This window comes from Nicotiana tabacum, chromosome 5 (genome assembly GCF_000715075.1).
Source record: "Nicotiana tabacum cultivar K326 chromosome 5, ASM71507v2, whole genome shotgun sequence".
In the NCBI taxonomy this organism is placed as follows: Eukaryota; Viridiplantae; Streptophyta; class Magnoliopsida; order Solanales; family Solanaceae; genus Nicotiana; species Nicotiana tabacum.
Window position 1 is genome coordinate 36,240,012 of NC_134084.1, and position 72,089 is coordinate 36,312,100.

Consider the following 72,089-nt stretch of genomic DNA (forward strand, 5'->3'; position numbering starts at 1 on the left):
ACAACGTACCTAGAAAGTATCTAGTCTAACCTCGAAGAAGTGGTGAAAGCAGACGAAGGACAACAGAAGCGGCTCTGCAGGTGCGGATATATGGTTGTAGGTGCGAAAAGCCAGGGCAGAACATATAAATACGGGACTTCAAGATTTTTCACCATTTTCATATTTTGGAACTCAGATTTTGGAGAATTTTGAGGAGGATTTTGAAGTGATTGCTGAGATTCGGGACATTCGGAAGCCGACTCGCGAGGCAAGGGCATTTTGGAGTAGAGTTTTGCTTGGACTGAGGTAAGTAACAGTTATAAATCTGGTACTGAGTGCGTAAAACCCTAGATTTTGTGTCGTGTGATTATTTTGGAGGTGAAGCATATGCTAGGTGACGGGCGTGTGGGCGTGCACTGAAGATATTATGACTTAGTCCGTCCCGTGAGACTGTAAAGTCGAATAGCTTACTGTTAACTACATGTTCCCTCTGTTTTATGGTAATTTGTATGCAATTCATGTTAGAAATCATGCTTAGGCCATATGATATCACTGTTGGGACTCGTTGATGCCGTGTTTTTGTTGAATTAGCTACTATTTGATGTCTTGTACTCAAACATGATTTTATTTGCATATCACACCTCAATCTCTTCTTGTTCTTTGTTGATACATGTTATTATCTCTGTTTGGGCTGATTTATATGATTTTTGAGAGCCCGAGAGACTAGGGAGGTTGATGACTAAGTGAGGCTGAGGGCCTAAGGGTGAGGTGTTGATACTGTAGCACGTGAGTTGTCCGTGCGGATACTGATATGATACTATAGCACGTGAGTTGTCTGTGCTGATCTTGATATGATATTATAGCACGTGAGTTGTCCGTGTGGATCCTGATATGATACTATAGCACGTGAGTTGTTCGTCTTGATCTTGATATGATATTATAGCACATGAGTTGTCTGTGCAGCATGTGAGTTATCCGTGCGAATTATAGCGCTTTGGCCGTAGGAGCCCCTCCAAAGTCTACACAATCCCAGTGAGCACAGGTACCTATTAAGTGTGTGTATTGAGGGCTGAGAGCCGAGTATTGAGCTATTGAGAGCTTGAGTAATCGTTACCCTGAGAAGTTGTATCTGTCTTGCTTTGTTGCTACACTTAGTTTATTAATGTTACTGTTCTGAACTTCTGGGAAATATTATAACTGTTCTACCTGAACTTAGGATATTTGCAGCTGACTTGACTTATATTGCCGGAATTTACCCATGTCTACTTTCATTGTTGAAATTACTAAAATGATCTGTATTTGTATAGCTCGTCACTGCTTCTCAGTTCCACATTTGTTTCTATTACTTACTGAGTTGGTTGTACTAACACTACACCCTGCATTTGATGTGCAGATCCAGGTGTGTCCGGCCACTGAGGATGTTGGGCTCGTGTGTGGTCGAGTACCGGAGATTTACAAGGTAGCTGCCGACGTTCGCAGTCCTTGTTTTCCTTCTTTGCTATCTTTATTTTCTGTGTTGACATTTAGACACAGGCTTTTGTAGACACTGTTTCTTAGACTTGTTGACTAGATTCTCATGACTTAGTGACACCCCGATATTTGGGGCTATCTTCCGCATTGTATTTTGAGTTTAACTCCTGATTTTATGAAAACTCTGTTATGAAAAAGCTTTTGGTTTATCTTTTATGAAATATCGAAGTATTTTGAAAATCGGCTTGCTTAGTACCATTGATAGGCACCATCACGACAGGTTAGAGTTTTGGGTCGTGACAGTATTATGCTTAACCACTCTCTTTGATGTTATTTTTTGCTTCTTACCTTGCTTGGTACTGATTTACACATGCTTGGGGAGGATGAGTTATTATGCACGACGGATGTTTCCTTGATACGAGGATGAGTAGCTATACATGAGGGGTGTTTCAGTTCTACGAGGGTGAGAGATATGGCACGACGGGTGTTCCCGTGCGCTGAGGATGAGTGATATATGAACGTCAGATTTTTCCGTGCTATTTGACCTAATGTCTTTTACCCATTTCTTCATTTATGCAGATTTGTGGATTCGGCTATGTTGTGTCATGGCTATCATTTTATTCATTTGGATTTGAGTTGTTGACATGGGCGTGGTTGTGATAGTTGAGAAAACATGATGGTTAATTTCTTTAGGTGACTATTTTACTATTTCTGGTATTTACTCTTATTATTTCTCTTACTATTTAACTTGTTATTTTCCTATTCGTTCTCTTGCTTATTAACTGCACATGTTTATAAAGTAAGTGTCATGCTATAGCCTCGTCACTGACTCATCGAGGTTAAACTCGACACTTACTGAGTACATGGGTCGGTTGTTCTCATACTAAACTTTTACATTTTTTGTGTTGATTCTGATATTGGTCGTTGCAGTATTCTAAGAGGCGGCTAGCTTGGACATTTAGGGAGACTCGAGGTAATGTTGCATACCCGTTCGCAGGTTCTGAAGTCAACTTCCTTATCTTTGTTACTATTTAAATGTATCAGACAATATTGTACTTTATTTAAAACTTTGTATTTAGTACTCTTAGAAGCTTATGTACTCAATGATACTAATGTGATGTTGTTATATTAGCTATGTTGGTTTTAGACTTATGATGTTGCTATTAGATGCTATGCTTTTTATTTATGATACTTTTTATTTATGATATTATGTTGTTTAATATTTAATTTTGCTTCTTTATTTATTGTTGTGTGTTGATTTACCTAGCAAATAGGGTTAGGCACCATCACGATCCCTTGATTCTTGATTGAAATTTTTAAATCGTGACATCATCATATAATCTCATGCCTCGCTCAACATATCGCTTAAGGAGAATAATTGTAAATATATTTCAATATTAAGGAGAATAAAAGGATAAACACGTCTAATGAAAGATTTAAAAATATATATTAGGATGAACTTTGCAGTCAAAATTTGCACATTTGATATTTTTGAATTTGTGTATATCTTAGTAGTGTTAGTACTTGATTTTAGCAGATTTGTAAACATGTCTCCCTATTTAAAACTTATTTACTCTCCTGGATTTAGCAATAATTAAAAGAACACCAATTCTAGAAAACTAATTATTTTTCCATGGGAAAAAAATAATCTTCAAGAACCCACATATTATTATAATTGAGTAGACAGGAGAGTATTCATCTTCATAAAGACAAAAACTAAAAGTGAGAAGACTTATTTACCCAAAAAGAAAAAGAGAGAAGACTTATTAGTTATCTTTTGAGTAAAAGAGAATGTTTTGTGAATTTCTGCTTTTGATATGTATTTATGGAAAAAAAATCTACATGCTTTTTTTCCTTCTTTTATTCTTTCTCTTGTTGTTTTAGAAATAGAAGTCAAATAAAATTGGTGACCATAAAATAAAAGGGTTAATAAAAAATAAATTCTGCTAGTTTTAAGGGCAAATACGATCTTGACCCCTTCTGATAAGGGCATATCTGGGTTTGAATTTAAACAAAAGAACAAATTTATTCTATTTCCTATAGTTGAGGGATAAATTTGAACCAATCTACTGATAATAAAGATATGTCTGGGACCAAATTCATTATAAGAGTAAATTTGCTTTATTTCTCCTAGTTAGTTGAATGGTATTTTTGGCCCTCTTCCGAAAACATATATATATATATATACTCCTATGTGTCACATAGATACTGCATATTGTTATAGTTGTTAGTCTGCATAGATGCTATTCTTTCTTTTTTTCTATTGAGAGGTTATATTCTTTTAGCCATACGATCAATGTTTTAAACGATAAAGTTTTTTCTCCACTGATACAACATAGGCTCAAATAAAAAAATTATTAAAAAAAAAAAGATACACTCAATCATCTTAAGATAATCACGAGGCAAAAGTTCACCTACGGGTGTTTACCTCGTGCGCGAGCAATTCTCTTTTTTATATATTTTGGATAGATTTCGTTTCAGCTTATGTACCACTTCATATATTTGTTCTATGATTTAGGATTCGTGACTTAGCAGTTAGCACACCTTTCATACATATTTTTAATCTCGCTTTGAATTCTTATTCATTTTTTACGTGTTAATTTAACATACAACACTAAACTTTATCTGTTACACCAGTAAAGTCATAAAATTATTTGGTCTCACTAGAATTATTAAACTATACTTTATTTTTCAAAAAATACAACTCACTGGAAAGTCAAATTTCTGACACTAAAAAATAACATGTAAGCAATTTTTTAACAGCATATAGATACCATGTGAGAAAATTTTAAAAAAACAATAATTATAAAGGTATTAAATCATTATTTGTTTTCGTTAATGATAAATAAATTAAAAGAATCATTACAAAGAAATTAAAATAAGGAAGGTAAACATAATATTGTAAACTGCAAGAGACATTAGTGTTACAAATTATAAACTAAAGTTAAACTTGAGAGTGGTCTCTAATATTATCCTTATATCTATTTATTTACACAGGAGGTAATTTTCGATATAATCTAGAGTAACTAGAGTAATGACTGAAGAGCCAACTCCTTATGCAAAAACTCGGGACAAATGAATAAACGAAGTGTTTTGACTGCCTTTTTGTTATGGGTTAATTTGAACTGAGAGTTTTCAATATGAAATATAAGTATATATAAGAATCTATTAAAATCCAAATAAATATTAGATTTGAATGTATAATTTTAACCATAAATTTAGTATAAGATTGAACCTATTTAATTTAAATCCTAGAGTTTGCCGGATAGACATAAATTTGCTCTTTTGTTGTCTCATAACTTTAAGCAATAGCGTAATCTTCAAATAGAGGTGTATGACATGACACTGGTGTCAGTCCGTTCCATATTCTGTATTCTTAAGAGCCCGTTTGGATATAAGAAATTTTTTTCTTTTTTTAAAAAAAATTCATTTTTTTCCGAAATCGGCTTTTGTTCACAAAATTTCTAATTTTCACTCTAAGATGCATTTTGGAAATTTTCGAAAATTTGAAAAACTCCAAAAATCTGTTTTCCAAAAATTTCACTCAAATCACTCACAAAACTTCAAAAACAACCAAAAATTATATTCATGTCCAAACACAACTCTAAATTTTAAATAACTTTTTCACTTAAAAAAATTTCTCCCTATTTTGAAAATTTACAATTCTTATGTCCAAACGCCTACTAAGATTTCTCGAGTCTTCAAAGACATGACTAAGGCCGTATTGTGGGTCGGGCCCAGCCCGGGACCGCTTGCAAACGGGCCAAACGGGCCGGTTCAAATGGGTCGGTCCTTACCGATCCTAAAAGCCTACATTGGGTGGTCCTCACCAAATAGCCCGGGACCGGCAGGCGGGCCTGAGCCGGTTTAACCGGGCCCAACGACTATTTTTAAAAAAAAAATTAAAAAAAAAGGCCAACGGTCTGAAATTTAAAAAGTAGCCGTTGGCCTGCAATTTTAGCCGTTTGCCATTTTCAAAAATAGTCATTTGGCCCTCAAACTTTGTTTTAACCCCAAACTTTTTATAATTACATTTTTTCCCTATTCTCAACTATAAATACCCCCTCATTCTTTCATTTTTACTCACAAATTCATCAATCTCTCTCTAATTTTATTCTATAATTGCTTACTTTATTATTGCAATTTCGTGAAAAATTGTGAAGTTGGTGAATTGAAGTATTCAAGTCTTCAACGATATTCAATTTTCAAGAAGTTGTTCGTCAATTTGGTAAACTCGTTCTAACTCTTAAGTTTTAATATTATAGTTTTGTTTGTTTTAGTTAGTATAATTATAATTACTATGGACTTTTCTTTGAAAAAAATATTTGGTGGTAAGGATAAGGGAAAATCTAAAATTGGTGAATCTAGTCGCCAAGCTACTACTCTTCCCCCGGCTCCCCGACCTAGACCTGTTACCCGTCCTCCTCCACCTATTATTCTTGATAGTGATAACCCTTGTTTTCAATTTTCCGATAGTCAATTTTGCCATGATGTTGCACCAGGTCAACAATTAAATGATGAAGTTATGAATGCTCTTTATCCTAATCAAACTATCTTTGAAAATGATGAGAAAAATGATGATTTAGATGAAACACAACCGGATTTAGATGATATACCTACTAGTCCTGTTAATAATACAACTGATAATAATCCAAATAATGCCCTGCCTGACCCTCATGTATTAACCCCTACTTTTAATAAACAACCTTCTAAACGGACCGAAACATCTCTTATTTGGCACTTTTTTACTCAACTAAGAGAACAAAATAAGGCTAAGTGTAAAACTTGTGGGTCTTTGATGGCTCATAAATATACTGGAGACCGTAGCGGTACGAGTACTTTGGCTAGACATATAAAGAAACACCCTAGAGATAAAGCTAGATATTTACAAATGAAAGCTGCGCAAGAGGGGACAAGTGTAAATACTACAGTTAACCCTAGTACAGGGTCAAATCTAGTTCAACTGGGAATTAACATTGTTACCGGTGACATTTTATATTATGATCCAAATAAAGATCGTGAAGAATTGGCAAAAATGGTTAATGTTATGTGCTTAACCTATAGTTTTCCTTCTAACTCTCATTTTGTGCATTATATTAGAAGAGTTTTTAATCCTACTTATAAAGGATGGCCTCGCGCAACCGTGAAGAGCGATATTTATAAATATAAACATGAATATGAACAATATTTGCGCTATTTATTTACTCATATAGATTGTCGCATTGCTATTACTACTGATATTGGTAGAAATGGTAATGACTGTGATTATCTAACCGTTACAAGTCATTGGATAGATGAGGACTGAATAATGCAAAAGTGCATTATTGCTTATAGAATAATTAATTCACGCCACACAGGTTTATTGCTAACACAGTTGCAGATATTTATAGATGTTTTTGCATTAGAGATAAAATAATGTCGGTTTCAATGGATAATGCTTCTAGTAACACTAATGCTATAGGCTTGCTTACAATTACACTAAATCCGGCATTTAGTAATATTTTTCATGTTAGATGTATTTGTCATATTTACCATTTAATCGTCGGTGATGGTATGAAAATTTTAAATGTAGAAATTGAAAATGTTAAAATGGCTCTTAATTAGTTTTTTTATTTAACCCGTAGAAGTAGACTTAGAGAATATTTTAAAAAATGTGATGAATTTGGCCTTAGAGAAAGAAAGGTTCCTAAATCTTGTCCAGACTAGATAGAATCACATATATGAAAGTTTAGTTGTTGCATATGAATATAGAAACCCAATAAACACAACGTATAATGCTCGTGTTGATGGTGGTGATGATGATGATGATGATGAGCACCTTACAAATCAAGATTGGACTAATGTTAAAATGCTTGTAGACTTTTTAGAACAATTTCATGTTGCTACAAATGAATTATCTGGGCAATATTATCCTACTATTTCTAACTGTTTAGTTTATATTGCAGCACTTGCAGATTTATTTACTCAATTTTCAGAGGGTGGGGTAATTTATCAACATGCTATTGATTCTATGAAAGCTAAGTTTAAAAAATATTTTTTCCCTATCCCCCCTATTTTTGGTGTTGCTGCCATGTTAAATCCTACAATAAAATTAGGAGGTCCTCACTTTTGGTACACAAAAATTTATAACGTTTTATCACTTTTAGCTGAGGAATTTGCCACACTTGGAGATGCAAAAGCCTCAATTAAAATAAATGCTCAAACAATTTATAATGCTTATCAACTTGACTTAGATCATGCTAGACCAAATGTTCCAACTCCTACTTCGTCTAGTTCGCAATCATCTAAAAGAACTTCGGGCCTAAAAGCCCTTAGTTCTTGGACGGAGTTCAGGGGTTCTCAAGGTGATAATATTGGTGATAGTTCACAACTAAATGAGCTTCAAGTTTATTTGTCACAGGGACTTGAATCAGAGAATCCCCGCAGCTCCTTCGATGATTTGGAATGATGGAAGGACAAACAAAAACACTATCCGGTTCTTTCAAGGATGACTCGAGATATTTTAAAGTGTTCAAGCTTCAACAGTGGCATCAGAGAGCGCTTTCAGTCAAGCGAGACTTCAAATAGGTGACCATAGAGCGTCTATGAGGGAGATCTTAGAAAAATCAGTACTCTTCAGATATTGGATCCATTCGGAAAGAAGAAATTTTGGACTTGCAGAATCACAACAGGAGATAGACGAAGCTTATGAAGAAATGCTAGCGGAACTTGCGCAGGATGCTGCTTCACCCGAAAGCGATGATGAACAAGCTTCTTTTCCACCACCACCAACGAAAATTCCTCCGGACCTTGAAGGATTATGAGATTTGTTAGAGATAATACATAGACTAATATGTAACTTGTATTTTGGCACATCTTCCTTAGTTTTTTTCCTTTTAATGGTGGTATTAGTACCTTGTTGTGCTCATTCCATTGGGGGGAGAAGACTAAGAAAGATATTGCCATTTTTTGTTAATGTCGTAATAAGAAATGCTAGCGGAACTTGCGCAGGATGCTGCTTCACCCGAAAGCGATGATGAACAAGCTTCTTTTCCACCACCACCAACGAAAATTCCTCCGGACCTTGAAGGATTATGAGATTTGTTAGAGATAATACATAGACTAATATGTAACTTGTATTTTGGCACATCTTCCTTAGTTTTTTTCCTTTTAATGGTGGTATTAGTACCTTGTTGTGCTCATTCCATTGGGGGGAGAAGACTAAGAAAGATATTGCCATTTTTTGTTAATGTCGTAATAATAAAAATTATAAGACATTCCCTTGAATATTTCTTTGCAATTTATTTTGTGTTTAAATTTGATATAGTATATATATTATATATCTAATACATATAAACTATATATATATATCTAATACATATAAACTATATATATATATATATATATATATATAAGCTATATATTATATAAGGCAATATATATACATACTATACATACTATACATACTATATATACTATATATATAATTTACATATAATTTACAAGAAATTGCCTTAGATAAAAAAAAATTCAAAAAAAAATAGCCCGGAACACTTAGGCCCGTGGGCCGGCCCATTTAGCCCCGGGACCATGTGGGCTTAGGCCCACAGTGGGCCGATTCCACCCATCCAAACTGTTTGCCCGGGACCGCCAAAGCCCGGCCTGCCAAAGCCCGAGACCATTTGGCCCGGGACCGTTTGGCCCAACCCGTTTATCCCATTTAGGTCCGGGCCCAGCCTAGGCCCACCTTAGACATGACGTGTGTGGGGACCCTAAAGGCAGCAGACATTCTTAAATGCAAGCTAATTAAGGATATACAAAAAGTTTTAGTCCTCGCTCGTAATAGACATATCTAGGATTTGAAATATATGAATTTTATAATATTTTTAGGTTAATAGATGTAGTAATTATAATCGGTTCATAAATGAATATTTTATATATATGTATATATATATTTAATGAATTTCTTAATATGTATACAAAGTTTGGACAAAATCTATTAAGTCTGGTCAATCCATAAGTTACAAAGCTAAGATAAGCCTCTAAATACACCCTCAAACTTAGTTTTCTAATGTATGTAGTACTTTTTTAAGACTACGAATCATTTTGGATACATCCTCTTCTATTTTTCCATTTTATATTGAGGAGGAAATTGTTTAATCAGATTTGTTCGACAAAGTCGGGCCCAAGAATCAATTTAACTTTGGCATATTACACCTGCTCTTTATAATTTTGCTGTGTAATGCATATAAATAGCCATAGCCATAGCCATAACCATAAACACAGAAAATATTGTAAGTTTTGGTGGTAATTTAACTGAAAATGGCAGCTGAGAGAGTTGTAGAGATTAAGAACAAGCAGGTGTTATTTAAAGATTACGTGAGAGATTCCCTAGAATCAGATATGTGTATAACTACAGAGAAAACAATAAGTTTGAGAGTCCCAGAAGGAACAAAGGGAGTTGTTGTTAAGAATCTCTGCTTGTCTTGTGATCCTTACATGCGTAACCGCATGAATAAATCTGAGATTGATGGCTTCTTCAGTTCTTACTCCCCTGGTTCTGTATGTATATATTCACATTTCCCTCTATTTTTGTGTGCTTGTTTAATTTTAATTCTTTAGTAGGAGTACTATTTATGTGTTTGACAGGGCACGGAGTTTAAAAGAAATGAAAGACTTCTAAAATATGTGATCTTAAACATGTCATGAATTTCTATTACTATAAAAGTATGCATGTATGTCATCGAGGAAAAATAGAAAGTTTAAAATTAAATTATTTTCAAATATAAAAATATGTCACTTATTTTGAAATAGATTAATAAAAAGAGAATACGACATAAAATGGCTGAGAGAGTACATAAAAGACCTCCAAGGAGTTCACACGAACTCAAGTTTAATTTATTATTACTCTACAATTTATCCTTTGAACCGTGTGACCACCTCATGTAAGCTTTTAAATGGGGGTGTGGTTACATAGTTTAACATGATATATGAGTAGATAAAAGTTCTTGGGATCAAATAGAATCATTATCATTCAAGAACCAAAAAATATTTTCACGTGAATAATCAGAACCACACACGAGGGGATATGCGAAACATTATATTAATATAATCAAAAACGTGTTTTCTCTAACAACGGAAGTTTTTAAATAAGGTGGTCATGCAAAACTTAATCTATTTAAAAGGGTTATATCATGCATGCATATTTTTGTACGACTGTTGATTTTGCCATCAATATTTATTGGCGGATGGTGATTGATCACGCTCAATTATGTTTTATAAAAAGAATAAAGCGGTCGTTGCAAATATAATCTGATTTACAAGTCCGGAGTCGAATCCCACAGAAAACTAAGGCTTAGCTACAGTTGTTCACTATCACCAAGAATACAAGCTTGAACAATTCCTAACTTATAGATATTAAGATTCTTGTGTTTAACTAGCTAACTAACAAATTAAAATAATAAATTAACACTAAAGATACTACAGGTTGGAGAAAAGATTAAGGAGGTCTAGAGTTATGATTTTCCTAATTGTCGGAATCTTTCCCACTATGTCTTCTATAATGTCGCCTAAGTATTCTCTACCGATCATGAGCGTCTGTGTGTTGTAATTCTCTCCCGAGTAATTACGACAATTTATTAGACATACTCTCCCGAGTTACGCTAGCTGGCTTTAATTACAACTCACTTAGATCGCACCCAAGATTTCGTTATCCCTAATCCCATCTTTAAACCCTTGGTTATTGATTCCTCACATATCTCGGGAGTGATGTTGTTCAACAACTACCTAAATATGCACTCTCTCCCGAGTAATACATACTAAATAGGCACAGCTAATTGAGGGCCCTTCAATCAACCATAAGAATAATATAGTTGAACAAATAGAGAAAACACTACGGCTCAATTATATAAAAACATAACAAGAATTTATCCTACAAAAGGTTCCATCAAAACCTTAGATAACAAATTAGCTATTCATAATAGTATGTAAAACTACAATATTAAAAGTCATAACCAACAATGAAAAATAGGAAGAAGGAAGTGAGAAACTTGTAGAAGAATTCTCCGCCTTGCTCCTAATGTGTTCTTGCCTCCTTAGGTAGAATCCTCGGTCTCCTTAGCCTCCTTAGGTCTAAATTATGTCAAAAGTATGTCAAAGGTCTTCAAAATACCGTTTTTCCATGTATATATACCAAGTAGGGTTGGGCCCAAACAATTACACCTTCTCCTACGCGAAAAAGGACACATTTTCCGGACAGGACATGAGTGGCCGCGCTTAGACCGTGCATATCCACTTTGATTCTGCCTGACTAGCGTGGCCTAAGCGCGTCCGCGCTATTAACGCGCACTTTTCACCCTGATCCGTTTGGAATTTGGAAAAACGTAAAACATGAAAGTTGTATCCCTTTGAGTTATAGCTTTCCAACTATATATTGTGGAGCACAAATGGAGTTCTGAGCAAAAGGTTATGTGCATTTTACTAGACAGTGCGCAATATGCCTACTCGATTCTTCGTTCGCTTTAACTATCATCCGTTGACCTCCGAACACGATCCCGACTTAATTCCTTGAGCTTTTACTCATGCTTCAAAGCTCCAAATCACTTGAATTCATTCCATAATATTTACATAGCTCGGAATCACTCCTACAAGGCATAAAACACACAGTTACTGCAAAACACTAGCAATTAAAGCTCAAACTCAATTAAAGTGCAGTAAATTAGAGTGTAATAAGTGATTAAAGTACATAATTATAGCCTATCATCAGTGATGGTAGTGGCCCTTTGATATACACAAGTTAAAGGAAAACCAATAAATATTTAACGTGCATGTGCATGCATGGAAGGGCAGCCCGGCTCACAAAGCATCCAATGTTTATACAGGGTCGGGGGAAGGCCGCACTCCAAGGAGGTGTGATGTATGCAGTCTACCTTGATGCAAGCGTCAGTACTTGATTCCATGGCTTGAAGCCGTAGAATTTCTTTGTACTGAAAAATTTGCAATATGTTTGTTTATTCTGTTATATAAAAAATTTTGTGAACAAGTTTTTCTGGAAACAGCCAATTACAGGATTTGGAGTAGCTAAAGTGATTGACTCAAGGGATACAAACTTGAAGAAGGGTGACCTAGTATGGGGAACAACTGGCTGGGAAGAATACACTTTCATAGAACCTACTAATGCTCTTTTCAAAATTGAACATACTGATATACCTCTTTCCTACTATACAGGAATCCTTGGTAAAGTTTCAACTTTTGTTATTGAAGGAATATTTTTTATATTAATAGTTTGTGAAATTCTCTCTTCATCTGCCAGAATTGCTTAGCTGAGAATCCAAGATTTTGAAATAATGAATTCTGAAAGTTTGAATTTTGTGTACCTTAATTGGGGATGACTGGTTTAACGGCATATGCTGGATTTCATGAAGTTGCTAAAGCAAAGAAAGGAGAGAAAGTATTTGTATCGGCGGCATCGGGGTCAGTTGGGCAGCTTGTTGGTCAATTTGCTAAATTGATGGGTTGCTATGTTGTTGCGTGTGCTGGGAGTATTGAAAAAGTAAGCCATTTTTTATTATTTTATCTAGCTTTTATTTTATAGCACCAAATTCATAAAATTGATTTTTGCGACGAACAAATAAGTTAACTCTATATGCTTGGCGGTTTAAATATTTTTCACTATCAGTACATAAAATTGTAAAAATTGCATGGGGCGGCCTATTTGGTCGCCACCATTTAACCTATACCCATTTGTTTTTTAAATTTTTAACTTGTACCCACTTTTTAAATAATTTCAGCCTCCTTTTTCCTCATCCTTCTACTCCTCAAAGTTATATCCGCCTCTTCTTTCTCAAACTTCTCCTTCTCCCTTTTCTGCAAGAAATCTGTTACGGCTATGTATAAAATTGACTATAGTTAAAACCACTAATACATCTCTGTACAAAAGTACCAGAAATTTGCCGCTGAGATCAGTTTAGTTCGTTGGTTTGCCATCATCTCTTCTTTCACAAGTGAACAGATGTAGTTAAATGTCTTCCTTGAAAGTTTGAACAAAGATTCAAATGTAACTGAATTTCCTTTCTGTACTGAAGTCCTTGAGAAGCAACAAATAGAAAGAGGTCATATTTCATTGGCTGTAATTTGCTGAGACTAAAGAGGTTCAAGTTTTCGGCCTTTTTTTCTGAAACTGTTTGCAACCAGGACGACATTTCTCTTAAAAATGTCCAATTGATCTTTTGATATCATATATTGGAAGAGCAAAGCTTAGAACTTCAGCTCTAGAAGTTCACCAATTACAAAAACAAAAACTTCGCCAGTTACAAACAAAAACTTCAGTTCTAGAGCTGAAGTTCGTCAGTTACAAAACAAAAACTTCTTCGCCAGTTACAAAAACAAAAACTTCAGCTCTAAAGCTGTAGTTCGCGAGTTACAAAACAAAAACTTCAGTTCTAGAGCTGAAGTTCGTCAGTTACAAAATAAAAACTTCAGCTCTAGAACTGAACTTCAGGCCCGGCTACTAGAATGCTGAAGTTTTGTGTGATTGCATTTGCTACTTCAGCCTCGTATGCTGAAGTTATGCGAAAAAGCGGGTACGCTTCCAATTTTTTTTACAAAGCTGACACAAGTTAAAACGTAACACAAAAAGCAAGTATAGATGCAAATGCCCTCATAAAATTTAGACACCGCACTTAATACTCGACATATTTCACCATCATATTATTGTGGTATTTTGTGTGAATTGAGAAATGCGCTTTTAATTTTCTAGAAAGAAGTGGTGCAACATGGATATTATATAAGAGAATCCATAACTCATATGGTAACTTATTTATCCGCAATTATTTAGTAAAGTCTTTTTTTAATAGGAAAGTCACTTAAATCATGCTTATAACACTTAGTTGGTCGCTCAACTAGATTTCTCAAGCTTTTCGATGAATAAATACTTATTTTACCCTTTAAATTGTCAAGTTTTATCGTTATTTATTTTTAAAATATTATGATATTTTTTCTCTTTTTAATCTTTATTATGAACTTACGTATAGAACAAATAAATCGTATTTATAAAGTACAACAACAATAACAATAACCCAGTGAAATTTCATAAGTAGATTCTGGGGAGGGTAGTGTGTACGTAGATCTGTAGAGATGCTGCTTCCGATATTCCAATATTATATATGCTAGCAAATTATTTTTTACCTTTTTTACTTTATAAATAAAATTTATTTGTTCTATAGGTAAGTCCATACTATAGTAAAAAGAGAAAAAAAATATAATATTGAAAAAGTAGAAAAAATAGCAGTTGATAATCGGGTAAAATAGGTATTTGACTACCGAAAGTTTGAGAAATATGGTTGAATGATCTTCCATATATTATAGGCGTAGTTAATTGACTTTTTCGTTACAAATAAAAGAAATATAATTTCACTAAATAATTTCGAATAATTAGTAGGGGCGGCTCAAGGGGGAGGCTAGTAAAGTTTTAGGGGCCCAAAAATATTTTTAGTTATGAATTTTTTATCTTATTTTCGCTTAGACAATATTGAAGAAAAAATCTTTAAAAGTAAAAAAAGTACTTAAAAGTAAAAAAAAAATTGTGTATTTTTTAACAATAGAAATATTTTAGAAACATGAATTAAAATACTCAAATCTTCATATTGGTAAATAACGCCTTTTACAGTAAGATCTAAGGTTCACATTGTAAATATATTCTAACATCTTATTAACGTGAATTTTCTTACCAATATAAATATTATATTATATTTTATAAGATAACTACAATATAGACATAAAGAACGAAGAAAAAAAACCAACGTAAATATTAATATTATATTTTGTAAGATAACTACACTATAGATAAAAGAAAGAAAAAGCCCCTTAATAAAATTTGACTTTAGGTCACGAGTTTTGTTGAGACGTCCGTGATTATAAGTGACCATTTAAATAACGAACTCTTCTATGAAGTGTGGAAGCCTACTTGTGTTTCTGCGAATGGATTCAGCATTTTCGAGCATTTTTTATTTTATATGATAAATAGGTACAATTGAGTTAGTTTGCATTTGAAAAGTAAGTGTTATGATTCTTGTACAATAAAGTAAAAATTGGATGATCGAAATTAACCCTTGAATGTCTTATTCTTGGTAACATTATCAAAGAAGATGAACCCTTATGCAATCACTTTATTTTTGCTTTACCACAAAAAAAATGTACATAGTCTTATGTGTTCATCTGGATTCATTTTGTTTATATGTTTCTTGACAAGGTTGATCTATTAAAGCACAAGTTTGGATATGATAATGCTTTCAATTACAAAGAAGAGCATGATCTAGATGCTGCATTGAAGCGGTAAATATGACGTACTAAAATTTTATTGTATTAGCTTGTAACGTTAATACTGAATAATTAATTAGTCAAGTCTATATTTTGATATTTCTTTTTATTATCAACCGAAAAGGATCAGAACTGCTTTTATACTATACGAAATAAAATAATTTTACCCTCCATTAAAATTTGATATCAAATCTACCCTGTCAGGACCAAAGTAGCTCACTCATTTTTACACTTTTTAAATCCCAATTTTTTTCTTCATCGTGTTTAAAATATCCTAATCACCCTCCGCCCCCTTTTTTTACCGGCCCCCCTACCCCCTTACTTTTATACCCCACCCAGCCCCTTATTTTATTTTTTTATTTTTATTTCTTATTTCTCTTCTTTTATTTTCATTCTCTTTCTTCTTCCTCTCTCTTCAACCTTCATTGAAGACCTTCTTTCACCAAATTGAATTACTGTGATTGAACAGGAATATAAGTAAAACTAAGACAAATAAATTAAGCTCACTACACAACTGATTATGGGAATAATCAACCTTGCTCTTTAATTGAATTAATGAAAAGGACTGAAACAATAAATGAGAACAAAGAAGATAGAGGATAATTAATTTTTCTTTTCTTATTCTATTTTGTCTAAAGAAAATAAAAATTTCTTGTTGTTCCAATTTTCTCAAATTAGGGAATCTTGAAACGAAGCTACTAAGCCCATTAAATGAAGTCAAGGGATTTGCTTACAAAACTATATTTTTCCTTTAGATCTTTTCTTTTTTTGCTAAAAAAACTAGCAATTGCAGGTCAAGTTGGTTCTTAATATTTGATTGACTTTTCACCTAAAAGCAAGAGAACAAATTTGTTTGACTCTTTAAATTTTCATTTTAAGTAGAGTAGATATATTGGATTTTGGATAATAAATTCCTAATTTGCTTTAGCTATCAATAGAACCAATAAAATAAATTTTTGGGCTCTTTGTGGAGCTATGATGAAGTTCTTTAATGGAGGTTAAAAAGAGAAGGAGAAGAAAGAGAAAAAAATGAAAGAGGAGAAAAAATAAAAATAAAAATAACGAGTCGGGTGGGGTATAAAAGTAAGGGCGGGTAAGGGGTCTACTAAGAAAAGGAAGGCGGAGGGGGAGGGTGATTAGGACATGTAGCATTTTAAATCGGATTAAGAATATGATTGGAGTTTAACAAAAATAAGTCTGTTAGTCTAAGGGCATAAATGACCTATTTTAGTCACGGCATGGGCGATTTTGATAACAACTTTTAACGCAGAGTAAAATTGTTCTATTTCATATAGTGCAAGAACAGTTTTGACCCCTTTCTGTATTATTAATTATCACAGATACTTTCCTGAAGGGATTGATATCTACTTTGAAAATATTGGGGGAAAGATGTTGGATGTTGTGCTTCTAAATATGAGAAATTTTGGTCGGATTGCTGTGTGTGGAATGATCTCCCAATACAATCAAGAAAATCATGAAGGGATTAAAAATTTGATGGAAATTATCTATAAGCGCGTCCGAGTTGAAGGATTCCTTTACTTTGACTACTTACTTCAATACTCAAAGTTTTTAGAAACTGTATTACCTCTTATTAGAGAAGGGAAAATGGATTACATTGAAGACTTAGCTGAAGGTCTCGACAATGGCCCTGCTGCACTTGTGGGGATATTTAGTGGCCACAACATTGGAAAACAAGTGATTAAAGTTGCTCACGAGTGATCTTCCTCATTGTTTATTTAATTTGCATTTCTCTATGCCTCCAATGAGTTAGTTTTGGCTTTGTTTGTCGTAGCTTGACTGAACTTTAATCAGTTAAAGCATTTATATCAATATTAGGGAGTGTTTGTACTAGAATAAGATCATCGTGATAAGAATAAATTATTCTTGTGTTAAAATAGCGGAGCGTCCGTAATATAAGACGAGAAGCTTATGTTCTTTTATGTGGTTAAAATATGAAAAGACGCTGCCAAAAAATACATTTTTTCGGCATGAAAAAACCGACTAACAATACCGGATGCTTTTGATTAATTTTTTGAAAATATATTTTAATTTTTTTATGAAACAGACCGAATTGCACCAAAATGCAAAAAATCATTTTTTCAAATATTCGACTGGTAGTGCGTATTATGAAATTTATTTCCAACAAATCGACCAACTTCGATTAGTCTTTATGATGACGCAAAAAGTCATCACTTGTTTTAAAAATAAATTCTGTATTCCGAGGCCTTAAAAACCTCTTTCTGCACCACCTCGATTTGCGTACGCAGTCGGGGGCGTATAGCCGAAAAACCAATATGTGGAAATCTGTGAAAAATGATGAGTTTTGACTTTAAAATGAATTTAAGTTGACTTCGGTCAACATTTTGTGTAAACGGACCCGGACCCATGATTTGACGGTCTCGGAGCGTCCGTAGGAAAATATGGGACTTGGGCGTATGCCCGGAATCGAATTCTGAGGTCTCAAGCCCGAGAAATGAATTTTTTAAAGAAAATTATTTTCTGGAATATTTATGAGTTTTTGGAAATGAAATGTGTTTAAAACGTGATGGTATCGGGCCCGTATTTTGGTTTCGGAGCCCAGTACAGATTTTATATGTGATCTAAGATGAGTCTGTGAAATTTGGTAAGAAACGGACTTGAAATGACGTGAACCGGACCGTATTTGAGAAAATTGGGAAAAAATTGAAGTTCTTAAGTGATTTCATGATTTTAATGCTAAATTCATATTTGTCAATGTTATTTTGGTGATTTGAATGCATGAGCAAGTCCGTATGATGTTTTTAGGTTGGTGTGCATGTTTGGTTTGGAGCCCCCAGGGCTCGGGTGAGTTTTGGATAGGCCACAAAGTAGAATTGGACTTGAAAAAAATTGCAGGTTTCAGCTATTCTATTGCAGGCCTGCATGCGAAGCCTGGCTCGCAAATGCGAGGGTTGGGTCGCAAATGCGAACTAGCCCAGGCCAGCCTTCCCTCGCAAATGCGAGTTTTTCATCGCAAATGTGATGCCCCCCCAGTTACTGCCTTAGTCGCAAATGCGACTCCTGTACCGCAAATGCGACTTCGCATTTGCGAGAGGTTTATCGCAAATGCGAAGAAGATCGGAAAATAGACTAGGTCACAAATGCGACATTTTGTTCGCAAATGCGAAGGTCTCAGAATTCTGAAGGGTTCGCAATTGCGAACACCGGTCGCAATTGTGACATCAGACACCTGTAAATTTATACTTAGACGCATTTTCAACAATTTTTCACACTCTTTCAAAACCAAAACACCCTAGGGCGATTTTTCAAAGACAACTTCTTCTCCAAATCGATTGTAAGTGATTTCTAACTAGTTTTCTTCAATCCTTAACATCTTTTTACATGATTTCAACTCAAAATCAATGATTTTCATGGGGGAAATTGGGTGTTTTTGGTAGAACCTAGGTTTTTCAAATTTTGGGGATTTGGACCTCGATTTGAGGTCTGATTTCAAAACAAATTACATATTTGGGTTCGTGGGGGAATGGGTAATCGGGTTTTGGTTCGAACCTCGGATTTGACCATGTGGGCCCGGGGGCAATTTTTGACTTTTTGGGCAAAATTTTGAAAAAATTATTTTCATGCATTAGAATTGATTCATTTAGCATTTATTGACGTAATTGAGTAACTTGTGGCTAGATACGAGCGAATTGGTAGTGGAATTAAGAGGTAAAGCAATAATTGAGACTTGAATTGTTTTCGTGGCATCGAGGTTAGTGTTTGGTCTAACCTTAGCTTGAGTGATTAAGAGTCATGTCTTATTTGCTATGTGGTAACTGTGGAGTACGACGTAGAGGCATGGTGATGAGTATCTATACGTCGGTGTCAAGCATGCCCGTAAGTCTTGTATTGTAATTGTTATGATACGTTGTGGTTTATTGCGCTTCATATGAGGATTATTATTATTGTTCCCTTGTCGGGATGTTATTATCATTATTGTTCTCTTGTCGGGATGTTATTGTCATATTATTGTTCCCTTGCCGGGATGTTTGTTTGATACTATTGTTCCCTTGCCGGGATGTTGTTGAAATATTATTGTTCCCTTGCCGGGATGTTGTTATATTGCTCTTGTTCCCTTACCGGGATTCTTTTGTGATTGTTGTTGATTTGTAAATGGGATCAGGTGGCACGCCGCCACAGAAATATATGAAATGGGAGCGGGTTTCACGCTTGCAACGTGATATATGAAATGGGAGCGGGTTGCATGCCTGCAATGAGATATATGAAATGGGAGCGGGTTGCACGCCTGCAACAAGATATATAAAATGGGAGCGGGTTGCACGCCTGCAACGAGATATATGAAATGAGATCAGGTTGCACGCCTGCAACGAGATACATGAAATGGGATCGGGTTGCACGCCTGCAATAAGATGTGAAATGAAAGTGAATTCTACATTTGTTTTCCTTATCCTTGTTAGTAATTGGATTTTGGTTTCTTTGTATTCCTGTTGATATTCTGTTGTTATCTGTTATTCCCCGAAGCATGTTTTCCCCCTCCCATCTTTAACTGTAATTATCTGCTTTTATTTTTCCGTTGTATATGATTTAACTGCACAGGTTTATTTGGTAGCTGGTCCTAGCCTCGTCACTACTTCGCCGAGGTTAGGGTAGGCACTTACCAGCACATAGGGTCGGTTATGCTGATACTACACTCTGCACTGTGTGCAGATACTGGTACCGGAGCATTTGGACCACAGTGAGATTGCTGCCTTTAGTCCAACAGGCGACCCGAGGTAGTCCTGCAGACGTCCGCGGGCCTTTGTCACCTCCTATCTTTCCTCTTTCTGTTTTTACTTATTCAGTGACAGACTTATGTATTTCATTCAGACTTTGTTTGTAATGTACTTAGACTATCTGTGAAGCTGTGACTCCAGTTCTGAGTAGTATTGTACTTCAAATTATGTAGCAGTATTCAGTTGGAATATTAAGTTTCGGCTTTCGCATTTTCCGTTTGTTTAATCTTATTCCGTTGTTTAACTACTTAGTATTTTACATTGTTTAATATGTTTAAATAAAATGGGAGACAAATTCACAGTATTCGGCTTGCCTAGCTTCCACGAGTAGGAGCCATCACGACTCCCAAGGGTGGGAAATCCGGATCGTGACAAGTTGGTATCAGAGCTTTAGGTTACATGGGTCTCACAGTTCACAGACAAGCTTAGTAGAGTCTGAGGGATCGGTATATAGACGTTTGTATTTATACCCTAGAGGCTACAAAGTTAGGAAGAACCTCACATTTATTCTTTCCTATCGTGCGGTTTGGTTTATCAAAGCTAATTGAATTTCTACTCTGTTATTTCGCAGATGGCGAGAACACGCTCTTCCTCATCCACTAACTAGCAGCCCGAGCCCTCAACAGCAGCTCCCACGAGGGGCAAAGGGCAAGGCCGAGGTTGTGCTAGAGGCTGAGATAGGGGCGGAGTTCAGCCCAGAGCAGCAGCACCAGCAGCGGAGCCTCAGGTTGACTTTGATGATGAGGTTCCGACCTAGACAGTCTCGGTGGGCCCAACTCAGGTCCTAGAGGGGTTTATTGCTACCCCAGTACTCTAGGATGCTCTGATCCGTCTAGTGGGCCTTATGGAGATCGTTACACGGGAAGGCTTGCTTTCTATAGCACCAACCGTCTCTCAGGCTGGAGGAGGAGCCAAGACTCCTGCTACTCGCACTCCGGAGCAGATGGCTCCTAAGTTTCAGACTCCAGCAACTCAGCCAGTTGGAGCAGTTCAACCGGGTGTGGTAGCCTAGACTGGTGATGGAGCAGCTATGTCTGTCGATGCTTTGTGGAGATTGGACAGGTTTACCAAGCTCTTCATTACTACTTTTAGTGGTGCATCTTCTGAGGATTCCCAGGATTATCTAGACAGCTGTCATGAGGTTCTCAGGAACATGGGGATAGTGGAGACCAATGGGGTCAATTTTTTTACTTTTTGCTTGTCTGGTTCCACCAAGACTTGGTGGAGAGATTATTGCTTGGCAAGACCAGCCAGATTACCAGCTTTGACTTGGGAGCAGTTTACTCAGCTATTTCTGGAGAAGTTTCTCCCTATCACTTAGCGAGAGATCTACCGGAGGTAGTTTGAGCATCTCCAGCAGGGTTCTATGACCGTTACTCAGTATGAGACTAGATTCATCGACTTGGCTCGTCATGCTCTTATCATACTTCCTACCAAGAGAGAGAGTGTGTAGAGGTTCATTGAGGGACTTATCCAGCCTATTCGACTTCATATAGACAAGGAGATGGGAAGTGAGATTTCTTTTCAGGAGGCGGCCAATGTGGCCAGGAGAGTTGAGATGGTTCTATCGTAGGGAGGTGGTCAGGGGCCCGACAAGAGGCCTCATCATTCAGGCAGATTCAATGGTGCCTCGTCTGGAGGCAGGGATTCATATGGTAGTGGCCATCCTCCTAGGCCTTTTCAGTCAGCACTTCAGGTTTCTCATGGTGCTTCAGGTGGTCGTGGTTCTCATATGTAGTATTCTGATCAGCAGTCCTACAGTGCACCACCAGCTCCTATCAGTGCATCGCCGCTTCAGAGTTTTTAGGGTCGTCAGCCCCAGCAGCCGAAGGGCTTGTTTTACTTGTGGCGACATGAGGCAAATTTCTAGATATTGTCCTCGAGCATCGAGCAGCTCTCAGCATCCGGGTTCCCGTTCCATGGTTCAGGCACCGAGTGTTCCATAGCCCGCCCATCCAGCCAGGGGTGGGGGTAGAGGTGTTAGAGGTGGAGCTTAGGTAGCTAGAGGTGGAGTCCAGCCAGCTGCAGGACGTCCCAGAGATGTACTCTAGTGTGGTAGGGCTCAGCCCCAATGTTATGCTCTTCCAGCTAGGCCTGAGGCTGAGGCTTCGGATACAGTTATCACAAGTACTGTTCTGGTTTGTAGTAGAGATGCTTCAGTCCTATTTGATCCAGGGTCTACATACTCCTATGTGTCATCTTATTTTGCACCGTATCTGGTTATGCCTAGTGATTCATTGAGTGCTCATGTATATGTGTCTACACTGATGGGTGACACTATTGTGGTAGATCGAGTCCATCGTTCGTGCATAGTTGTGATTGGGTGTCTTGAGACTCGTGTAGATTTGTTACTTTTGGACATGGTTGATTTTGATGTCATATTGGGGATGGACTAGTTATCACCTTACCATGTTATCTTGGACTGTCATGCCAAGACTGTGACCTTAGCCTTGTCGGGTTTACCTCGTTTAGAGTGGAGAGGGACTCCTGGTCATTCTACCCGCAGTGTCATCTCTTATGTGAAGGCTCAGTGTATGGTCGAGAAGAGGTGTTTGGTCTATTTGGCATATGTTCGCGATTCTAGTGCCGAGGTTCCTTCTGTTGACTCTGTGCCTGTTGTTCGTGAGTTCCCCGAGGTATTTCCTTCAGACTTGCCGGGTGTACCACCCGATAGAGATATTGACTTTTGCATTGATTTGGCTCCGGCACTCAACCTATTTCTATCCCACCGTATCGTATGGCCCTGCCTGAGTTGAAAGAGTTGAAGGAGCAGTTGCAAGACTTGCTTGAAAAAGGTTTCATTAGACCAAGTGTTTCTCCTTGGGGTGCGTCAGTGTTGTTTGTTAAGAAGAAGGACGGATCAATGAGAATATGTATTGATTACCGGCAGTTGAACAAGGTTACAATCAAGAATACGCATCCATTACCGAGAATTGATGATTTGTTTGATCAGCTTCAGGGTGCGAAGGTATTTTCGAAGATTGACTTGAGATCTGGCTATCATCAGTTGAGGATTAGGGCATCTGATGTCCCTAAGACCGTTTTCCGCACTTGGTATGGACATTATGAGTTCTTGGTAATGTCATTCAGGTTGACAAATGCCCCAGCAGCTTTTATGGATCTGATGAACCGAGTGTTCATGCCTTACTTGGGTTCGTTCGTGGTAGTCTTCATTGATGATATTTTGATCTATTCCCGCAGCCGGGAGGAGGACGAGCAGCATCTTAGAGTGGTTCTTCAGACTCTGAGGGATAGTCAGTTGTATGCCAAGTTTTCGAAGTGTGAGTTTTGGTTGAGTTCAGTTGCATTCTTGGGTCATGTTGTATTGGCGGAGGGTATTCAAGTTGATCCGAAGAAGATTGACGCAGTTGAGAACTGGCCTAGACCAGCATCGGCTACAGAGATCCGGAGTTTCTTAGGATTGGCAGGCTATTATCGTTGGTTTGTGGAGGGGTTTTCGTCTATTGCAGCCTCGATGACCAGGTTGACCCAGAAGGGTGCCCAGTTCAGATGGTCAGACGAGTGTGAGACGAGCTTTTAGAAGCTCAAGACAGCTTTGACTACGGAACTGGTGTTGGTTTTGCCCACAGGTTCAGGGCGTTATATAGTTTATTGTGATGCATCTCGTATTGGACTTGGTGCGATGTTGATGCAGGATGGCAAAGTCATTGCCTATGCTTCGTGGCAGTTGAAGATTCATGAGAAGAACTATCCGGTTCATGATTTGGAGTTAGCAACCATTGTTCACGCGTTGAAGATTTGGAGGCATTATCTGTATGGCTGGCATGTGAGGTGTTCACAGATCACAAGAGTCTGTAGTATTTGTTCAAGCAGAATGAGCTAAATTCGAGGCAGAGAAGGTGGTTGGAGCTATTAAAGGACTATGATATCACCATCTTATATCATCCGGGAAAGGCCAATATGGTGGACGATGCTTTGAGTAGGAAGTCAGCCAGTATGGGCAGTCTTACTTACATTTCGGTCGGTGAGAGACCGCTTGCTTTGGATGTTCAGGCTTTGGCCAATCAGTTCATGAGGTTGGATGTTTCTGAGCCCATTCGTGTATTAGCTTGCACCATCACTCGTTCTTTATTATTGGAGCGTATCCTAGATCGGCAGTATGATGATCCCCATTTGTGTGTCCTTAGAGACATGGTACAGCTCGAAGGTGCCAAGCATGTTACCTTAGGAGATGATGGAGTTCTGAGATTGCAGGTTTAAGTTTGTGTGCCTAATGTGGATGGACTCTGAGAGTTGATTTTAGAGGAGGCCCATAGTTCTTGGTACTCTATTCATCTGGGCGCTGCTAAGATGTATCAGGATTTGCGGCAACATTATTGGTGGAGAAGAATGAAGAAGGATATCGTTGCATATGCGGCTCGGTGTTTGAAATGACAGCAGGTTAAGTACGAGCATCAGAGGCCCGGTGGTTTGTTTCAGAAGATCGAGATTCCTGAGTGGAAGTGGGAACGTATCACTATGGACTTCATTGTTGGACTCCCATGGACTCAGAGGAAGTTCAATGCAGTATGGGTTATTGTTGATAGGCTAACCAAGTTAGCACATTTCATTCCTGTGGTAGTCTCATATTCTTCCGAGAGGTTAGTTGAGATCTATATCCGGGAGATTGTTCATTTTCATGGTATGCATGTGTCTATCATTTTGGATCGAGGTACGCAGTTTACCTCACATTTGTAGAGCAGTTCAGCAAGAGTTGGGCACACGGGTTGAGTTGAGCACATCATTTCATCCTCAGACGGACGGGCAGTCCGAGCAGACTATTCATATTTTGGAGGATATGCTCCGAGCTTGTGTCATTGACTTTGGAGGCTCGTGGGATCAGTTTTTGCCTTTAGCAGAGTTTACCAACAACAACAACTACAAGTCGAGTATCTAGATGGATCCTTATGAGGCTTTGTATGGTAGGCAGTGTCGGTTGCTAGTTGGGTGGTTTGAGCCGGGAGAGGCTCGGTTGTTGGGTACGGATCTAGTACAGGATGCCTTGGACAAGGTCAGGATTATTCAGGATAGGCTTCACACAGCTCAGTCCAGGGAAAAGAGTTATGCCGACCGCATGGTTTGTTATTTGGCTTTCATGGTCGGTGAGCGGGTATTGTTTCGAGTGTCGCCTATGAAGGGCGTGATGAGATTTTGGAAGAAGAGCAAGCTTAGCCCTAGGTTCATTTGCCCTTTCGAGATTCTTGATCGAGTGGGAGAGGTGGCTTACAGACTTGCGTTATTGTCGAGCTTATCAGCCGTGCATCAAGTGTTTCATGTGTCCATGCTTCGGAAGTTTCACGGCGATCCATCCTATGTGTTAGATTTCAGCACTGTCCAGTTGGACAAGGACTTTTCCTATGAGGAGGAGCTGGTAGCTATTCTAGACTGGCAGGTTCGTCAGTTGAGATCAAAGAGTTTTTTTATTCTGTTCGCATTCAGTGGAGAGGTCAGCCTTCTGAGGCATCAACCTGGGAGTCCGAGTCCGATATGCAGAGCCGTTATCCCCATCTTTTCCCCGACTCAGGTACTTCCTTCTTCTGTCCGTTCGAGGATGAACAGTTGTTTTAGAGGTGGTGAATGTGATGACCCAAAAGGTAATCACTTGTTTTAAAAACAAATTATATGTTCTAAGGCCTTAAAAATATCTTTTTGCATCACCTTGATTTGCGTGCGCAGTCCGGGCATGTAGTCAGAAAGCCAATATGTGGAAATCTGTAAAACATAATGAGTTTTGATTTTAAAATGAATTTAAGTTGACTTTGGTCAACATTTTTGGTAAATGGACCCGAACACGTGATTTGCCGGTCCCAGAGGGTCCGTAGGAAAATATGGGACTTGGGCGTATGCCCGGAATCAAATTCCGAGGTCCCAAGCCTGAGAAATAAATTTTTTAAAGAAAATTATTTTCTGGAATATTTATGAGTTTTTGGAAATGAAATGTGTTTAAAACTTGATGGTACCGGGCCCGTATTTTGGTTCCGGAGCTCGGTACAAGTCTTATATGTGATCTAAGATGAGTCTATGAAATTTGGTAAGAAACGGACTTGAAATGACGTGAATCGGACCGTATTTGAGAAAATTGGGAAAAAATTGAAGTTCTTAAGTGATTTCATGATTTTGATGCTAAATTTATAGTTGTCGATGTTATTTTGGTAATTTGAATGCACGGGCGAGTCCGTATGATATTTTTAGGTTGGTGTGTATGTTTGGTTTGGAGACCCGAGGGCTCGGGTGAGTTTTGGATAGGCCACGGAGTAGAATTGGACTTGGAAAAAATTGCAGGTTTCAGCTGTTCTATTGCAGGCCTGCAGGCTTCGCATGGCTCGCAAATGCGAGGGCAGGGTCGCAAATGCGAGTTTACCATCGCAAATACGATGCCCCCCAATTACTGCATTAGTCGCAAATGCGACTCCTGTATCGCAAATGCGACTTCACATTTGCGAGAGGTCTATCGCAAATGCGAAGAAGACCGGAAAATAGGCTGAGTCGCAAATGCGAAGGTCTCAGAATTCTGAAGGGGTCACAATTGTGATATTAGAGACCTGTAAATTTTCACTAAGACACATTTTCAACCATTTTTCACACTCTTTCAAAACCAAAACACCCTAGGGTGATTGTTCAAAGGCAACTTCTTCTCCAAATTGATTGTAAGTGATTTCTAACTAGTTTTCTTCAATCTTTAACATCTTTTCACATGATTTCAACTCAAAATCAATGATTTTCATGGGGAAAATTGGGTGTTTTGGGTAGAACCTAGGTTTTTCAAATTTGGGGGATTTGGACCTCGATTTGAGGTCCTATTTCAAAACAAATTATATATTTGGGTTCGTGGGAGAATGGGTAATCGGGTTTTGGTTCGAACCTCGGGTTTTGACCATGTGGGCCCCGAGGCGATTTTTGACTTTTTGGGTAAAACTTTGGAAAACTTATTTTCATGCATTAGAATTGATTCATTTAGCATTTATTGACGTAATTGAGTAACTTGTGGCTAGATACGAACGAATTGGTGGTGGAATCAAGAGGTAAAGCAATAGTTGAGACTTGAATTGTGTTCGTGGAATCGAGGTAAGTGTTTGGTCTAACCTTAGCTTGAGGGATTAGGAGTTGTGTCTTATTTGCCATGTGGTAACTATGGAGTACGACGTATAGGCATGGTGACGAGTATCTATACGTCGGTGTCAAGCATGCCCGTGAGTCTTGTATTGTAATTATTATGACACGTTGTGGTTTATTGCGCTTCATATGAGGATTATCATTATTGTTCCCTTGCCTGAATGTTATTATCACTATTGTTCCCTTGACGGGATGTTATTGTCATATTATTATTCCATTGCCGGGATGTTTGTTTGATATTATTGTTCCTTTGCCGGGATGTTGTTGAAATATTATTCTTCCCTTGCTGAGATGTTGTTATATTGCTCTTGTTCACTTACCGAGATTCTTTTGTGATTATTGTTGATTTGTAAATGGGATCGGGTGGCACGCCGCCATGGAAATATATTAAATGGGAGCGAGTTTCACGCCTGTAATGTGATATATGAAATGAGATCAGGTTTCACGCTTGCAATTAGATATATGAAATGGGAGCAGGTTGCACGCCTGCAACATGATATATAAAATTGGAGTGGGTTGCACGCATGCAACGAGATATATGAAATGGGATCGGGTTGTATGCCTGCAACGAGATACATGAAATGGGATCAGGTTGCACGACTGCAATAAGATGTGAAATGAAAGTGAATTCTGCATTTGTTTTCCTTATCATTGCTAGTAATTGGATTTTGGTTTCTTTATATTCCTCTTGAAATTCTGTTGTTATCTGTTATTCCCTGAAGCATATTTTCATCCTCCCATCTTTAACTGTAATTATCTACTTTTATTTTTCCGTTGTATATGATTTAACTGCACATGTTTATTTGGTAGTCTGGTCCTAGCCTCGTCACTACTTCGCCGAGGTTAGGCCAGGTATTTACCAGCACATGGGGTCGGTTGTGTTGATACTACACTCTGCACTGTGTGCAGATACTGGTACTGGAGCATTTGGACCGTAGTGAGGTTGCTGCCTTAAGTCCAACAGGGGACCCGAGGTAGTCCTGCAGACGTCCGCGGGCCTTGGGGTCACCTCCTATCTTTCCTCTTTATATTTTTACTTAGTCAGAGACAGACTTATGTATTTCATTCAGACTTTGTTTGTTGTGTTCTTAGACTGTCTGTGAAGTTGTGACTCCAGTTCTGGGTGTATTGTACTTCAAATTATGTAGCAACATTCAGTTGGAATATTAAGTTTCGGCTTCCGCATTTTCCGCTTGTTTAATCTTATTCCGTTGTTTAACTACTTAGTATTTTACATTATTTAATATGTTTAAATAAAATGGGAGGTAAATTCGCAATATTCGGCTTGCCTAGCTTCCACGAGTAGGCGCCATCAAGACTCCCAAGGGTGGGAAATTCGGGTCGTGACATCCTTTCATTTAAATTAAATTAATATTTATAAACTCGACCGAAATTAATCAATTTTTTCGGCTAACTCATTTAAGAAATCGACATATTTCGGTTGGTAATTTATTTTTTCATGCAAAATGCGATTAAAGAGTATAAATGAAAATATAAAATTTTGAACCAACAAATACAAATGGTCTAGTGGTAGAATAGTATTTTGTCACGGTATAGACCTCGGTATTTCTGTCTCTTATTTTTGCCAAGTTTTAGAGTTCAATTGACCAACCGAAACTGGTCGATTTTTGCTACCGACAAGTATTTTTCCAACCCACCCAATTAGGTTTGTCTTAAAATCGACCGCCTTCGATTGGTTTTTTGGTCGGAAAAAAGTTATTTTTTAGTAATGAGATATGCTAAATTAGAATGCTCAAAGCGAAACTATATCGTTTGCCATAAATTAGCTTATGTTATTTTTATGTGATTGTGATAAGATCCAGAAATCACGAGCTAAGAAAAAGGAATGAGAAACCTAAAGAGTAAAGAGAAGAATTACTCTTGAACAGAATCCCTAAAGCTCAACTGTAAATTGAGTTCAAATGAGAGAAGAGAGAAGAGAGAGAGAGAGAGATGGGTTTATTGATATTAATTCTCAAAAGTTAAGCAATACAATCATAGGGACCAAATTTATATACTAACACATTTTGGCGAGAAAGTTAGTTATAACTAACAATTGGAAGTCACGAGCAAACCCACCCACCTTCTAACTAATTCTAACAACCTTCAACAACCTAATTTTTTATTTCATATGTGAGTTTCTGATTTAGTAACTGCACTAATAGGATCGTAACAATATCCCCCCCCCCTTCAAGAATTCTTGTCCTTAAGGATTGAAGTGAGGAAACTTCAGCTTGAAGGATTGTAGGTCCTCCCAAGTGCTGTCTTCAAGTGGAGCATTCAACCATTTTACCAACATTTGTGCGACAGCCTTGCCATGCTTCTTGGCCATTCTCCTGTCTATGATGGCTTCAGGTTCTAAAAAAAATATGACCAGATTCAGAGTGCACAATAGGCAAGGTCACAGAAGCATGTGATTGCTCAGCTTCTTCTTGAGTAGTGAAATGTGAAAAGTGAGTGAATCTTAGAATGAGATTGTAAATCCAAGGTACAAGTAACATATCCCACACTAGACAGTATTTTGAATGGGACAAAAAACTTTTCTAAGAGCTTCTGATAGGCATGACCCTTCAAGGAAAGTTGCATGTATGGCCGAAGTTTAATGAAAACCCAATTACCTACATTATAAGACCTTTTAGTTCTGCCCTTGTCTGCCTGCAACTTCATTCGTTGTTGAGATTTTTCTAGGTGATTCTTCAAAGCCCTTAAGGTAGCTTCCCTAGCCTGCAAACTCCTATCAACCACTTCTAGCTGAGAATCAAAGAGCATATAAGGAAGAAGTGGGGGTTGATTTTGTCTATAGACTGCTTCATAAGAGGTTATGTTGGTGGCTGAATGACAAGTGGTATTATACCACCACTCTGATAGGGGTAGGCATAATGGCCAATAAATCTTTAGGTTTGTCAAAGGTCATGCACCTCAAATAGCACTCCAAACATCTATTAACAACTTCAGTCTACCCATCTGTTTGAGGATGATAAGCAAAGGTAGTTAAGAGTGAAACTTTCTGTAACTTAAATAACTCCTGCCAAAATTTGCTGGTAAACACCTTGTCTCTATCTGAGACAATAGTCTTGGGTATGCCATGCAACTTAAACACCCCATCCATAAAACTTTGAGCCACATTTAGAGCTATATAAGGATGCTTGAGTACCATGAAGTGAGCAGCCTTACTCAGTCTATCCACATCCACCAAAATAACATCTTTACCAGCAGCTTTAGATAGGCCTTCTATGAAATCATAGAAATATCTTGCCAAACTTTATCTGGAATTGGTAAAGACTGGAGTAGGCCAGGATATGATACATTCTCTCTTTTGCACCTTTGGCAGGTGTCACACTCTCTTATATGCTTGTAAACATCTTGTTTCATCTTTTTCCAATAAAAGCCATGTTTTATCCTCTTGTAGGTAGCAGTGATTCCAGAATGACCTCCCATAGAACTGTCATGGTAAAAGGCCAGTAGATGCTTCCTTAAAGTAGGATCAACTCCTACCATCATCTTGCCCTTCCTGCTTAATACACCACCAGTGAAGGAATAATAAGGTTTAGGATAAGAAGCAGACTAAATACTTTGTATCAGCTTCTTCAAATGTAGATCTTGATCCCAGCTAAGTTTGACAGATTCCAACAACTTTGATGAAACTCCAAGAATACTGAAGAGTTGAATGGCTTCCTCCTTTTTTGAAAGAGCATCTGGTACAATGTTTTCCTTCCCCTTTTTATAGGAGATGGTATGTCCATATCCTAATATTTCACTAACCACTTCTGCTGGTTCGGGGTAGTGATTATTTGTTCCAATAGGTACTTAAGGTTGTGATGTCTTGACCACAAAGTGCCTGCCCAAATGATAAGGTCTCCATTTCTGAACTACAATTACCAAAGCCAAGAGTTCCCTTTCATAGACTGATAGGGCTTTGTTATTTCCTGACAACCTTTTACTAAAGAAAGCTATTGGTCTGTTGTCTTGAATCAATACTGCTCCAATGCCTTCACCTTAAGCATCAGTCTCTATCACAAACTCCTTAGAGAAAAGTCAGGCAATGTTAGAATAAGAGCAGAAGTAATAGCCTTTTTTAATACTTCAAAGGCTTCAATAGCCAAAGATTTCCAGACAAAATTTCCCTTTCTAAGTATATCATGCAATGGTCCAGAAATCAAATCATAGTTCTTGATGAATCTTTTATAGTGTCCAGTGAGACCAAGAAAACCTCTCAATCCCTTTAATGTGGTCGGTTGAGGCCAATCCAACATAGCTGACACTTTTTGTTGATCCATGGTCACTCCCTCATTACTAATAACATGACCTAAATAGTCTATCTGTGTGACTCCAAAAGCACACTTGCTTTTTTGACAAACAACACATGAGATCTTAATATTTGAAAAGCTTCTTCTAAATGAATCATATGATCTGGCCAGCTGGAACTGTAAATGAGGATGTCATCAAAGAAAACCAAAATGGATTTCCTAAGATAACTATGAAATATCTTATTCATGAGACTCTGAAAAGTTGAAGGAGTATTAGTCAATCCAAATGGCATTGCCATGAATTCATAATGGCCATGATGAGTCCAAAATGTTGTCTTATCGATGTCCTACTCAAACATTCTGATTTGATGGTACCCCGACCTTAGATCCAGCTTTGAGAAATATTTGGCCCAATGTAATTCATTTAATAGCACCTCGATAATAGGAATTGGGAACTTTTCCTTCACTATATATTTGTTCAATTCCCTATAATCCACACACATTCTCCATGTTCCATCCTTCTTATTCACCATTATAATAGGAGAGGAGTAGGGACTGGTACTGTGCCTGATCACCCCAGAACTCATCATCTCATCCACCATCTTTTCAATTTCATCCTTCTGGATAGTTGGATATCTATATGGCCTTTTATTGATTGGAGCAATACCCTCTTTCAAAACAATCCTGTGATCATGTTCTCTTGAGGGTGGTAGTCCATTGGGCTCCTCAAATATGTCCTTGTACTTTTGCATAACTAAGTCTAATTCTGCAGCTTTCTCCTGGTCTTGATCTTGGGCTACTAGTGAAAACAAACTAACAGCCTCACTTGGATTCCCTTCAGTCAGTACTCCTACTGAAATCATGCATAATTCTGCTGGCTTAGCAAAGAGTTTATCCATCCTTCATGATTGTATGATCTTAGGAAGAGGTGGTTGAATACCCCTTAGAGAGATGTTCTTACCCATGATAGTGAACTCCATTTTAAGTTTCCTGAAATTCTATAAGATATCACTTAAGGTGATTAACCATTGGATGTTCAGGACCATATTACATCCTCCAATAGGCAATACCAGCATGTTAGAGTCAAAAAATACTCCCTGCATGTTCTAGACCAATTTCTTACAAACATAATGACTTTGTACCTTATTACCATCAGTTAATAATACTGTAAAAAGAGTTATGGTATTCAGAACACACCCTAACTTCTTGGCAGTGTTAAGGTCCAAGAAATTATGTGTACTACCAGTATCAATGAGTACATGGATTGCTTTTCCTTTGACTGATATTGTCACCCTCATAGTTTTGAAATCATGTGCACTATTCATGGCATGCACAGAGATGTGAGGCAAGATAAACCCTTCTGAATCAGTCTCAAGGCCTTGGGCTATCATAGTCAGCAATTTTGCTGGATCCAACATAACTTCCTCCTCCACTTCTACCACTCCATCTCCTTCCTCTAATTCTATAGAGAAAAATTTCCTCTTCTTCTTACACACATGCCCCATAGTGTATTTCTCATCACAATGGAAACACAACCCTTTGCTTCTTTTCTCCTCCATCTCAGCACTACTCAAGAGCTTAGAATTTTTGTAAGATGACTTAGAACTGTCGGGGTAAGAAGGTTGTTATTTGGAAAGGTTTGGGAAGATTTAAATGGCAGGTGGTTGTATCCTTGAGGGGATGGATTTGTAGATTGAAATCTTGGAACATTTCTTGGAGTAGGGAGGATGGGATTAGAGAAAAAAACTTGTTTCTATACTTCTAAAGTTTGCTATTGAATTTTTGCTAGGCTAATGGCTTTGGCTAAAGATCTGGGACCTAACATATTAATAGGTAGGCTAATTTCTGGTTTCAATCCTCTTAGGAAGCAACTAACAATATATTCCTCTTGAAATTCAACTCTATTGAGTAATTCATCAAAATTATCAACATAATCTTGAACAGAACTTACTTGTCTGAGACCTTTAAAATCTCTTATGGGATCACCAAAAAGCTCTGCACCAAATCTGACATAGAGGCATCTTACATACTCTCCCCATCGAGGCTATTCTCCAGTCACCTTAGACTTTATGAAACACTGATGCCGTTGAAATACCCTGCCCTCCAATTTGAAAGAAGCCAGTCTGACCTTGGATTCTTCAGGAGTTTCATCCACAGCGAAGAATTGTTCGCATTTGTACAACCAATCTTTTAACCCAATTCCATCAAACCTAGAGATAGCCACATCAACTTGATAGTTTCTGGCAGGATTGCGATTTTCAGTAGGTCTAGGAGCTCGAGCTTCTTACCTTTCTTCATTGTTTTCCAACACTGGACCATTAGGTACAAGATTTCCTCCATTGTTAATCATCATTATACTGATTTCCTCCAAAGCCTGCGCTATTCTCGTTTCTACAGAATTGGTTAGTTCTGTTACAGAATTAACCACTGTCTCCATAGATCCTTTGAGAGCATCAACATCCTTGTGTAATTCTGCCATATGAGTATTGTGATCGCCTATTTCCATTCCAAGTAATCACAGGCTCTGATACCAATGATAAGATCCAGAAATCACGAGCTAAGAAAAAGGAAAGAGAAACCTAAAGAGTAAAGAGAAGAATTACTCTTAAACAGAATCCCAAAAGCTCAGCTGTAAATTGAGTTCAAATGAGAGAAGAGAGAGAGAGACGAGTTTATTAATATTAATTCTCAAAAGTTGAACAATACAATCATAAGGATTAAATCTATATACTAACACATTTTGGCAGAAAAGTTAGTTATAACTAAGAATTGGAAGTCACGTGCAAACCCACCCAACTTCTAACTAATTCTAACAACCTTCAACAACCTAACTTTTTATTTCATATGTGAGCTTATGATTTAGTAACTGGACTAATAGGATCGTAATAGATTGAAACATGAAAGATATACTATCTCTAACCATTCTTGATAAATTAGTTCATCTCCTTTTTATCTTTCTAGTCTACAACAAAATAAGGGTCAATCACTAAATGATAAGGAACTTCTTTGTGGCTTTTTTTTAGTGAAAATTCCCAATATTGCATTACTTAAGTTAAATTTTTCCACAGAAAAGGTAATAAAATTTGCAATTTGATCCATAATAAGTTGATACTCATCTTAAGAAAAGGTTATTTTGATGCTTTAACTCCTCCTTCTCCTTCATCTTAAAATTGGTATTCCATGTTTTCAGAAGCAAGATGAATGCAAAATAATATATTTGGTTATATATTGTTTTGCATGCAAACATAAGTGCCACTTTTATTGGGATCTGTGGCATTGCTTAAAGGGGAGGAAGAAGGAAGAAGAAGAGTTTTATTTTAAGCATCTACACAATGCAATAGGGTTTGAAATGAATTGGGTTGTACCAAATTTTTGCAATCTCCTAAATTTGTCTAACTTTAGGTTGTATAAACTTTGGTTCTTTATGTGTTTCTTGTGAAGTTAATAAAGTGTGAAATAAAGTAAAAACAGGAGATCTCTTTCGTGAAAAATCACACATCTTAAAAGTATAAAAACCACGATCTATGCTCGTCAGATTTAACTCAACTTTACTAAAATAATTGTTGGGTGTGCGAACAAAATTCCACATTGGTAGCTGAAAAGATTGGGAGGCTACATATAAGGTGTAGGGATCTCTTAATGGTGTGAGGCCTTTTGGGAAAAATCGTACGGGTTTGGCCCAAAGCGGACAATATCACATTATGTTAAGAGTGTATTTGGGCTAGTTTAGCCCAAAAATTGGTATCAGAGCAAGGTCTGAGTTTCTATATATAATCTAGGGTTAAGATGTCGTCATCATCTTCAACAAAGTACGAAGTAGAGAAATTTGACGGGGGTTCTAGTTTTAGTCTATGGAAGATTAGGATGAAATCGTCCTTGGTGTTACAAGGGTTATGGAAGGCAATTAATGAAGATTTCCTGAAGAGATGAAAGAGACAGAGAAGGCAGACCTGAAGGAGAGTGCTTTGAGTGCGATCTTCATGAGCATTACAGATAGTGTTCTTCGGGAAATTTCTGAAATAACATCTGCAGCAACGACATGAAAGAAGCTGAAAGATATGTATTCTAAGAAATCGCTAACAAACTGCCTCAACCTAAAAAAGAGGTTATACAATCTCCGTATGAATGAAGGTACACCTGTTAGAACTCAGATTGAAGAGTTTAATTCAATTATAATAGAGCTGAAGAATGTGGATATCAAAATTGAGAGTGAGGATCAACCCTTGATTGTGTTATGTTCTTTACCACCGTCTTGTGATACTTTTGTCAATACGTTGCTATATAGGAAAGATAACATTTCACTGGAAGATGTTAGTAATGCACTAAAATCTAAAGAGTTGAAAGCGAGCTTTCCAGACAGCAAAATTAAGGGTGAGGGTCTTGTGATTAGAGGAAGAACACAACAAAAGGATTTTAACAGGAAAAAGTCAACCACCAGATCAAAGTCTAGAGCAATGAATCAACATTATTATGAGTGCGGGGAACAAGGTCACTACAAGAGAGATTGTCCTAAACTGAAGGAGAATAGAGGGAAGTAAAAAATAGATAATTCGGCAAAATATTATTGACACTGGCAATAATTCTGATGATAGTGACTATGTAGGGGAAGTCTGTGATTTGAGTTCTAGTCATGGGCAGAATTCTTGGGTTCTTGATTCTGGTGCTACTTTCCACATGTGTCCGCACAAGAAATGGTTTGCAACTTACAAGCAAATGAGTAGGACTGTCTATATGGAAGATGATAATCTATTACCAGTAGAGGGGGTTGGTAACATCAAATTGAGAATTTTCGACAAAATTATTAGAAATATTGAGTGTTGTCATATTCCTTGGATAAAGAGAAATTTGATTTCTCTTTCGACTTTTGATGATCAAAGGTATAATTTCACTCCGAGAATGGAATACTTAAAATGTGTAAAGGCTCCATGGTACTATTAAAAGGTAAACTACATTCTAAATTATATCATCTTCAAACCAGTGTAGTTGAGGGGGAAGCTGTTGTAGCTTCTGGGAAAAGTGATCTGAATCAGTCTCAGTTGTGGCACTTGCGACTTGGCCATATGAGTGATAATGGATTGTCTTTGTTGAGTAAGCAGAATCTGCTGAATGGGTACAAAATCAAGTTTTGAATTTTTGTGAGCATTGTGTGTTTGGTAAACTGACAAGGGTAAAGTTCAGCAAGAAGGCCGAGCATAAGACCATAGACAAGTTACATTATATCGCTCTGACTTGTGGGGTCCAAACAGAGTTCCCTCCAAGAGTGGTGTCAGGTATTTTATGAATTTGATTGATGATTACTCAAGGATGGTGTGGGTATATTTCTGAAAACAAAAGATGAGGCATTTTCGACATTTGTTAAATGGAAGACGATGGTTAAAAGGAAGACGAAAAGAAAAGTTAAGTGTCTTCTTGCTGACAATGGGTTAAAATTTTACAATTCTAAGTTCGATAATTTCTACAATAGATAGGGCATAGTGAGACACCACACTTGTGTCGGAACACCAAGATAAAATGGTGTTGCAGAACGTATGAATAGACGCTTTGTGATAGGGCACGAAGCATGCTTTCACACTCATGTGTTAGCAAAGATTTTTGGGCTGGAGCAATCAATACAACTTGTTATTTGGTCAACAGATCTCCATCCACAGCTATTGAGTTCAAAACTCCTTTTGAGGTATGGTCCGGTTCGCCTGCTAATTATTCAAATTTAAGGACATTTGGTTGTCCTGCTTATGCTCATGTGAGGGGGATGAAAAACTTGAGCCAAGGGCAAAGAAGTGCATATTTCTAGGGTATGCAACTGGAGTGAAAGGTTATAGGTTGTGGTACATAGATCAAAAGACTCCAGGACTAATTATCAGTAGGGATGTAACATTAATTGAATCTGCCTCACTGGACAGTTAGGGAGAAGGCAATGGCAGAAACCGATCGTGGTCTCAGTGACCACATAGAGCTAGAAATTAAATCTCCACTAGCTCAGCCTAGTAGTTCTAAAGTAGAGAAAGTGGAGGAGGTGCAAAATATTGATCAAGATGATAATGTTGATGGACATGCGCGACAACCCTATAGCATTGCAATAGGTAGAGAGAAGAGAGTGATCAATCCACTACAAAGGTTTGCAAACGTAGCTGATGGTAATTTTCTTGGATATGCAAATTTTATAGAGTTTGCTTTGTCTGTTGCAGAGACCATTGATGTGCTTGAGCCTAATAGCTATAAAGAAGTTATTTCTAGTCCAGAAGCATATTAGTGGGTTAGTGCTATGAGTGAAGAGATTGAGTCTCTTCATAAGAATCAAACATGAAAGCTTGTACCATTGTTAAAGGGACAGAATGTACTAGGTTGCAAATGGATTTTCAAAAGAAAATAGGGCAATCCAGGGGTTGAAGCATCAAGGTACAAGGCAAGATTAGTAGCTAAAGATTTTACATAGAGTTAGGGGATAGATTACAATAAAGTGTTCTCTCTAGTGGTAAAGTTCAGCAAGAAGGCCGAGCATAAGACCAGAGACAAGTTAGATTATATACACTCTGACTTGTGGGGTCCAAACAGAGTTCCCTCCAAGAGTGGTGCCAGGTATTTTATGATTTTGATTGTTGATTACTCAAGGATGGTGTGGGTATATTTTCTGAAAATAAAAGATAAGGCATTTTTGAAATTTGTTAAATGGAAGACGATGGTTCAAAGGCAGACGGAAAGAAAAGTTAAGGGTCTTCTTACTGACAATGGGTTGGAATTTTACAATTCTGAGTTAGATAATTTTTGCAGCAGAGAGGGCATAGTGAGACACCACATTTGTATCGGAACGCCAAAATAAAATGGTATTGCAGAACGTATGAATAAAATGCTTTGTGATAGGGCACGAAGCATGCTTTCACGCTCATGTGTTAGCAAAGATTTTTGGGCTGAAGAAATCAATACAGCTTGTTATTTGGTCAACAGATCTGCATCCACAGCTATTGAGTTCAAAACTCCTTTTGAGGTATGGTCCGGTTCTCCTACTGATTATTCAAATTTAAGGACATTTGGTTGTCCTACTTATGCTCATGTGAGGGATGGAAAACTTGAGTCGAGGGCAAAGAAGTGCATATTTCTAGGGTATGCAACTGGAGTGAAATGTTATAGGTTGTGGTGCACAGATCAAAAGACTCCAGGACTAATTATCAGTAGGGATGTAACATTAATTGAATCTGCCTCACTGAACAGTCAGAGGGAGAAGGCAATAGCAGAAACAGATCGTGGTCTCAGTGACCACATAGAGCTAGAAATTGAATCTCCACTAGCTCAGCCCAGTAGTTCTAAAGTAGAGGAAGTGGAGGAGGTGCAAAATATTGATCAAGATGATAATGTTGATGCACCTGCACGACAACCCTATAGCATTGCAACAGGCAGAGAGAAGAGAGTGATCAATCCACTACAAAGGTTTGCAAACGTAGCTGATGGTAATTTTCTTGGATATGAAAATTTTATGGAGTTATCTTTGTCTGTTGCAGAGACCATTGATGTGCTTGAGCCTAATAGATATAAAGAAGTTATTTCTAGTCTAGAAGCATATCAGTGAGTTGGTGCTATGAGTGAAGAGATTGAGTCTCTTCATAAGAATCAAACATGGAAGCTTGTACCATTGCCAAAGGGACAGAAGGTACTAGGTTGCAAATGGATTTTCAAAAGAAAATACGGCAATCCAAGGGCTGAAGCATCCAAGTACAAGGCAAGATTAGTAGCTAAAGGTTTTACATAGATGGAGGGGATAGATTACAATGAAGTGTTCTCTCTAGTGGTAAAGCATACCTCTATTAGGGTCTTACTGGATTTGGTGGCTCTTCATGATTTAGAACTAGAGCAATTAGATGTGAAAACTGCATTCTTGCATGGTGAGTTGGATGAGCAGATTTATATAAGTCAACCCGTGGGATTCATTACTCAGGATAAGAAAAATCATGTTGCTTGCTTAAGAAATCATTATATGGTCTGAAACAGTCGCCTAGGAAGTGGTATACAAGATTTGATACATTCATGATTAAAAATGTATTTTCTTGAAGTGCATATGATAGTTGTGTATATTACAAAAAGCTTGAAGACGGTTCTAGTGTATATTTGTTGTTATATGTGGATAACATGCTTATTGCTGCTAAAAGCATGTCATATATTACCCGATTGAAGAAGCAACTAGGTGAGGAGTTTGAGATAAAGTATTTAGGTGCCGCAAAGAAGATATTGGGATGGATATTACTAGAGATAGAAGGGTGGAAAGCTGATGTTGTCCCAACAGTCCTATATTGAGAAGGTCCTCAATAGATTTAATATGATAGGTACTAAATCTGTGTCTGTTCCTTTTGCTTCCCATTTCAAGTTGTTTGCAGACATGTCACCAAAAATAGACGAGGAGATGGAGCAGATGTCTAGTGTTCCATATTCGAGTGTTGTGGGTAGCATTATGTATGATATGGTTTGCACTCGCCCTGACATTTCATATGCTATTAGTGTTATGAGTAGATATATGGCGTGTCCTAGTAAAGAACATTGGCAAGCGATGAAGTGGATCTTGAGATACTTGAAGGGTACTGCAGATGTAGGCTTGACTTTTTACAAAGACAAGTTGAGTGAATCCTTAGTTGGCTATGTCGATTCAGATTATGCATGGGACTTGGATAAGAGAAGATCTCTGACAGGTTATATTTTTACTCTTTCTGGTATTGTCATCAGTTGGAAGGAGACATTGCACTCTGTCATTGTTTTGTCTGCCATAGAAGCTGAGTATATAGCGATTACGGAAGTAGTTAAAGAGGCTATTTGGCTACAAGGCTTGGTAAGTGATCTTGGACTAGCTCAGAAGAAGACACAAGTTTTTTGTGACATTCAGAGTGTCATTCATCTTACTAAGAATTATATGTTTCATGAGCGGACGAAGCATATTAAAGCCAGACATCACTTTATTTGAGACATTATATCAAAAGGCATTGTTAATGTGGAGAAAGTGTCTATGCATGATAATCCAGCTGATATGATCATTAAGGCAGTTCCATCCAACAAGTTTAGGTATTGCCTAGACCTGATTGGTGTGTGCAGTACTCAATAGAGCCCTCTAGAGTGCTGAGAGCAAGGTAGAGAGACGTTGTTCTTGTTGATGAAGAGAATTCAAGCCAAGGGGAAGATTTGTTATTTTGTGGTTTGAATTATTTCCTTGTATTTTTAGGAAACCTATAATCCCTATAGGCTTAAAAAAACCCATTGTCCTAATAGATTTGGGAAAGGAAAACTTATAGTCCTTGTCAAATTGGATAACCTTTCTCTTATATGTTTGAGACCTTTTGGGATCTATATATAGGGGTTGTAGTTGCGGATATTAGAGATTGTACTGTGCTTTTCTTCTCATTCATAGTGGAAAACCTATAGTCCTTGTCAAACTAGGAAACTTTTCTCTTATATGTTTGAGGCCTTTTGGGGAAAACCGTACGGGCTTGGCCCAAAACGACAATATCACATCATGTTAAGAGTGTATTTGGGCCAGTTTTAGCCCAACAACTGGTATCAGAGCCCAGGTTCAGTAGGACGAGTATGGAAATGGCAAAGTGATGGTGCGGGGGCGGTGCGCACATAAGAAGATTGTTGCGGGCTTCGGTTGCCATAATACTCTAACAATATGGGTGGCACACAGTGAATCTCAAAAATTGACCCATGGATCGTGGTAATGAGCCAAGTGGAACTTAGTTCAAGGAGGAGACCCGTGAATCGTGGTATTGGGCCACATGGAACTTAGTTCGAGGGGGAGATTGTTGGGTATGCGAACAAAGTCTCACATTGGTAGCTGAAAAGATTAGGAGGCTATATATAAGAAGTAGGGATCTCTTAATGGTGTGAGGCCTTTTGGGAAAAACAATGCGGGCTTGGTCCAAAGCGGATAATATCAGGGGGAAGTGCGCGGTTAGCCACTAATAACACATGTATTTACTTTTAAGCCACTGTTTAAAATGTATTTAGTCTTTAGCCACTACTTAAGTAAACTTTAACTGCCCGGGCGAAAATACCCTTCTGCTCATGTTCTTAACTTTTGAACTTAATTTTACGACTACATGTCCTTAACTTTTGAACTTGTAACTATAATATAAGGACTTCAGGACTACATGTCCTTAACTTTTGAACTTAGAACTCTAAGTTTAGGACTTCAGGACTACATGTCCTTAACTTCAGGACTTCAGGACTACATGTCCTTAACTTTTGAACTTAACTTCATGACTTCAGGACTACATGTCCTTAACTTTTGAACTTGTAACTGTAAGTTTAGGACCAAGTGTCCTTAACTTTTGAGCTTAGTCTAAGTTCAGGACCTATTGTCCTTAACTTTTGGGCTTCTTAGCCTAAGTTCAGGACCTATTGTCATTAACTTTTGAGCTTGTTAGTCTAAGTTCAGGACTTCAGGACCTATTGTCCTTAACTTTTGAACTTTTAACTGTAAGTTCAGGACCTATTGTCCTTAACATTTGGCTTCTTAGCGTAAGTTCAGGACCTATTGTCCTTAACTTTTGAGCTTGGTAGTCTAAGTTCAGGACTTCATGACCTATTGTCCTTAACCTTTGAGCTTGTTAATTTAAGTTCAGGACCAAATGTCCTTAACTTTTGAAATTGTAATTCTAAGTTTCGGACCAAGTGTCCTTTACTTTTAAACTTGAAACTCGAAGTTCATGACCAAGTGTCCTTAACTTTTGAACTTGTAACTCTAAGTTAAGGACTACATGTCCTTAATTTCTGTGCTTTTAACATTGTCATCTGACTCTTTGACATGTGATTCCACATGAATTCTTATTATTCATAATTAGTCAAATTAGTCATAGTTGTAGTTGCAGTTAACTCATGTTAGGAACTTATAATTTTTTAAATAACAGAGTGCGTAGTCTAGATGTTTCTTTGGATGCCCGTTATGAACTCTCAAGTAAATAGCTTTAGTAATGCTCCTCTTCTCCAATAGCAGTTGAGCGAGATTCTACAGAAGTTTCGCCCTACAAATGAAATGAGAGCACAACGGCTCCGAGGAGCATGGAGATTTGAATCTCTTTGACTATTCTACTTCTTCTCAAACTTCAGTTTCGCCCAATCGCCCAGACAAAATTGAGAACTGAGAATTTCAACTTTGAGAAAAGCTTTCAAATTTTGTTGCCGACGACGAAGCCATCTCAACCGGAGTTCCGAGTTCAGAGAGAAGCGAGGGTTTGAGAAGAAAAGCAATGGAAGAAAGGGTAAAAATTTCTTTTCATATTAATTTTAATAGTGTAGTGGCTATTTTTGCTCAACATTAGAATTGCTGGATAAAAAATAAATACCACCTTCAATAGTGGTCATTTTTACACAATATTATATCATGTTAAGAGTGTATTTGGGAGCATTTACATCTATACCCGTTTTTTGTGTCACATTTTAACTTGTGCCCGCTTTGCAAAAAAAATTGCAAGCATACCCGATTTTTCGCATAACTTCAGCACACGAGGCTGAAGTAGCAAAGGCAATCACGCAAAACTTCAGCATTCTAGTAGTCGGGCCTGAAGTTCAGCTCTAGAGCTGAAGTTTTTGTTTTGTAACTGGCGAACTTCAGCTCTAGAGATGAAGTTTTTGTGTTGTAATTGGGAAACTTCAGCTCTAGAGCCGAAGTTTTTGTCTTTGTAACTGGAGAATCCCAATTCAATCCATTTATTGGAATTTGGAGTTATCGAAAACTTCGAAAGAGCCAAAAAGAAGAGAACTTTTGCACCTGCACTGAAAATGGTAGTCCATATGAAAATTCTGTGATAGCTAAAAAGAATTTTACAAAATCCCACAAAAGAAAGAAAAAAAACTAGTACTACCAGTTACTCTGACAGTTCCAGGGCATGGTTAAGGAGTTCCAAACCCTTTACAACTTTCACTTCTTCATGATGGAGTTGTGTTTCCAGACAATGAGGAAACTGGTTTTTAATGTTATAATAATCCAAATGGAAGTCCTTAGTATATTTGTTTTAGCTTCATTAATCAAAGAGAGCAATGTTGAAGTCATCGTCGTAGAAGAAGAAGAAAAATGAAGGAGGAGGAGAAAGAGAGTTGAAGTTGTTTAAAAAGTGGGTACAAGATAGAACTTTTTTTTTTTAAAAAAGGGATTTTTTCCTATCTATACCATATATGAAACCTTATTACCCCAAATGTACATAGTTTGTTAATTACCCGCCCAGTCCACACTTTAACTCCAATTTATATATCATTCGACTATTAAGCATTAAAAGGGCAGAATATTCCCTAAAAACGCGCTAAAATTAAGGAGAGAATCTTGGTGTTAATTGATTCTACATTAAATTCAATTTTTAAAAAGGGAAAGGAGATTTCTCATCTGCGTATTTTTCTCCAGAACTACAATTCAAATTCTCAAAAAAAAAAAGAACGAACAATTCAAATTTTCGAGTTTCAACAACTCAAAGTTGAAAAAATTTGTTCTTCCATATATTTTCCACCATTGATAGCTATTAAAAAGCTTGAAAGCTTTGAATTCAAATTTGGGTTTTCAAAAATCATTATTTGTTTGGATTGGGTGTTGTTGTAAATAATTCGGAATATGTTTAGGAGTTTATATCTCAATTTTGAGGGGTTTTGGTGAAGATTAGACTTGGTTTTGACTGAATTTCAGATTAAAACTCGAAGAAGAAGAAGAAGAAGAAGAAGAAGAAGAAGAAGAAGAAGAAGAAGAAGAAGAAGAAGAAGAAGAAGACATATTTCCAGAAATTGTAGATAAATTGTAGATTGGGAAGACTAAAACTTCTACAAATCTTCTACAATTATGTCGAAAATGCCAATTATGCTACAATTGAAATGAGAATTGAGATATTAAAATTCAATGTATCCAGTTTGTAGATATCTACAAATTTTCTACAAAAAATCTACAAAGAAACTACAAATAAGTTTACGTATGTATAAAGTAGTATTGTTTTGAAGGGTATCTACAAAATTACTACATTTATTGTACAATTACACTACAATCTATGTTGAAAAAAATGTTGACTACAAAATTTTCTCTTTATCTACAAAATTTCTACAAATAAACTACAAATCAATTTTTTCAGGATTGATGAAGAACAAAACAGCAGAAGATGCAGAAGATGAGCCACCGGAGTTGCTCTTTATTCATGGTGGCCATACAAGTAAAATTTCTAACTTCTCATGGAACCCATGTGAAGACTGGGTCGTCGCTAGTGTTGCTGAAGACAATATACTACAAATCTGGCAGATGGCGGAAAACATCTACCACGATGAAGATGATATACTCAATGGGTCTCATCTCTGTATTTTTTGAGAAGAAGAAGGAATGAAGAAGAGAAAGAAATGGGAGGGGGGAAACGAATATGGTCAGATCTTAGGAATTAAGGGGAGAGAGAAACGTGAGATATATGGATACCTTTAATTAAGGAGTAAAAACTGCCCATTAATTAGACCCTTAATTAAGTATGGTATAGGATTGGTAATTTGGTATACGGGTTTGTAATTAAATCAAACCTTAAACATTGAGGGTAATAAGGTTTCATATAAGGTATACATAAGTAAAAGTATAAGTTAAATGGGAGCGACCAAATAGGACGCCCTGTGCAATTTTTACGTATATTTGGGCTAGTTTAGCCCCACAAAAATAATTAATCGATATTCAGATTACACAACTCTTGTAATCTAAAATTCAATTCTAAGCCTTGACTCCAACAATCACTCGTGTACCTCGTTAAGCCTAATCTGACTTGAAGCCAATCATTTTCGCAAAGTAAAAGCAACGTATGAATGCTTCTCTAATTAACGAACTAAATGTTGGATTCAACGAATCAGAAAATACAATAGCAGGGAACATGTATCCAGCTTGATTTTTCACACTCTTTAAACTCTTTAGAACATCAAGACTCGAAGCTCTCAGTTTCTCTCAACTTAATTCTGTGACTCTCAATTGATGTGTATGTGCCTGCAAAAATCGATTGAACCATATATGTAAAATAAGTTTCTAATACAAGTAGTTAAAGTAGATAAGGAGACAAATCAATTACAATCCTACTCAAATAAGACTGCTAAATCCCCCTAGAAATATAGCCGCCCACAAAAGTGATAGCCGATAAATATATTTCTTTTTGTATACTACTTCGTTACAGTACTACAATCATTATCTCCAGAAACTATAGAACAATGCATATTTACTGTTATTAGATAATCATTCCACAACTGAAAAAAATCAGAATTGATTACATTTTTGTGAATGTCACTCTTGTTAAAACAAAATTCAGGAAACTGTTAGAAGAATAATGAAATATATAAAATAGTAAAGAATCAGAAATATTCCGAGTCCACAATTTTCTTGTGCGTCCTTAAGGAATTTTAATCCCCTCACACGTTGTCAAGGTAATGGATTAAATCCTCCCAGGATAAAACGGAATAAACCTTCCTGCAACAGTGGCAATACAAACTGCAGGATACCAACGAACTCAAAGAACGGAGCAAAATCACACTTACGAATTTGAGAGAGAGAGACTGCGAATTAGGATGCAGTATATTCAGAAAGAAAGAAGTTGTAGAGTCTTTTTCGTATCTGGAAGATGCAGCCTTGCCTCATAATTTATAGGCAAATATCAGAAGAGGTGTCTGGAAAGGTGCCTTTTCAGAAAATACGCGGCCTGCCGCGGTTCTACCGCGATCGCGGCCGAACCGCGGCCAGAGAGCTTCTCTGAATCTGACTGCCGCGATTCTACCGCGGTCGCGGCAGAACCGCGGCCAGTGAGGCCCTCTGAACGTTCAGCAGTGATTTGGCATTTAATTAATTATTAAATAATTAAATAAATTTTGTCCAAAAATAATCTTATCGATCATTTGACAAATCCAAATCCAAAGCCGAGCGAGCGAGCGACGACGGCTCGTTAGGAGAATCTCTTCAACTCCTTTCAAGAGCTTTAAGAAGTGAATCTATATATAAGCACATAAATGTGATTGTCTCTCACCAATGAGGAACAAAGTGCAAGACAAAAGTTCACTTCTTCAAATTTTCATTTTCCTTCCATTTTATTTCCCTCCATTTCCAATTCACACTTCTTCTCTTTTAAAGCCCAATGGCTTAAAGTCCAACAATTTTGTATGCGTTGGTATATTTTCAAGAATTTACAAAGTTTCAACCAATACCTTAAATTTCAACAAAGTACAACAGAGTCTCTTGTAACTCAACTTAACGCAGAATATAATTTATTGTGGTATGATAGATGAAACTCAATTCTTAGTAGTGTATTTTTAATTTTATTGAACAATTTAGAACAGAAAAGAAAGAAGCAAAAAGAAGGAAAAGTGAAAAATTGCCTGTAAAGCGGATTTCAGGCAGTGAGCCAAAGAATTTACTTGTTTCCCAACAACTGTGATATCCTACCATAGATAGACATATAACTGCTACAAATTAAGAATAGAACAGAAAAGAAAGAAGCAAAAAGTGGAAAATTGCCTATGAAGCGGATAGAGGCAGTGAGCCAAAGAATTGACTTGTTTCCCCACAACTGTGATATCTCATAATAGATAGACGTATACCTGATACAAATTAAGAATTGTGTTTAAATTAAAAATTATAGAAGCTATTGAGTTTTGTAGTTGCGCCGACGACAAAGCAAATATACCTTCATTACGCATATCAAACATAGCATCATCAATTAGTAGGAGAGCAATAATATACTTATAATGTACCAAATCATCTACGCACATCAAACATAGCATCATCAATTAGTAGGAGAGCAATAATATACTTATAATGTACCAAATCATCTATGATAACATGGTTCAGAAGACAGAATAGCTTCTATCTAGAATTCCTGCTTGATAACCACAAAGAAGAAAAAATTACTGATTGTTAAAGCAGAAAATTGATTTCAAAAAAGCAGTGAAATTATGTTACTGAAAATCTCTGTAGAAGAATTGGTTGGTTAGGGGTTAGAAATTGTGGTGTGAGATGGGAATGAAGCGCCATCGTGGGATTGAAAGCCGAATTTGTAGGAATTGATATGTTTTAGGTCAAAGGCATGGAGGGAGGAGTTATATTATGCGTGGGTTTCAATATATAATTTTAATTAGAAAATTACTATTTCCTTAAAAAAACATAGATATTTTTTTATTTTGAAATTTAAATTTTAAAAATAAACTAATTTTACCCAACTTAATTAATATTGTGTTAAAATTGCTGCGTGGCATTTTCTTCACACGACACTTAGCAAATTCTCATGACTGACTTCCTTCCTATTAATAATAGATAGAAGATAGACGTATACCTGGTACAAATTAAGAATTGTGTTTAAATTAAAAATTATAGAAGCTATTGAGTTTTGTGGTTGCGCCGACGACAAAGCAAATATACCTTCATTACGCATATCAAACATAGCATCATCAATTAGTAGGAGAGCAATAATATACTTATAATGTACCAAATCATCTACGCATATCAAACATAGCATCATCAATTAGTAGGAGAGCAATAATATACTTATAATGTACCAAATCATCTATGATAACATGGTTCAGAAGACAGAATAGCTTCTATCTAGAATTCCTGCTTGATAACCACAAAGAAGAAAGAATTACTGATTGTTAAAGCAGAAAACTGATTTCAAAAAAGCAGTGAAATTATGTTACTGAAAATCCCTGTAGAAGAATTGGTTGGTTAGGGGTTAGAAATTGTGGTGTGAGATGGGAATGAAGCGCCATCGTGGGATTGAAAGACGAATTTGTAGGAATTGATATGTTTTAGGTCAAAGGCATGGAGGGAGGAGTTATATTATGCGTGGGTTTCAATATATAATTTTAATTAGAAAATTACTATTTCCTTAAAAAAACATAGATATTTTTTTATTTTGAAATTTAAATTTTAAAAATAAACTAATTTTACCCAACTTAATTAATATTGTGTTAAAATTGCCGCGTGGCATTTTCTTCACACGACACTTAGCAAATTCTCATGACTTCCTTCCTTCCTATTAATAATAGATAAATTTATTATTACAAAAAAAAAAAAAAAAACGAAGACAAAACTTTGTCGTGTTTCATGTAAGCAAAAGTAATTATTTTGTGTTAAATTTCAGATATCGTACGAACATCAGAAAAGGTTAATAACGTAAAATGAGTCAATAAACTGGATCACATCTAATTGATTTTGATTTGTGACTACCAAAAAAAATATTAGGCCTACTTCATCAAATAAAAATTGAAAAAAAAATTAAAAACTCATTCTCTAGTACGACTTGCTTAAAGTTGCTAATATCCTAATTCAGCAAATAGGGGATCAACCAGAGTTCTCTTAGAGAGAGAAAACTCTAACCAATCTCTACAATATTAACCCCCCTCCCCCCCCCCCCCCCAACTCTCAAATATTACGACCCTAATTTCCTACTTTAGGATGTCGTAATGGCAGTTAATCTCTAACACTAGGTAAGCCTAACATATATTAAGATTTAGCAAAAATAACAATCTAAATATCAACTTGAACTTGTAATTTATCATGATAACACCAAACAGTACAACTACAAAATCTGGTAGAACTAAGTCATAAGCTCTACAGAAAATGCACTAATAAACTCTAAATACAATACTGTTTTGAACTGGAAATAAACTGTAATACAACTCAAAGCAGAAGGTGACTCCGAGGCATGCGAGCGTCGAGCAGGTGTACCTTGAATTCTCTGGAATAACTGATCAATCATGTAACGATCCGACCGGTCGTTTTAAGAATTAACGCCCCGATCCCCAATTAACTGCTTTCCCCGTGTTTGTTTCTGCTATTTTGATTCGTCGGGATGTTTGGTTTTGAGTTTCGGAGTGTTTTGGGATACTTAGTCCCTAAATGAGAGCTTAAGCTTTAGAATTTGGATCGTAGTCGAAGCAATGTAAAAACGACCTCGGAATGGAATTCCTTCGATTCCGTTAGCTCCGTTGGGTGATTTCGGGCTTAGGGGCATGTTCGGATTGTGTTTTGGAGGTCCGTAGCTTATTTAGGCTTGAAATGCCGAAAGTTGAATTTTTTAAGTTTCCGATTCGATAGTGAGATTTTGATATCAGGGTCGGAATGGAATTCCTAAAATTGAAGTAGCTTCGTAGTGTTGAATGTGATTTGCTTGCAAAATTTCAGGTCATTCGAGCGAGGTTTGATAGACTTTTTGATCGAAAGCATAATTTGAGAGTTTTTAGAGTTCTTAGGCTTGAATCTGATGCTAAATTGGTGTTTTGATGTTGTTTTGAGCATTTCAAGAATTGGAACAAGTTAAAATGATATTTTAGGATTGGTTGGCATGTTTGGTTGAGGTCCCGAGGGCCTCGGGTGTGTTTCGGATGCTCAACGGGTCATTTTTGGAACTTAGAGAATTACGGAAAAAATTGCAATAGTCAGTTCTGGTTTCCTTCTTCGCGTTCGCGAAGAGGAGCAGGGGCTGGTGAAGGTTTAATGTTTCGTGTTCGCGAAGGTATTCCCGCGTTCGCGAGGCTGTGGGGTCTTATACCTACGCATTCGTGAAGATGGTCCCGCATTCGCGTAAGAGGAGGGAAGATGGTCATTGCATTCGCGACTTGGACATCGCGTTCGCAAAAAAGGAAGACTGGCCAGTGGATTTTTGTGCATCGTGTTCACGACTGGTGTCTCGCGTTCGCGAAGAAGAACGTCTGGGCAGAACTTAAATTTCAAAATCGAGGGTTTTGAGTTCATATTACAAAATTGAATTGGGAGCTCGGTAGGAGATGAATTTTGGAGAGATTTTCGGAGGGAGTTTGCGGATTTGGGTCATTTGGAGTCGAGTACTCGTGGCAAGAACGTGGTCTCGGGTTGATTTTGAGTCGGTTCGAGGTAAGTGGTTTGCCTAACCTTGTATGGGAGAAACTCCCCTTAGGATTTGGTATTATTGATATTTGAAATACCTTGTACGTGAGGTGATGATGCGTACTTGTGCTAATTGTTGAAAAATCTGGTTTTCTTTAAGTTATTTTAATTGTGTTTCTTTTCATGTTTATACTACTTGCAATTTAATCCTGTTGTTAGTTTAGGGAAGCATGTCTAATTGACTTAATTGATTTACTTGCTCAAACTGCCTTATTTGGATTATATGCAGCATGTTATAGGCTAGAAATACCTGTTTTACCTTGATATGGAATTTTAATTGAATTGTGTATTCTTCATGTTGTTGCTGTGTGTTTACTTTGGGACTACGGGATGGTATCCCGAGAGATCCCCCTGCATGTTTACATTAGGACTACAAATCGGTATCCCGGGAGATCCCTCTGTACTTTTATTTTGGAACTACGGGACTGTACCTGGTAGATTCCCCTGTACTGAGTATTTACATTTGGGACTACTGATCGGTATTCCGGGAGATCCCCGTGCATTATGAGTTGGACTACGGGACGATATCCCAGGAGATCCACCAGATATTTATAATTGGGACCAGGACGGTATCATGGGAGATCTCCGGTTATTATCTATGTGTTGAGCTGTATACCCTCTGTGATTATTTTGTCTATGTGGTAGCTGTTGTTTTTCTTTCTCTCCTGTGTTACTTATTACTGTCGTACTTAATTATACTATCTTATTCTATACTGTTATACCTTGTATTTTATTTAACCTCAGTAGGGCCCTGACTTTTCTCATCACTATCCGACCGAGGTTAGGCTTGGCACTTACTGAGTACCGTTGTGGTGTACTCATGTCCATTTTGCGCATATTTTTCATGTGCAGATCCAGGTACTTCGGCTCAGTCTTATCATCCTTGAGACGAGGTGCTTTTGAAAAGACTTCGAGGTATATCTTCTGCGTCCGCAGACCGAGGATTCCCTTTCTATTTTCTGTACAAGTATAGCCCTTTTGTATTTTCCTTTTGATAGACATTCTTGGAGTTAGAGCTTTTTATGTATCTCTTAGCTTGTGATTCATAGGGTTCCGGATTTTAGGAGTGTTAGGTTGAGATTCATGTACTGTTATATGTCAAGCGGCATCTTAAACATTGTTTCATTTTGTTATCTCAATTTTTAATTATTTTCTTTCCGCAATTGTTCTTTTTCCGCATTTGTTAGGCTTACCTAGTCGTAGAGACTAGGTGCCGTCACGATAATTCATAGAGGACGAACTGGGTCGTGACAAGTTGGTATTAGAGCTCTAGGTTCATAGGAGTCATGAATCATAAGCCAGTTTATCTGAGCCTCGCGGATCAGTACGGAGACGTCTATACTTATCTACGAGAGCCTATGTAACCATTAGGAAAATGTCCACTTCATTTAATTTCCTTGTCATGCGAGATTTTGATATCACAATTCTAAACTTTTGTCTTCTATCTTCTCCCAGATGGTGAGGACACGTGCTACCATAGATGATCAGGCACCCGCCCCCTACTAGAGCCGTCAGAGGCTGGGGCCGGGGTAGAGGCCGAAGACGCGCACGCGGTGCAACTAGATCACCCGCGCGAGCTGTCACTGAGGTGCCACCAGCAGTTCCAACCGGAGTCTAAGTACCTAATACGCCTATTGCTACTACTACTCCAGCGCTCTAGGAGACTCTTGCGCAGTTCATGTGTATGTACACCACTCTGGCTCAAGCAGGGTTGCTTCCCCTTGCTGCAGCCACATCTCAGGCCGGGGAAGGAGCACATACTCCCGTCGCCTGCAATTCTGAGCAGCGAGTGCATGTTGATCAGGTCCCAGAAATTATACCTGTACAGCCTGCAGTCCCAGATCAGCCCGAGGATAGGATAGCGGTTTTCGAGGATGAGCACCTGAGGCTTGAGAGGTTCAAGAAGTACAAGCCTCCTGTATTCAGTGGTCTAGCATTAGATAATACTATGGGATTTCTAGATAAGTGCCACCGTATTCGCCATACCATGGGTATATCAGGGTCGAGCGGGGTTTCTTTCACTACCTTCCAGCTTCGAGGAGCGGCCTATGAGTAGTGGCGTACCTATGAGTTAAACAGTTCGGATGAGGCAGCTTTCTTGACTTGGACTCAGTTTTCAGATATGTTCCTGAGAAAGTATGTTCCTCAGAGCCTCAGGGACGCATGGCGCACAGAGTTTGAGCATTTGCGCCAGGGCGCTATGACTGTCACGGAGTATATTGTCCGTTACACTAGCTTGGCTAGACATGCCCCAGCCTTGGTTTCTACTATTCGCGAGAAGGTTCGCCAGTTTATTGAGGGGCTTATTCCCAACATCAGGTCTAGCATGGATCGTGACTTGGAGATGGATATTTCTTATCAATAGGTGGTGATCATTGCTAGGAGGATTGAGGTATGCATGCTAGGGACAGAAAGGAGAGGGAGGCCAAAAGGTCTCGAGAGTCGGGCCATTATTCTGGTGCCCGTGCCCCAGCTGCAGGTTGTCATGGTAGGGGTTATATGAGTCGCCCTGTTCATTCAGCAGCCACTGGTATTCCAGCTCCTCCTAGGCCTCAGGAGCCTTATTATGCACCTCCAATATCTAGTGCGCCTCCTGCGCGGGGTGCTTTTAGTGTTCAGTCCAGCAAACCTGGACCGAGCCAGTCACAGCCTCCAAATTCTCCCAAAATTTTTTTTGAGTGTGGTGACACATGCCATATGGTGAGGGATTGTCCCATACTTAGGAGGGGTGCACCTCCCCAGACTTCTCCGCTACAACATGCCCCACAGAGTTCTCAGGTTATGGTTACAGCTCCAGTTGCTACCCCACCGGCTCAGCCAGCTAGAGGTAGAGGTCGGGGAGGTAGAGGTCGCCCTAGATGGGGAGGCTAGGCCATATATTATGCCCTTCCTGCCCGTACCGAGGTCGTTGCCTCCGATTTTATCATCACAGGTATTGTCCTAGTTTGTCATAGAGATGCATCGGTTTTATTTGATCTAGGCTCCACCTATTCTTATGTGTCTTCTTATTTTGCTCCCCATTTGGGTGTATCTCAGGATTCTTTGAGTTCCTCTGCTTATGTTTCTACTCCTGTAAAAGATTCTCTTGTTCTGGATCGCGTTTATCGGTCGTGTGTGGTTGCTCTTAGTGGTTTTGAGACCAGAGCCGATTTATTATTGCTCAGCATGGTAGATTTTGATGATATGTTGGGCATGGACTGGTTGTCGCCCCATTATGCTATTCTTGATTGTCACGCCAAAACCATGAAGCTGGCTATGCCAGGTGTACCACGAGGAAATTGGAGGAGTACCTTAAATCATACTTCCAGTAGAGTTATTTCTTTTCTTAAGGCTCAGCGTATGGTTAAGAAGGGGTGTGACCCGTATCTAGCTTATGTGAGAGATGTCAGTATTGATACCCCTACAGTTGATTCAGTCCGGTAGTATGGGATTTTCCTGATGTGTTTCCAGCTGATCTTCCGGGCATGCCGCCCGATAGAGATATTGATTTTGGCATTGATCTGTTGCCGAACACTCAGCCCATTCCTATTTCTCTGTATCGTATGGCCGCTCTTGAGTTGAAGGAGTTGAAGGATCAGTTACAGAAATTGCTTGATAAGGGTTTTATTCGGCCCAGTGTATCACCTTGGGGTGCTCCTATCTTGTTTGTGAAGAAAAGGGATGTTCCTATGCGTATGTGTATTGATTATCGCCAGTGGAACAAAGTTACAGTGAAGAACCATTATCCTTTGCCTCGTATTGATAATCTATTTGACCATCTTCAGGGTGCACGAGTGTTTCTAAGATTGACTTGCGCTCAGGTTACTATCAGTTGAAGATTCGAGAGCCAGATATCCCAAAGACTGCTTTCAAGACTCGATACGGTCATTACTAGTTCCTTGTTATGTCATTTGGACTGACCAATGCCCTAGTAGCCTTTATGTATTTGATGCAAAGTGTATTCCAACCATATCTTGATTTATTCGTCATTGTTTTTATTGATGATATTTTGGTGTATTCCTGGAGTCGGGAAGATCATGAGCAGCACCTGAGGACTGTGCTTCAGACTTTGAGGGAAAAGAAGTTATATGCAATGTTCTCAAAAGGTGAGTTTTGGTTAGATTTCGTGGCATTCTTAGGCCACGTGGTATCGAGTGAGGGTATTTAGGTGGATCCAAAGAAAGTGGAGGCAGTGTAGAGTTGTCATAGACCATCCTCAACTGTAGAGATCCGTAATTTTCTTTGTTTGGAGGGTTACTACCGTCGTTTTGTTGAGAGGGGTTTTCATCGATTGCAGCCCCTATGACCAGGATGACCTAGAAGGGTGCACCGTTCCAGTGGACGAAAAAGTGTGAGGCGAGCTTTCAGAAGCTCAATGCAACTTTGATTACAACCCCAGTTTTGATATTACCTACAGGTTCGGGGTCTTATACTGTCTATTGTGATGCCTCGAGACTTGGCCTTGGAGCGGTATTGATACAGGATAGTAGGGTGATTGCCTACACGTCCAGACAGTTGAAGGTACATGAGAAGAATTATCCTGTCCATGATCTCGAGTTAGCTATTATTGTTCACGCCTTGAAGATCTGGCATCATTATTTGTACGGTGTGCCTTGTGAGATTTATACTGATCACCGGAGTTTGCAGCATCTGTTCAAGTAGAAGGATCTTAATTTGCGCCAGAGAAGGTGGTTAGAGTTGCTGAAGGACTATGATATCACTATTTTGTATCACTCAGGCAAGGCCAATGTGGTGGCCAATGCTTTGAGTCACCGGGAAACGAGTTTGGGGAGTTTGGCTTATTTACCAGCAGTTGAGAGGCCCATGGCGATGGATGTTCAGGCCTTAGCCAGCCAGTTTGTGAGATTGGATCTTTCGGAGCCCAGTCGGGTTTTATCTTGCGTGGTTTCTCAGTCTTCCTTATCTGATCATATCAGGGAGCGTCAGTTTGATGACCCTCATTTGCTTGTTATCAAGGACAAGGTTCAGCACGGTGATGCCAGAGTTGTGACTATTGGTTATGATGGGCTATTGAGGATGCAGGGTCGGATGTGTGTACCCAATGTTGATGGGCTTCGGGAGTTGATATTAGAGGAGGCCTACAGTTCGCGGTATTCCACTCATCCGGGTGCCGCGAAGATGTACCAGGATTTGAGGAAGCACTATTGGTGGAGGTGGATGAAGAAAGATATAGATGGGTTTGTGGTTCGGTGCCTTAATTGTCAGCAGGTGAAGTATGAGCACTAGAAACCAGGTGGGTTGCTTCAGCAGATAGAGATTCCGGAGTGGAAGTGGGAGCGGATCACCATGGACTTTGTAGTTATGCTCCCACGGACTTTGAGTAAGTTCGATGCTATGTGGGTGATTATGGATCGGATGACCAAGTCCGCGCATTTCATTCCTGTATGTACTACCTCTTCTTCGGAGTGTTTGGCGGAGATTTATATTCGGGAGATTGTTCGTCTTCATGGTATTCCAGTTTCCATCATTTCAGATAGAGGTACTCAGTTCACATCACGGTTCTAGAGGGCCGTACAACATGAGTTAGGTACTCGGGTGGAGTTGAGTACATCATTTCACCCTCAGATGGACGAACAGTCCGAGTGTACTATTCAGATTCTTGAGGATATGCTCCGTGCATGTGTAATTGAGTTTGGATGTTCTTGGGATCAGTTCTTTCCATTGGCAAAGTTTTCCTAAAACAACAGCTAACAGTCGAGCATTCAGATGGCACCATGTGAGGCTTTATATGGTAGGCGATGTAGATCCCCAGTGGGTTGGTTTGACCGGGTGAGGCTAGATTTTTTGGCACAGACTTGGTTCAGGATGCTTTGGAGAAGGTTAAGGTGATTCAGGATAGACTCCATATAGTCCGGTCCAGACAGAAGAGCTACGCAGACCGAAAGGTTCGTGATGTTTCCTATATGGTTGGAGAGCGGGTCCTACTTCGGGCTTCACCTATGTAAGGCGTTATAATATTCGGAAAGAAAGGGAAGTTGAGTCCGAGGTTTATTGCTCCTTTTGAGATATTGTGGCGTGTTGGGGAGGTTGCTTATGAGCTTGCCTTACCTCCCAGCTTGGCAGGAGTTCATCCGATATTTCATGTTTCGGTGCACCGAAGGTATCACGGTGATCTGTCGCACGTGTTGAATTTTAGTTCAGTTCAATTGGATAAGGATCTATCTTATGTTGAGGAGCCAGTGGCAATATTGGACAGGCATGTTCGGAAGCTGAGGTCAAAGAACATTGCATCACTGAAGGTTCAGTGGCGGGGTCAGCCGGTCGAGAAGGCGACCTGGGAGGCCGAGCAGGATATGCGCAGCCGTTACCCTCATCTTTTCACTACTTCAGGTATGTCTCTATGCTCGTTCGAGGACGAATGAATGTTTAAGTGTAGGAGGATGTAACGACCCGGCCAGTCATTTTAAGAATAACCACCCTGATCCCCTATTAACTGTTTTCCTCGTGTTTTTTTTGCTATTTTGATTTGCCAGGATGTTTGGTTTTGAGTTTCGGAGTGTTTTGGGACACTTAGTCCCAAAATGAGAGTTTAAGCTTTAGAATTTGGACCGTATTCGGAGCAGTGTGAAGACAGCCTCTAAATGGAATTTCGTCGGTTCTGTTAGCTTCGTTGGGTGATTTCGGGCTTAGGGCATGTTCAGATTGTATTTTGGAGGTCTGTAGCTTATTTAGGCTTGAAATGCCAAAAGTTGATATTTTAAGTTTCCGATTCGATAGTGAGATTTTGATATCGGGGTCGGAATGGAATTCCGAAAGTTGGAGTAGCTCCGTAGTGTTGAATGTGACGTGCTTGCAAAATTTCAGGTAATTCGGGAGAGGTTTGATAGACTTTTTGATCGAAAGCATAATTTGAGAGTTTTTGGAGTTATTAGGCTTGAATCTGATGCTAAATTGGTGTTTTGATGTTGTTTTGAGCGTTTAGAGAATTGGAACAAGTTTGAATGATGTTTTAGGATTGGTTGGCATGTTTGGTTGAGGTCCCGGGGGCCTCGGGTGTGTTTCGGATGCTCAACGGGTCATTTTTGGAACATAGAGAATTACAGAAAAATTGCAGCAGTCAGTTCTGGTTTCCTTCTTCGCGTTCGCGAAGAGGAGCTGGTGATGGTGAAGGTTTAATGTTTCGCGTTCGCGAAGGTATTCCCGCGTTCGCGTGGTTGGGAGGTCTTATTCCTACGCATTCGCGAAGATGGTCTCGCGTTCGCGAAGGAGGAGGGAAGATGGTCATCACGTTCACGGCTTGGACATCGCGTTCGTGAAAGAGGAAGACTGGCCAGTGGATTTTTGTGCATCGCGTTCACGACTTGTGTTTTGCGTTAGCGAAGAAGAATGCGTCTGGGCAGAACATAAATTTCAAAATCGAGGGTTTTGAGTTCATATCACAAAATTGAATTGGGAGCTCGGTAGGAGACAAATTTTGGAGAGATTTTTGGAGGGAGTTTGCGGATTTAGGTCATTAGGAGTCGAGTACTCGTGGCAAGAACGTGGTCTCGGGTTGATTTTGAGTCGGTTCGAGGTAAGTAGCTTGTCTAACCTTGTGTGGGGGAAACTCCCCTTAGGATTTGGTATTATTGATATTGGAAATGCCTTGTACGTGAGGTGACGAGTGTGTACTTGTGTTAATTATTGAAAAACTCGATTTTCATTAAGTAAATATAAATTGTGTTTCTTTTCCTGTTTATACTACCTGCAATTTAAGCATGTTGTTAGCTTAGGGAAGCATGTCTAATTGACTTAATTGATTTACTTGCTCAAACTGCCTTATTTGGATAATATGCAGCATGCTAGGCTAGAAATACCTGTTTTACCTTGGTATGGAATTTTAATTGAATTGTGTATTCTCCGTGTTGTTTTTGTGTGTTTATTATGGGACTACGGGATGGTATTCCGGGAGATCCCCCTTTTAGTTTTATATTGGAACTACGAGACTTCACCGAGTAGATTCCCCATGTACTAAGTATTTACATTTGGGACTACGAATCAGTTTTCTGGGAGATTCCCGCGCATTATGAGTTGGACTACAGGACGGTATCCTGGTAGATCCACCGGATATTTATTATTGGGACTACAGGATGGTATCCTGGGAGATCCCCGGTTATTATCTTTGTGTTGAGCTGTATACCTTCTGTGATTATTTTGTCTTTGTGGTAGCTGTTGTTGTTCTTTCTCTCCTGTGTTACTTCTTACTATTGCACTTAATTATGCCATCTTATTCTACGCTGTTATACCTTGTATTTCATTTAACCTCAGTAGGGCCCTGACCTTCCTCGTCACTACCCGACCGAGGTTAGGCTTGGCACTTACTGAGTACCGATGTGGTGTACTCATGCCCTTTCTGCGCATATTTTTCATGTGCAGATCCAGGTACCTCCATTCAGACTTATCACTCGTGAGGCGAGGCACTTGTAGAGACTCTAAGATATATTTGTCGCGTCCGCAGACCGAGGAGTCCCTTTCTATTTTCTTTACTAGTATAGCCCTTCTGTATTTTCCTTTTGATAGAAATTCCTGGAGTTAGAGCTTTTTATGTATCTCTTAGCTTGTGATTCATGGGGTTCCGGATTTTGGGAGTGTTAGGTTGAGATTCTTGTACTGTTATATGCCAGGCGGCATCTTTAACACTGTTTCATTTTGTTATCTCGGTTTTTAATTATTTTCTTTCCGCAATTGTTCTTTTTTCCGCATTTGTTAGGCTTACCTAGTCGTAGAGACTAGGTGGCATCATGATAGTTCATGGAGGGCGAATAGGGGTCGTGACAAGTTGGTATCAGAGCTCTAGGTTCATAGGAGTCATGAATCACAAGCCAGTTTATTAGAGTCTCGCGGATCGGTATGGAGATGTTTGTACTTATCTACGAGAGGCTATGTAATTGTTAGGAAAATTTCTACTTCATTTGATTTCCTTGTCATGCAAGATTTTGATATCACAATTCTAAACTTCTGTCTTCTATCCTCTCCCAGATGGTGAGGACATGTGCTACCAGAGATGATCAGGCACCCGCGCTCCCTATTGGAGCCGTTAGAGATCGGGGCTAGGGTAGAGGCTGAGGACGCGCACGTGGTGCAACCAGAGCCCCCTCGCGAGCTGCCACCGAGGTGCCACCAACAGTTCCAACCAGAGTCCAGGTACCTGATACGCCTACTACTACTACTACTCTAGCGCTTCAGGAGACTCTTGCACAGTTCATATGTATGTACACCACTCTGGCTCAAGCATGGTTGCTTCCCCTTGTTGCAGCCACATCTCAGGCCGGGGGAGGAGCATAGTCTCCTGCCGCCCGCACTCCTGAGTAGTGAGTGCATGTTGATCAGGTCCCAGAGATTATACCTGTATAGCCTGCAGTCCCATATCAGCCCGAGGACAGGACACCGATTTCCGAGGATGAGCAGCTGAGGCTTGAGAGGTTCAAGAAGTACAAGTCTCCTGTATTCAGTGGTCTAGTATCAAATGATACTTTGGGATTTCTAGATGAGTGCCACTGTATTCTCCGTACCATGGGTATATCAGGGTCGAGCGGGGTTTCTTTCACTACCTTCCAGCTTCAGGGAGCCGCCTATGAGTGGTGGCATACCTGTGAGTTAGACAGTCCGGATGAGGCAGCTTCACTGACTTGGACTCGATTTTCAGATATGTTCCTAAGGGAGTTTGTTCCTTAGAGCCTCAGGGACGCATGGCACGCAGAGTTTGAGCATTCGCGCCAGGGTACTATGACTGTCTCGGAGTATGCTGTCCATTACACTAGTTTGGCTAGACATGCCCCAGCCTTGGTTTCTACTATTCGCGAGAGGGTATGCCGGTTTATTGATGGGCTTATTCCTAGAATCAGTTCTAGCATGGATCGTGAGTTGGAGATGAATATTTCTTATCAATAGGTGGTAAGCATTGCTAGGAGGATTGAGGGTATGCATGCTAGGGATAGAGAGGAGAGGGAGGCCAAGAGGTCTCGAGAGTCGGGCCATTATTCTGGTGTCCGTTCCCCAGCTGCAGATTGTCATGGTAGGGGTTATATGAGTCGCCCTGCTCATTCAGCTCTTCCAGCAGCCAGTGGTATTCTAGCTCCTCCTAGTCCTTAAGAGCCTTATTATGTACCTCTAGTATCTAGTACGCCTCCTACGCGGGGTGCTTTCAGTGGTCAATCCAGCAGACCTGGACCGAGCCAGTAACAGCTGCCACATCCTCCTAGAGCTTTTTTTGAGTGTGGTGACACATGCCATATGGTGAGGGATTGCCCTAGACTTAGGAGGTGTGCACCTCCCCAGACTTCTCAGCCATAGCATGCCCTGCATAGTTCTCAGGCTATGGTTACAGCTCCAGTTGCTACCCCACTGGCTCAGCCAGCTAGAGGTAGAGGTCGGGGAGGTAGAGGTTGCCCTAGAAGGGGAGGCCAAGCCAGATATTATACCCTTCCTGCCCGTACCGAGGTTATCGCCTTCGATTCTATCATCACAGGTATTGTCCTGGTTTGTCTTAGAGATGCATTGGTTTAATTCGATCCAGGCTCTACCTATTCTTATGTGTCTTCTTATTTTGCTTCGCATTTAGGTGTATCTCGAGATTCTTTGAGTTCCTCTATTTATGTTTCTACTCCTGTAAAAGATTCTCTTGTTCTGGACCGCGTTTATCGGTCGTGTGTGGTTGCTCTTAGTGGTTTTGAGACTAGAGCCGATTTATTATTGCTCAGCATGGTAGATTTTGATGTTATCTTGGGCATGGACTGGTCGTCACCCCATTATGCTATTCTTGATTGTCACGCCAAAACCGTGAAATTGACTATGCCAGGTGTACTGCGAGTAAAGTGGAGGGGTACCTTAGATCATACTTCTAGTAGAGTTATTTCTTTTCTTAAGGCTCAGCGTATGGTTGAGAAGGGGTGTGACGCATATCTAACTTATGTGAGAGATGTCAGTATTGATACCCCTACAGTTTATTCAGTCCCAGTAGTTCGGGATTTTCCTGATGTGTTTCCAGCTGATCTTCCGGGCATGCCGCCCGATAGAGATATTGATTTTGGCATTGATCTGTTGTCGGGAACTCAGCCCATTTCTATTCCTCCGTATCGTATGGCCTCTCTTGAGTTGAAGGAGTTGAAGGATCAGTTACAGGAATTGCTTGATAAGGGTTTTATTCGGCCCAGTGTATCACCTTGGGGTGCTCCTTTCTTTTTTGTGAAGAAAAAGGATGGTTTTATGCGTATGTGTATTGATTATCGCCAGTTGAACAAAGTTACACTGAAGAACCGTTATCCTTTGCCTGGTATTGATGATATATTTGACCATCTTCAGGGCGCACGAGTGTTTTCTAAGATTGACTTGCGCTCAGGTTACTATTAGTTGAAGATTCGGGAGCCAGATATCCCGAAGACTGCTTTCAGGACTCGGTATGGTCATTACGAGTTCCTTGTTATGTCATTTGGGCTGACCAATGGCCCAGCAACTTTTATGCATTTGATGCACAGTGTGTTCCGGCCATATCTTGACTTGTTCGTCATTGTTTTTATTGATGATATTCTGGTGTATTCCCGGAGTAGGAAAGATCATGAGCAGCACCTGAGGACTGTGCTTCAGACTTTGAGGGAAAAGAAGCTATAAGCAAAGTTCTCAAAAAGTAAGTTTTGGTTGGATTCCGTGGCATTCATAGGCCATGTGGTATCGAGTGAGGATATTTAGGTGGATCCAAAGAAAGTGGAGGCAGTGTAGAGTTGGCCCAAACCATCCTCAGCTACAGATATCCGCAGTTTTCTTGGTTTAGTGGGTTACTACCATCGTTTTGTTAAGGGGTTTTCATCGATTGCAGCCCCTATGACCAGGCTGACCTAGAAGGTTGCTCCGTTCCAGTGGATGGAAAAGTATGAGGCAAGCTTTCAGAAGCTTAATACAGCTTTGACTACAGCCCCAGTATTGATAATGCCTGCAGGTTCGGGGTCTTATATTGTCGATTGTAATGCCTCGAGGATTGGCCTTGGAGCGGTATTGATGCAGGACGGTAGGGTGATTGCCTACACGCCTAGACATTTGAAGGTACATGAGAAGAATTATCTTGTCCATGATCTCGAGTTAGCTGATATTGTTCACGCCTTGAAGATCTGGCGTCATTATTTGTACGGTGTGCCTTGTGAGATTTATACTGATCATCGGAGTTTGCAGCATTTGTTCAAGTAGAGGGATCTTAATTTGCGTCAGAGGAGGTGGTTAGAGCTGCTGAAGGACTATGATATCATTATTTTGTATCACCCGGGCAAGGCCAATGTGTTGGCCGATGCTTTGAGTCGTCGGACAGAGAGTTTGGGGAGTTTGGCTTATTTACCAGCAACGGAGATGCCCATGGTGATGGATGTTCAGGCCTTAGCCAGCTAGTTTGTGAGATTGGATCTTTCGAAGCCCAGTAGGGTTCTAGCTTGCGTGGTTTCTCGGTCTTCCTTATGTGATCGTATCAGGGAGCGTCAGTTTGATGACCCTCATTTGCTTGTCCTCAAGGACAAGGTTCAGCACGGTGATGCCAGAGATATGACTATTGGTGATGATGAGGTATTGAGGATGCAGGGTCGGATGTGTGTACCCAATGTTGATGGGCTTTGGGAGTTGAGTTTAGAGGAGGCCCACAGTTCGCGATATTCCATTCATCCGGGTGTTGCGAAGATGTACCAGGATTTGAGACAGTACTATTGGTGGAGGCGGATGAAGAAAGATATAGTTGGGTTCGTAGCTCGGTGCCTCAACTGTTAGCAGGTGAAGTATGAGCACTAGAGACCGGGTGGGTTGCTTCAGCAGATAGAGATTCCGGAGTGGAAGTGGGAGTGGATCACCATGGACTTTGTAGTTGGGCTCCCACGGACTTTGAGTAAGTTCGATGCTATTTGGGTGAATGTGGATCGGATGACCAAGTCCGCGCATTTCATTCCTGTGTGTACTACCTATTCTTCGGAGCGTCTGGCGGAGATTTATATTCGGGAGATTGTTCGTCTACATGGTATTCCAGTTTCTATCATTTTAGATAGAGGTACTCAGTTCACATCACGGTCCTGGAGGCCATACAACATGAGTTGGGTACTCGGGTGGAGTTGAGTACATCATTTCACCCTCAGACGGACGGACAGTCCGAGCGTACTATTCAGATTCTTAAGGATATGCTCCATGCATGTGTGATTGAGTTTGGAGGTTCTTGGGATCAGTTCTTTCCATTGGCGGAGTTTGTCTACAACAACAGGTATCAGTCGAGCATTTAGATGGCACCGTGTGAGGCTTTATATGGTAGGCGGTGTAGATCCCCGGTAGGTTGGTTTGAGCCAGGTGAGGCTAGATTATTGGGCACATACTTGGTTCAGGATGATTTGGAGAAGGTTAAGGTAATTCAGGATAGACTCCGTACAGCCCAGTCCAGACAGAAGAGCTACGCAAATCGAAATGTTCGTGATGTTTCCTATATGGTTGGAGCACGGGTCCTGCTTCGGGCTTCGCCTATGAAGGGCGTTATGAGATTCGGGAAGAAAGGGAAGTTGAGTCCGAGGTTTATTGGTCCTTTTGAGATATTGCAGCGTGTTGGGAAGGTTGCTTATGAGCTTGCCTTACCTCCCATCTTGGCAGGAGTTCATCCGATATTTCATGTTTCAATGCTCCGAAGGTATCACAGTGATCCGTCGCACGTATTGGATATCAGTTCAGTTTAATTGGACAAGGATCTATCCTATGTTGAGGAGCCAGTGGCAATATTGGACAGGCATATTCGGAAGCTAAGGTCAAAGAACATTGCATCAGTGAAGGTTCAGTGGCGGGGTCAGCCGGTTGAAGAGGTGACTTGGGAGGTCGAGCAGGATATGCGCAGCCATTACCCTCATCTTTTCACTACTTCAGGTATGTCTCTATGCTCGTTCGAGGACGAACGAACTTTTAAGTGTAGGAGGATGTAACGGCCCGGCCGGTCATTTTAAGAATTAATATCCTAATCTCTTATTAACTGTTTTCCCCATGTTTGTTTCTGCTATTTTGATTCGCCGGGATGTTTGGTTTTGCGTTTCGGAGAATTTTGGGACACTTAGTCCCTAAATGAGAGCTTAAGCTTTAGAATTTGGACCGCAGTCGTAGCTGTGTGAAGATGGCCTCGTAGTGGAATTCTGTCGGTTCCGTTAGATCCGTAGGGTGATTTCAGGCTTAGAGGCATGTTCAGATTGTGTTTTGGAGGTCCGTAGCTTATTTAAGCTTGAAATGCCGAAAGTTGAATTTTTTAAGTTTCCGATTTGATAGTGAGATTTTGATATCGGGGTCGGAATGGAATTCTGAAAGTTGGAGTAGTCTGTAGTGTTGAATGTAACGTGCTTGCAAAATTTCAGGTCATTCGGGCGAGGTTTTATAGACTTTTTGATCGAAAGCGTAATTTGAGAGTTTTTGGAGTTCTTAGGCTTGAATCCGATACTAAATTGGTATTTTGATGTAATTTGGAGCGTTCCAAGGATTGGAACAAGTTTGAATGATGTTTTAGGATTGGTTGGCATGTTTGGTTGAGGTCCTGGGGGCGTCGGGTGTGTTTCGGATGCTCAATGGGTCATTTTTGGAACTTAGAGAATTGCAGAAAAAATTGCAGTAGTCAATTCTGGTTTCCTTCTTTGCGTTCGCGAGTGGGGTCTCGCATTCGCGAAGAGGAGCTGGGGCTGGTGAAGGTTTAATTCTTCGCGTTCACGAAGGTATTCCCGTGTTTGCGAGGCTGTAGGGTCTTATACCTACTCGTTCGCGAAGATGGTCCCGCGTTCGCGTAGGAGGAGGGAAGACGGTCATCGCATTCGCGGCTTGGATATCGCATTCGTGAAAGGGGAAGACTGGCCAGTGGATTTTTGTGCATTGTGTTCGCGACTGGTGTCTCGCGTTCGCGAAGAAGAACGTGTCTGGGCAGAACTTAAATTTCAAAATCTAGGGTTTTGAGTTCATATCACAAAATTGAATCGAGTCGAGTACTTGTGGCAAGAACGTGGTCTCGGGTTTATTTTGAGCTGGTTCGAGGTAAGTGGCTTGCCTAACCTTGTGGGGGGGAAACTGCCCTTAGGATTTGGTATTATTGATATTTGAAGTGCCTTGTACGTGAGCTGACGAGTGCATACTTATGCTAATTGTTGAAAAATCTGGTTTTCTTTAAGTAATTTTAATTGTTTTTCTTTTCATGTTTATACATCTTGCAATTTAAGACTATTGTTAGCTTAGGGAAGCATGTCTAATTGACTTAATTGCTTTACTTGCTCAAACTGTCTTATTTGGATTATGTGTAGCATGCTAGGCTAGAAATACCTATTTTACCTTGGTATGGAATTTTAATATAATTGTGTATTCTTCGTGTTGTTGTTGTGTGTTTACTTTGGGACTATGGGACGGTATCCTGGGAGATCCCCCTGCATGTTTACTTTGGGACTACGAATCGGTATTCCTGGAGATCCCCCTGCACTTTTATATTGGAACTACGGGACTGCACCCGGTAGATTGCCCTTGTACTGAGTATTTACATTATGAGTTGGACTACGGAATGGTATCATGGGAGATCCACCGGATATTTATAATTGGGACTACAGGACGATATCCTGGGAGATCACCGGTTGTTATCTCTGTGTTGAATTATATACCTTCTGTGATTATTTTGTCTCTGTGGTAGCTGTTGTTGTTCTTTCTCTCCTGTGTTACTTCTTACTATTGCACTTAATTATGCCATCTTATTCTACACTATTATACCTTGTATTTCATTTAACCTCAGTAGGGCCCTAACCTTCCTCGTCACTATGCGACCGAGGTTAGGCTTGGCACTTATTGAGTACCGCTGTGGTGCACTCATGCCCATTTTGTGCATGTTTTCATGTGCAGATCCAGGTACTTCCACTCAGCCTTATCATCCTTGAGGCGATGCGCTTTTGAAGAGACTTCGAGGTATATATGCCGCGTCCGCAGACCGAGGAGTCCCTTTCTATTTTCTGTACTAGTATAGCCCTTCTGTATTTTCCTTTTGATAGACATTCCTGGAGTTAGAGCTTTTTATGTATCTCTTAGCTTGGAACTCATGGGGTTCTAGATTTTGGGAGTGTTAGGTTGAGATTCTTGTACTGTTATATGCAAGGCAGCATCTTAAACACTGTTTCATTTTGTTATCTTGATTTTTAATTATTTTCTTACCTGGTCGTAGAGACTAGGTGCCGTCACGATAGTTCACGGAGGGCGAACTGGGGTCGTGACAAATCACTAGCAGCTGACACGAGCGGATGTACCTGGATCTGCACAAAAATGTGCAGAAGCGTAACATGAGTACACTACAATGGTAGGCAGTAAGTATCAAGCCTAACCTTGGTAGTGTAGTGACGAGGCCAGGTCAAGACACCTACTAGACATAGAAATATGTGCAAGATATTGATAAGATCTAACGACGGAAGATAAGGCAGTTAAAAGGGACAATAAAGTAATTTATCAATACAAGTCTAACAACGAAAATAAAGCAACAAATGACAGTAAGAGAGTACATGTGATAAAGATAACAAGTAACCAAGTAAAACCAAAATAAGAATGGAAAGAAATAAGGAAACAAGAACAACAACCATTCAAAACATCGAACCTTTCCAACATAAAATGCACAACAAGAATCATATCGAGGTACCACATCTCATATTGACTTTCACGAGTCATAAATCAAAATCTTTCCTTTTCTCACCGCGTGATCCTTGTATTTATTTTTTAAATATTATTTCCAAAATAGATACACATGTTTTAGTACCCTTATCTCACCGCATGGTTACAAATAATTCCCTTACTTGAAATACACATATAAATTTCACTTTATCTCACCGCATGCCTATCAACCCCTATCCTTATACCAGTGCATGCGTATCAATATCACAATGCAATAATAAATTCACACCACACGTGCTCATATGCCACAACACTTGTCAAAATCAACAATATTACCACCACATATAGCCCACGGTTCAATTATAATTTGTACAAGAATCTCAATAATAACATAAATGAATGAGAATTACTCTATAAGTAAAGATATCTCAATAATCAACAACTTAACCTCAATGTGATAATAGTTTTCGTAACTTCAACTTCAATAACTCAAAATGAAGGTATTTTCACAAAATGACAACTTCCAATTCAAGTGTACAACATAAGCTTAACAATAAAGATAGCATGAAATAGTAACTATATTTAAATACATAAGAATAATTCAACACGAAAGGATATCATATAACAACTTCAAATAAGAATAACTCAATAATAAAAGAGATACATGACAATAAGATAGGTAACAATGTCAATTAAGGCATATAAGAGAAATTTGACAATAAAAGATAAAACATGTGCTAACAACGTCAAGTAAAGCATGTAAGAGTAATTTAAAAATGAAAGATATAACATGATATGACAATTTCAACCTAAGAGTAAACCGGTCAAAATACCACATATAAGCCCGTGTACACACTCGCCACCTCCTGTACACATCTTCTACATAATTCGAATAACATAATCAACCCAAATTTTAATATTTCCCCCACACAAAGTTAGGAAAGATACTTACCTCAACTACGCTAATTCAACACTCAAAAATAGCCTTTCCCTTAAAATCCGCCTTCGCACGACTCAAATCTAACAAAAACGACGTAATATCATCAAATATTGCAAGGGAAACCAATTACGATAGATAAAGCTGCAATCTTGACAACATTCCCCAAAAGTCAACAAAGTCAACCTCAGGTCCAAGGGTAGATCCCGACTATCCATAACTCCACGAGTCCATATATTTATTTTGTTTTCAAATCTGATTTCAATTTGACTCTCAAATCCCAAATTTTTATTTTTCAAAATATGGACAAAATTTTCCAAAATTTCTCTTTGATTCTCACAAAATTTGATGTTAAATCTCATATATAATCATGAAATATAGTTGAAAATTGATTATAATCACTTACCCAATGATTGGGGTGAAAAGATCTAAATTGCCTCATACCGAGCCTAGGGTTCTAAAATATAAAAAATGAGACTTAATCCCGACTTCCCAGCCCTTTTGTTCAAGTGCAAATGTCTCAATTGCGAAAAAAGGCTTGCAATTGCGGCACCTGACAGCCTAAGGGAATGTCGCATTTACGACCCGGGCTCCGCAATTACGAAGCCTACTCCCTTCGCAAATGCAACCAAAATATCGCAATTGCGATCCTACCCCTTCTGGCCTAATCTTCGCAATTGCGATACATGTCCCCTTATTGACCACTTCACAATTGTGAGGCTAGTGCTCGCAATTGCGATAACTGTAGCACCAGCACACTAGAAAATCTAAAATGAATTCAGTTAAATCCGAAACACGTCTGAAACTCACCTAATCCCTCGGAGTTCCAAACCAAACATCCACACAAGTCTAAAAATATCATGCAAACTCGTTTGTGCGATCAAAATACCAAAATAACATCTAAAACCTTGAATCGGACATCAAAATACATGAATTCCAAAAGAAAACTCAAGAACTTCAAGAATTGCAACCAAGCATTTGAATCCTATCAAACCAACTGTTAGAGGTGTACAAAGGAAACTGACAAATCGCACCAACCCGATAATCCGAGTCAAACCGAGAAAAAAAACTCGACTATGATTTGGTTTGGTGTTGGGAAAAAAACCTGACCATAATTGGTTTTGTTTGGTTTTAACTAAAGAGATTCAAACTGAAACGAAACCAACTCGACATTACATATATAGAAATTTAGATATATTTAATATATAAATATACTTATTATGATGTAATTTATAAATATTTCTTAAACTTTCTCATAAGTTTATCTTTTAAGGTATTATTTCAAGGTTCGACTTAGAACTTTTGAATGATCCAATAAGTTTTATAGCCATTAATATTAGTAACTAAAATAATGCTAACAAAAGCCCAAACCAAAATCAAATCAATACTAAACTCACAAAAGGCATTCAATTCAATATTACGAACGGCCAAACTTGGAATGGAATGTTCTACACAAAGTCTACCTACACCTTAATTGAGGGCCAAAATCATCAGTAGGTGAATAACTCAGGGAAACAGTTCACATGGATATGGACTCAAAAGCTTCCCAATGAAATCAAATTATTCATGTGGCTTGTGGTCCATTTTAGATTACCTACTAGCCAACACCTTCACTCTAGGGGCATTAACTTAAGACCTCTTTATTTTTTCTTTAATAAAGACCAAGAAACCATAGGCCACATCTTCATAAATTGTAGTAATGCCAAGCTCTTCTAGTAGAACCTTTTCTTGCTAAGTGACGACAACTTTTGTATTCATAATATTGCCATAGGCCAATATCAGTGGGATTACATCCTAAATAAGGTAAACTAGCAGAAATTCAACTACATCTTGAAATGCGGATAATTTCTTCCCTTTTGATATGACAAATCTGGCTAACTACAAACATCAACTATTTTAACAATAGGAGAGAGGCTATCCCATATAAGCATGCAATAGCTAAAGTAGTAGAGTTCATACATGTGGCTGATGGATGCTCAACTAAAAGCCCAGAACATGTCATCAGGGTCAAATGGCATCCACTTAGAAGGGGTTCTTATAAGGTAAACATAGATGATGCAAGCCCCCCAAAAAGATAACACATGTGGCATGGGAGGTGTATTTAGGAACAACAATGGGGACTGGGTAATGGGGTTCATGGGGAGAATTACTAGCACTAATACAATCCATATAGAACTAACAACCTTTATGCAGGGTCTAAGGATGGCAACATCAAACATCTTCATTCTTTTAAGCTAACTTAGACTCAGCAGAGGTAATTCACATCATTAACAAAGGCCATTGAATTTATAAATGCAGGTCATTGTTAGCAGCACTGGGGCATCCACTAGTTGCGCATACCTATAGAGAGGCAAATAGGGTGACTGACTATTTAGCAAAGGAAGGAGAAAAGGAGTCAAGGGCAGGCAACTAATTTTTGGTAGTTCCTCCGATGTTTGTCAATGAAATTCTATGGACAGACACCGTAGGAACTATTGTCGAAAGAAAAACAAGGGAATGTAATAGTACCAATGTCACAATAGACTATTCCTTATTTTTTGGGTGATGACATCTTCACACTGCAGTTTATTGCAACCAACCTTAACTCGTTTTAATATAAAATATTGTTGACCAAAACAAAACAATTGTTAATGTCTTTAAATGTATTTACCTTTTTAATGAATGCAAACTTTTGATATCATAGGTTGCACCTCCTTATTTGGTGTTTTGTTTTCATTATTAAAAAGTAATTTGTAACTTTTTCGAAATTTACCTTTTCGTTAAAGTATAAAATTAGTCTAAAGTAAAGAAGACATATCTCCAAATCAAAAGTCATTTTCAATTGTAATATTATCACGATCCGGATTCTCAACCTCGGGGTGGTGATGGCGTCTAACGTCTACTTCCTAGAAAAGCTAATATTAGATAACCAACTTAACATCTTAACAGTTTAAAGCAAAGTAATAGTAAGTATTAATGATAAATAGAGTTGTAATATATGAAATAAACCCATAACATTACATTGTTTATTCTAATTCAGAAATTTAGTGTCACCAGTACATGAGCATCTAAAAGTCTACAAGTATGGTTTGAACGAACCACAACTGTTTGAAATGAGGTGAACAATAAAGATAAAAATAGATGGGGACTCCAGGGACCGCGAACACCAGCAGCTCTACCTCAAGTCTCTGCTATAGATATGATCCGAGAAGAAGAACCACTAGACACTACTGGGATCAACATTCGTACTGCACAAGAAGTGCAGAAGTATAGCATAAGTACAACCGACCCAATGTACTCCGTAAGTATCGAGCCTAACCCCGATGAGATAGTGACGATGCTATGGCAAGACATCTATGTAAATCCTAAACAGGTATATATATAAAACAACAAAGTAAAAAGTAGGATAATTAAATATTAACTGGGAGGGGACATGTAGAAAGGGGAGTATAATCAGAACGGCAAGTAATGAAATCACCAAATAGCCTTTTTTCGAGAACAACAACAAATGCAACCAATTAAATCATCAATCTGAAAATCAGGTAAAGCAATAAAATCAACAATGGCACGACATCACCCGTCATGCTTTTACTCATGTCCTCACTATGTAATGTCATAAATGGAATTGCACGGCATCACCCTTCGTGCTTTTACTCTCTTCCTCACATGATATGATAAATAATAATAAGCAACCAAATGTACGGCATCACCCTTCGTGATTTAATCCTCACAACCTCTCAAATAATGATATTGTATGCAAATTAGGCACGGCAACAACCTTCGTGCTTTCACTTTTCCTCACCAAGCAACAACCCTATTCCAAAATTGCAAAACAAGGTGGGAAGCAATTTCACTTCAAT

General features: G+C 38.8%; 2 protein-coding genes across 3 annotated transcripts; both read left to right on the forward strand.

Annotated features, from left to right (window-relative positions):
* Positions 1-9,728: 9,728 nt before the first annotated feature.
* LOC107782928 (2-alkenal reductase (NADP(+)-dependent)-like) lies at positions 9,729-17,606 on the forward strand. 2 transcript variants are annotated; one of them, XM_075252660.1, is made up of 5 exons: positions 9,729-9,990; positions 12,486-12,663; positions 12,852-12,979; positions 15,677-15,759; positions 17,085-17,606. In XM_075252660.1, the coding sequence occupies exons 1-5, from the start codon at positions 9,751-9,753 to the stop codon at positions 17,461-17,463; spliced, it is 1,008 nt and encodes a 335-aa protein (XP_075108761.1). In that variant the 5' UTR covers positions 9,729-9,750; the 3' UTR covers positions 17,464-17,606. The 2 variants fall into 2 exon arrangements, with proteins under 2 accessions (XP_075108761.1, XP_075108762.1); XM_075252661.1 differs by having other exon boundaries at positions 12,486-12,658; positions 12,808-12,979.
* A 21,990-nt stretch (positions 17,607-39,596) lies between these two features.
* Positions 39,597-40,796, forward strand: LOC142180749 (secreted RxLR effector protein 161-like). The gene is made up of 2 exons (XM_075252815.1): positions 39,597-39,729; positions 40,219-40,796. Exons 1-2 carry the CDS (start codon positions 39,597-39,599, stop codon positions 40,794-40,796), a joined length of 711 nt encoding a protein of 236 aa, XP_075108916.1.
* The last annotated feature ends 31,293 nt before the right edge of the window (positions 40,797-72,089 follow it).

Coding starts and splice junctions, on each gene's coding strand:
- LOC107782928 (XM_075252661.1), top strand. CDS start 9,751: ATGGCAGCTGAGAGAGTTGTAGAGATTAAGAACAAGCAGGTGTTATTT. Junction 9,991..12,485: donor GTTCTTACTCCCCTGGTTCT/GTATGTATATAT, acceptor TTCTGGAAACAG/CCAATTACAGGATTTGGAGT. Junction 12,659..12,807: donor CTTTCCTACTATACAGGAAT/CCTTGGTAAAGT, acceptor TTGTGTACCTTA/ATTGGGGATGACTGGTTTAA.
- LOC142180749 (XM_075252815.1), top strand. CDS start 39,597: ATGGAGGGGATAGATTACAATGAAGTGTTCTCTCTAGTGGTAAAGCAT. Junction 39,730..40,218: donor GAAAACTGCATTCTTGCATG/GTGAGTTGGATG, acceptor AGTTGTTTGCAG/ACATGTCACCAAAAATAGAC.